Source organism: Salmo trutta, chromosome 30 (genome assembly GCF_901001165.1).
Source record: "Salmo trutta chromosome 30, fSalTru1.1, whole genome shotgun sequence".
Lineage (NCBI taxonomy): Eukaryota > Metazoa > Chordata > Actinopteri > Salmoniformes > Salmonidae > Salmo > Salmo trutta.
The window spans coordinates 34,624,410-34,696,498 of record NC_042986.1 but is presented as its reverse complement, the minus strand read 5'-3'; the positions used below and the strand labels follow the sequence as shown (position 1 = coordinate 34,696,498).

The following is a 72,089-nucleotide window of genomic DNA, read 5'->3' as shown; positions in this document are numbered from 1 at the left end:
GCACACACACCACACTCACACAGGTTTATCCTAAACACACACACACAGACACAGAAACACACACTCTGACACAGTGATTTAATGTGTTTTAATCATTTTAACATTGCTTGTTTTTTCTGCCTCACGACCTCTCAATAACACATTGTCTCAAAACCTTTCATCTAGATGAAGTTTCGTACACACACACACACACACACACACGCAGGTTTATCCTAAACACACACCACACACAGCAGTGCATGTGAGGCAGGAAGAAATAGGCATTGAGACTACGGTGTGCAGTAGCACCAGTCCTGTAGGTGCTGCAGGTGTGTGACTTTGCAGTAAGGTGGTTGGGACATTGTCACAATGTTACTCAAGTCCCCTGAGAATGCTGGCTGGCTGCCTGCCTGCCTACCTGCCTGCCTGCCTGCCTGGCTGCCTGCCTTGCTGCCTGGCTGCCTGCCTGCCTGCCTGCCTGCCTGGCTGCCTGCCTGCCTGGCTGCCTGGCTGCCTGCCTGCAGCTCCTCACCACACAGCACCAGACCCTGTGTGTCTTTCACACTGAGCAGGCAGGGGAAGTGGGCCCTCTGCTACAGGGTCTGATGGTCACTGGAGTCACCATGAGAACACACTTTCAGTTTCCATGACTGCTTTTTTCTTAACGTGAGGGAGACATTATTGACCCCAGTGGCAGATGAATGACATGCGAGCATTGTGTTGGCAAACTGAGATATTAGCTGAGCTGCAGGACAGCACTGTTCAGATCATAACATTATCAACATGAACAAACTGAGATATTAGCTGAGCTGCAGGACAGCACTGTTCAGATCATAACATTATCAACATGAACAAACTGAGATATTAGCTGAGCTGCAGGACAGCACTGTTCAGATCATAACATTATCAACATGAACAAACTGAGATATTAGCTGAGCTGCAGGACAGCACTGTTCAGATCATGATCAACATGACTTCAGTCAGAAATAAGATATCTCCAGCAGATTGCAAAAGTCCAAAGATGGGGCTAATAATGATGGAAAGGAAACACAAAACTGATGTATTGTTCCCAGTCCAAGACAGAGAGGCTGGGTCTTTGTGGCTGTGCCCTCAGACTACTGGGTTTTAGAGGAGTCTAAACACACACATTATAAATCTGCACCATTTATACATTACCCTGAAGTGACCCCTGCTGGTGATTTGGTTCAATGCAATGTGTGTATTCATATACTTGTATAATTCCTGATTTAAAAAAAGACTACTTAGCATTAAACTTGAATAAAAATCTCCCCCATGTATACAGGGGACTTTTGTATTCCTGCAATACTAACAAACTTCACAAGCTAACGAATTGAAACGACAGTAAGATTGGTGTGTTTACAGTCAAGATGATCTCACCAGCACATCGCTTGCACTAGTAAACAAAATGTATGCTCTTGGTGGTGAATTTTACCTCGCCAATCTCTCTGTCCATACTGTCTCTGAGTTGACTGATTTCACTTTGAAAAGTATTGAGCACCTTTCTACCTTTCTGTCTGTCACTGTCTCCCTGTCCACTCAGCCAGCCAACTCACCTTATCCCCCTTTACCCTCCCCTTCACTCTCTCCCTGTCCACTCAGCCAGCCAACTCACCTTATCCCCCTTTACCCTCCCCTTCACTCTCTCCCTGTCCACTCAGCCAGCCAACTCACCGTATCCCCCCCTTTACCCTCCCCTTCACTCTCTCCCTGTCCACTCAGCCAGACAACTCACCGTATCCCCCCTTTACCCTCCCCTTCACTCTCTCCCTGTCCACTCAGCCAGACAACTCACCTTATCCCCCCTTTACCCTCCCCTTCACTCTCTCCCTGTCCACTCAGCCAGACAACTCACCTTATCCCCCCTTTACCCTCCCCTTCACTCTCTCCCTGTCCACTCAGCCAGACAACTCACCGTACCCCCCCTTTTCCCTCCCCTTCACTCTCTCCCTGTCCACTCAGCCAGCCAACTCACCGTACCCCCCCTTTTCCCTCCCCTTCACTGTCTCCCTGTCCACTCAGCCAGCCAACTCACCGTATCCCCCCTTTTCCCTCCCCTTCACTGTCTCCCTGTCCACTCAGCCAGCCAACTCACCGTACCCCCCCTTTTCCCTCCCCTTCACTGTCTCCCTGTCCACTCAGCCAGCCAACTCACCGTATCCCCCCCTTTACCCTCCCCTTCACTCTCTCCCTGTCCACTCAGCCAGACAACTCACCGTATCCCCCCTTTTCCCTCCCCTTCACTCTCTCCCTGTCCACTCAGCCAGCCAACTTACCGTACCCCCCTTTTCCCTCCCCTTCACTCTCTCCCTGTCCACTCAGCCAGCCAACTTACCGTATCCCCCCTTTTCCCTCCCCTTCACTCTCTCCCTGTCCACTCAGCCAGCCAACGCACCGTACCCCCCTTTTCCCTCCCCTTCACTCTCTCCCTGTCCACTCAGCCAGCCAACTCACCGTATCCCCCCCTTTACCCTCCCCTTCACTCTCTCCCTGTCCACTCAGCCAGCCAACTCACCGTATCCCCCCCTTTACCCTCCCCTTCACTCTCTCCCTGTCCACTCAGCCAGCCAACTCACCGTACCCCCCTTTTCCCTCCCCTTTACTCTCCTCCTGTCCACACAGCAACTCAACATAATGCCACCCTATCCCAGCATGACTCATCATGCAACCCCCCCAAACACATATAAACACTTTCTATTTTCCCTTTCTTAGACACTTCCTATTGTTCCTTCCTTGGACACTTACTATTGTCCCTTCCTTGGACACTTCCTATTATCCCTTCCTTGGACACTTCTTATTGTCCCTTCCTTGGACACTTCAAATGCATCTCCATGATTCCTCTCTCTACTTTCTTGCTAGACTGCTTTCTGACGACAACACAATTGATCTGATCTGAGCCAGAGATCCACAGAGAAGCAAGAGAGGTACCAATCCCACACAGTCAGGCACACACACACACACACACACACACACACACACACACACACACACACACACACACACACACACACACACACACACACACACACACACACACACACACACACACACACACACACACACAGGCAGACACACACATGCACACACTGGTTGTATGGTGGAGTACAGCTGGTCAGTCAGTGACCAGCTAGGGCACCTTACCACAGAGTGCAGTATTTCCAGTTTTCGTGAATGGTAGCTCTCAGGGATGAGTTGAGTGATGGGGACAGAACAAGAGAGGAATCAATTAAAAGTTTCTCAAGGATATCAGACAACAAACACCTGAGCCCAGTCAATACCTACTCTCTACTCCAGTGGAGGCTGGTGGGAGGAGCTATAGGAGGATGGGCTCATTGTAATTGCTGGAATGGAAGGATGGAACGGAGTATCCCCCCCTCTTCTCCCAACTTTACTCTCTTCCTGTCCACACAGCAACTCAACATAATACCACCTCTTCCCAGCATGACTCATCATACCCCCCCCCCCCACACACACACACACACACACTGAAGTCTGTGAAAGGTGACATTCACCAAGCTGTCCACCAACCCCGCCAGACAAGTCATGGCATTGTCAGTCGACCACGCAAGGGTACAATTAACTTTGGGAGCCTCCTGACAGCTGTGTGTGTGTGTGTGTGTGTGTGTGTGTGTGTGTGTGTGTGTGTGTGTGTGTGTGTGTGTGTGTGTGTGTGTGTGTGTGTGTGTGTGTGTGTGTGTGTGCGTGTGTCTGACTAGTTGAGACGTGTGCGTGCGTGTGTGTGTGTGTGTGAGTGGCCCTTTATCAACTAGCTGAGATGTTGATGAAACATGCTGATGAAACATCTCTCTTACCTCAGCTGACCTCATCTCGTCTCAACTAGTCAGACGAGGTGGGTGTCATTTTACAGACTCTGCCCTGTCTCTGGCCCCGGGGTGACAGGACAAGACCAAAGTTTATTACTTCAACAATTAACAACTATCATCAACAACAACTGGGTGACCCCCAGTCCCAAACCAACCTCTAGTCATGCAGAGGACTCAATGGTCCCCAGTCCCAAACCAACCTCTAGTCATGCAGAGGACTCAATGGTCCCCAGTCCCAAACCAACATCTAGTCATGCAGAGGACTCAATGGTCCCCAGTCCCAAACTGGTGGAGTACGGCTGGTGAGTCCTAAGGAACTTTGCAGTATTTCGTTTTTTTGTGTTATTTCTTACATTATTAGCCCAGAACGTCTTTTGTGATATTATTAAATACAGATGGAAATAACTTTAGCATATCAGAGCAGCGGTAACTCACCAACATTATGACCAGGAATACGACTTTCCAAAATTGGATCCTTTGTTCGTACCCCCCAGGGCACAGAATGCTCCAAGACGCCGCCGGCGGAGAAGTGGACTTCTAGTCCGACTCAGGAGGCATGCTCACCATCCACTGCTTCTGAGTGTATTACTCGCTAATGTTCAATTTCTGTACAATTCTAGTAGACGAGCTCAGGGCGAGGATCTCCTTCCAGTGAGACATCAGGGACTGTAACATACTCTGTTTCACGGAATGATGGCTCTCTCCGGAAATATTGTCCCGTCCATACAGCCAGCTGGGTTCTCAGTACATCGCACAGACAGGAATGAAGAACTCACCAGGAAGAAGAAGGACGGGGGTGTATGTTTCATGATTTACTACTCATGGTGTGATTGTGATAACATCCAGAAAGTCCTTTTGTTCACCCGACCTAGAATACCTCACAATCAAATGCCGACCGTATTACCTCCCAAGAGAATTCTCTTGGGTTATAGTCACAGACCCTCAAGCCGATACCGCGACGGCCCTCAAGGAACTACACTGGACTTTGTGCAAACTGGAAACCACATATTCTGAGGCCGCATTTATTGTAGCTAGGGATCTTAACAAATCAAATTTGAGGAAAACGCTACCAAAGTTCTATCAACACATTGCCTGTAGTACTCCCGCTGCAAAAACATTGTTACTCTCTCTTCCGGGATGGCTACAAGGCCCTCTCTCGCACACCCTTCGGCAAATCAGGTCACGACTTCATTTTGCTCCTCCCTTCCTATAGGCAGAAACTCAAACAGGAAGTACCCTTGCTAAGGTCTATTCAAGGCTGGTCTGACCAATCGGAATCCATGCTTCAAGAGAGTTTTGATCACGTGGACTGGGATGTGTTCCGGGTAGCCTCTGAGAATAACATTGATGGACACGGTGACTGAGTTCATCAGGAAGTGTATAGGGGATGTTGTACCCACTGGGACTACTAAAACCTACCCAAACCAAAAACCATGGATAGATGGCAGCATTTATGCAAAACTGAAAGCATGAACCACCGCATTTAACCATGGCAAGGTGACTGGGAATATGGTTGAATACAAACAGTGTAGTTATTCCCTCCGTAAGGCAATCAAATAGGCAAAACGTCAGTACAGAGACAAAGTGCAGTCGCAATTCAACAGCTCAGACGTGAGACATATGTGGCAGAGCCTACAGACAATCATGCATTACAAAGGGAAAACCAGCCATGTCGCGGACACAACCTCTTGCTCCCGGAAAGGCTAAACACCTTCTTCGCCCGCTTTGAGGATAACACAGTGCCACTGACACGGCCCACTCCCAAGGACTGTGGGCTCTCGTTCTCCGGGGCCGATGTGAGTAAGACATTTAAGTGTGTTAAGCCTCGCAAGGCTGCCGGCCCAGACAGCATCCCTAGCCGCGTCCTCAGAGCATGCGCAGATCAGCTGGCAGGAGTGTTTATGGACATATTCAATCTCTCCCTATCCCAGCCTGCTGTCCCCACTTGCTTCAAGTGAACCCAAGAAAGCAAAGGTAACAGATCTAAATGACTATTGCCCCGTAGCACTCACTTCTGTCATCATGAAGTGCTTTGAGAGGCTAGCTAAGGATCATATCACCTTTACTTTTCCTGCATAACACATCAAAAGATCCACAGACGCTGCAATTGCCATTGCACTGCACACTGCCCTATTCCTTCTGGACATTAGGAATACCTATGTAAAAATGCTGTTAATTGACTATAGCTCAGCCTTCAATACCATAGTACCCTCCAAGCTCATCATTAAGCTCGAGGCCCTGCGTCTTAACCCCGCTCTGTGCTACTAGGTCCAGGACTTTCTGACGGTCCGCTCCCAGGTGGTCAAGGTAGGAAACAACACCTCCACTTTGCTGATCCTCAACACAGGGGGACCACAATGGCAAGTGCTCAGCCCCCTCCTGCACTCCCTGTTCATCCATGACTGTATGGCCACGCAAGCCTCTAACTCAATCATCAAGTTTGCAGATGACACAACAGTAGTAGGCCTGATTACCAACAATGACGAGACAGCCTACAGGGAGGAGGAGAAGGCCCTGGCGGCATGGGGTCATGAAAATAACCTCTCCCTCAACGTCAACAAAACAAAGGAGCTGATCGTGGACTTCAGCAAACAGCAGAGGGAGTACGCCCCTATCCACATCGATGGGACCGGAGTGGAGAAGGTGAAAAGCTTCAAGTTCCTCAGCGTACACATCACTGATAGTCTGAAATGGTCCACCCACACAGACAATGTGGCAAAGAAGGCGCAACAGTGCCTCTTCAACCTGAGGAGGCTGAAGAAATTCGGCTTAGCCCCTAAGACCCTCAAAAACTTTTACAGAGAGCATTCTGTCGGGCTGTATCACCACCTGGTACAGCAACTGCACCGCCCGAAACCGCAGGGCTCTCCAGAGGGTGGTGCGGTCTGCCCAACGCATCACTGGGGGCAAACTGCCTGCCCTCCAGGACACCTACAACACCCGATGTCACAGGAAGGCCAAAAAGATCATCAAGGACATCAACCACTGGAGCCATTGCCTGTTCACCCCACTATCATCCAGAAGGCGAGGTCAGTATAGGTGCATCACAGCTGGGGCCGAGAGACTGAAAAACAGCTTCTATCTCAAGGCCATCAGACTGTTATAGCCATCACTAGCCGGCATCCACCTGGTTACTCAACCCTGCCCTATGTACATAGACATGGAATCACTGACCACTTTAATAATGGAACACTAGTCACTTTAATAATATTTACATACTGCTTTACTTCATATGAAAAAAAGGGTTCTATTCTACTGTATTTTAGTCAATGCCACTCCGACATTGACCGTTCTTAATTCCATTATTTTATTTATAAATTTGTGTGTATTATTGTGAATTGTTAGATACTACTGCACTGTTGGAACTAGACCCGCAATAACATCTGCTAAATATATGTACGTGACCAATAAAATTTGATTTGATTTGAATACCTACTCTCTTCTCCAGTGGAGGCTGGTGGGAGGAGCTATAGGAGGACGGGCTCATTGTAATGGCTGAAATGGAAGTAACGAAACGGAATCAAATATGGTTGGATATGTTTGATACCATTCCATTTATTCCATTCCAGCCATTACAATGAGGCCATCCTCATATAGCTCCTCCCAACAGCCTCTTCTGCCTCTACTCTGTCTCTGTTCTCCCTCTGATACGCTGTTCCTCCATACATCCTCCTAGAAATATGATGCGCTATTGTACGACCGGGTAAGACGTATGATACTATACGTAAGTCGTCCTCTGATTCTTATTAATGTGTACGACCTCTATTCCATTCATAATGTAGCCTAATGTAACGTAATATTATTCTAAATGAAGGGACCAGATTTACATACCAAATCCTACAAATCCTGTTACCTCAACCAAGTTGAGTTAACAGCTTGTAACCCGAGATAGCTATAGGTGCTATCGAGCTCATATGAGAAAAAAATATGTGGTCTTATTATGGCCTTGTGTGCTCTAGTCTAGATTGTAAACTCTGGCACAGTAACATAGATACAGTTGAAGTCGGAAGTTTACATAAACTTAGGTTGGTGTCACAGGCGTCAAAATGAGTAGACCAAGGTGCAGCGTGGAATATGTTCATCTTGATGTTTAATGAAAGAATGAACACTTACAAATTAAACAAAAATGACAGCAGACAGTTCCGTCAGGTACTCACAACTAAACGGAAAACAACTACCCACAAAAAACAAAGGAAAAACAGGCTGCCTAAGTATGGCTTCCAATCAGAGACAACGATAGACATCTGCCTCTGATTGGAAACCATACCCGGCCAAAACATAGAACACAAAACATAGAATGCCCACCCACCTATCACACCCTGGCCTAGCTAAATAGAGAAAACACAGCTCTTTGAGGTCAGAGCGTGACAGTTTGAGTCATTAAAACTCATTTTTCAACCACGCCACAAATTTCTTGTAAACAAACTATAGTTTTGGCAAGTCGGTTAGGACATCAACTTTGTGCATGACACAAGTAATTTTTCCAACAATTGTTTACAGACAGATTATTTCACTTATAATTCACTGTATCACAATTCCAGTGGGTCAGAAGTTTACATACACTACGTTGACTGTGCCTTTAAACAGGTTAGAAAATTCCAGAAAAAGATGTAATGGCTTTAGAAGCTTCTGATAGGCTAATTGACATAATTTGAGTAAATTGGAGGTGTACCTGTGGATTTATTTCAAGGCTTACCTTCAAACTCAGTGCCTCTTTGCTTGACATCATAGGAAAATCAAAAGAAATCAGCCAAGACCTCAGAAAAAAATTGTAGACCTCCACAAGTCTGGTTCATCCTTGGGAGCAATTTCCAAACGCCTGAAGGTACCACGATCATTTGTACAAACAACAGTACGCAAGTATAAACACCATGGGACCACGCAGCCGTCATACCGCTCAAGAAGGAGACGTGTTCTGTTCCCTAGAGATGAACCTACTTTGGTGCGAAAAGTGCAAATTAATCCCAGAACAAAAGCAAAGGACCTTGTGAAGATGCTGGAGGAAACAGGTACAAAATTATCTATATCCACAGTAAAACGAGTCCTATATCGACATAACCTGAAAGGCCGCTCAGCAAGGAAGAAGCCACTGCTCCAAAACTGCCATAAAAAAGCCAGACTACTGTTTGCAACTGCACATGGTGACAAAGATCGTACTTTTTGGAGAAATGTCCTCTGGTCTGATGAAACCAAAGTAGAACTGTTTGGCCATAATGACCATCGTTATGTTTGGAGGAAAAATGAGGAGGCTTGTAAGCCGAAGAACACCATCACAACCGTGAAGCATGGTGGTGGCAGCATCATGTTGTGGGGGTGCTTTGCTGCAGGAGGAACTGGTGCACTTTATAAAATAGATGGTATCAAGGGGTAGGGAGATTATGTGGATATATTGAAGCAACATCTCAAGACATCATTCAGGAAGTTAAAGCTTGGTCGCAAATGGGTCTTCCAAATGGACAATGACCCCAAGCATACTTCCAAAGTTGTGGCAAAATAGCTTAAGGACAACAAAGTCAAGGTATTGGAGTGGCCATCACAAAACCCTGACCTCAATCCTATAGAAAATTTGTGGGCAGAACTGAAAAAGCATGTGCGAGCAAGGAGGCCTACAAACTTGATTCAGTTACACCAGCTCTTGTCAGGAGGAATGGGCCAAAATTCATCCACCTTATTGTGGGAAGCTTGTGGAAGGCTACCTGAAACGTTTGACCCAAGTTAAACAATTTATAGGCAATGCTACCAAATACTAATTGAGAGTATGTAAACTTCTGACCCACTGGGAATGTGATGAAAAAAATAAAAGCTGAAATAAATGATTCTCTCAACGATATTTCTGACATTTCACATTCTTAAAATTAAGTGGTGATCCTAACTGACCTAATACAGGGACTTTTTACTTGGATTAAATGTCAGGAATTGTGAAAAACTGAGTTTAAAAATATTTGGCGAAGGTGTATGCACACGTCCGACTTCAACTGTACATACATGACACTGCAATACATCCTTTCAACCATATATGGGCTAAGATGACTTTAAACGACTCATCGACTCTTTTCTCAACATGATTGCGTGGGTCAGTGAGCCTCCGCTCAGTATGACCAAAAGTCAATTGACGTCAGCGCTAATCAGTCAGAGCTAATCAGTTGGAGCTAATCAGTCAGGGACATACATAGAGATATAACTGCTCATAGTCCTTTGAGATTAAAACATGAACATATGATCCTCATGACTTCTTCAATAATATAACGTAAAATGCCTTATGAGGTAGGTTTAGAACTTCTTAGGGATTGGTGTCACATCCAAGGGACGGTTTAGTTAACGTAGGCCTAACCTCATGCTAATCACTACAGTTGTGATTAGCATGAGGTTGTAAGTAACAAGAACATTTCCCAGGACATAGACATATCTGATATTGGCAGAAAGCTTAAATTCTTGTTAATCTTACTGCACTGTTCAATTTACAGGAGCTATTACAGTGAAAGAACTACTGACCAATACTCTAGTTATAGAGTCTGTAGAGTTACTGACCACTACTCTAGTTATAGTATGTAGAGTTACTTACCACTACTAGTTATAGAGTCTGTAGAGTTACTCACCACTACTAGTTATAGAGTCTGCAGAGTTACTGACCACTACTCTAGTTATAGAGTCTGTAGAGTTACTGACCACTACTAGTTATATAGTCTGTAGAGTTACTGACCACTACTAGTTATATAGTCTGTAGAGTTACTGACCACTACTAGTTATAGAGTCTGTAGAGTTACTGACCACTACTCTAGTTATAGATTCTGTAGAGTTACTGACCACTACTAGTTATAGAGCCTGTAGAGTTACTGACCACTACTCTAGTTATAGAGTCTGTAGAGTTACTGACCACTACTAGTTATATAGTCTGTAGAGTTACTGACCACTACTAGTTATATAGTCTGTAGAGTTACTGACCACTACTCTAGTTATAGAGTCTGTAGAGTTACTGACCACTACTCTAGTTATAGAGCCTGTAGAGTTACTGACCACTACTAGTTATAGAGTCTGTGGAGTTACTGACCACTACTAGTTATAGAGCCTGGAGAGTTACTGACCACTACTAGTTATAGAGCCTGTAGAGTTACTGACCACTACTAGTTATAGAGCCTGTAGAGTTACTGACCACTACTAGTTATAGAGTCTGTGGAGTTAGTGACCACTACTAGTTATAGAGCCTGTAGAGTTACTGACCACTACTAGTTATAGAGCCTGTAGAGTTACTGACCACTACTAGTTATAGAGTCTGTAGAGTTACTGACCACTACTAGTCATAGATTCTGTAGAGTTACTGACCACTACTCTAGTTATAGTATGTGGAGTTACTGACCACTACTAGTTAGAGAGTCTGTAGAGTTACTGACCACTACTCTAGTTATAGAGTCTGTAGAGTTACTGACCACTACTCTAGTTATAGAGTCTGTATAGTTACTGACCACTACTCTAGTTATAGAGTCTGTAGAGTTACTGACCACTACTAGTTAGAGAGCCTTGAGAGTTACTGACCACTACTCTAGTTATAGAGTCTGTAGAGTTACTGACCACTACTCTAGTTATAGAGTCTGTAGAGTTACTGACCACTACTCTAGTTATAGTATGTGGAGTTACTGACCACTACTCTAGTTATAGAGTCTGTAGAGTTACTGACCACTACTCTAGTTATAGAGCCTGTAGAGTTACTGACCACTACTAGTTATAGAGCCTGGAGAGTTACTGACCACTACTAGTTATAGAGCCTGTAGAGTAACTGACCACTACTAGTTATAGAGTCTGTAGAGTTATTGACCACTGCTAGTTATAGTCTGTAGAGTTACTGACCACTACTCTTGTTAAATATTCTGTAGCATTGCTGAACACTTCTTTAGCGTTGGACACAGAGCTGAATGCTACTATGATCTGAACACTCCTCTGTCCTCAGGTTCAGTAAGGAGAACAGAGAGAACATTGATCCCTACACCTTCCTTCCGTTTGGGATGGGGCCCAGGAACTGTATCGGCATGAGATTCGCCCTCCAGGCCATTAAGATGGTGATAGTAGAGATCCTCCAGAGCTTCAGATTTGTCACCTGCAAGGAGACAGAGGTGAGATTACTGATTGTCTCAATGGGATTATTGATGTGCTTGAGTCCATACGTACAGTGAATGCGTGTGTTTGAAAATGGTGGTGAAATTTTGGCTTGTGATGGCATATCTTTGTGTTGTTGACTGTAGTAGCTGTTTGGGTGAGTTTAGGTTCTCAAAACAGAATTAAACTGTAACTGATCATATTGTTCTGATCTTCTCGAATGTTTCATCAAGTCATTTGTGTCCATGTTGAACTAAGCAAAGGGGCTTTTATTCCCAGCACCACGTGGAGACTGTATGGTGCTGTTTTCATATCGGTATTCATATTGACTTCCTGGATGTGTCCTCAGGCTCCTCTGGAGCTGTTTGACAACGGCTTCGTCGCCCCAACGAAGCCCATCAAGCTGAAGCTGGTCCCCCATGTTGTGGCCCCCAGCCAGGACTGAGGGAGAGGAGAGGAGAGGAGAGGCGCAGGTATACAGGACACTACCCTGTTAGTCTAGCCCAGTCAGTTTCTGCTTCAGTCAAACATGGTTGGCATGGCAATGAGTAAGACGTTGTCTAAAGGGCAAGGCAAACTGCCTGTTGGAAGGGATCAGCTTAGACTCATTGATAATCCAGGTTAATGCTCTGGAATGAGGAAAATGTTTGATTTTATAGTGCAGAAACTACCCAACTAGCTATAATGCTAAAATGTTGACTACACTGCATGTACAAAACATTAGGAACACCTGCTCTTTCCATGACAGACTGTAGACTGACCAGGTGAATCCAGGTGAAAGCTATGATCCCTTATTGATGTCACTTGTTAAATCCACTTCAACCAGTGTAGATGAAGGGAAGGATGTGTCATTCAGAGGGTGAATGGGCAAGACAAAAGATGTATGTGTCTTTGAACAGGGTATGGTAGTAGGTACCAGGTGTACCGGTTTCAGTGTAAAGAACTGCAAGCGCTGCTGTGTTTTTCATGCTCAACAGTTTGCTGTGTGTGTCAAGAATGGTCCACCACCCAAAGGACATCCAGCCAACTTGACACAACTGTGGGAAGCATTGGAGTCAACATGGGCCAGCATCCCTGTGGAACGCTTTCAACACCTTGTAGAGACCATGTCCCAGTGAATTGAGGCTGTTCTGAGGGCAAAAGGGGTGCAGCTCAATATTCTAATGTTTTGTACACTCAGTCTATATATAGGTTTTTGTATCATATTCTCAGGAACCCCTTGAAATTAAGATGCCTCATCTCAAGAGACATGCAATAAGTTGAAACTGAATATAATATGGACAATCGTAGTAACCATGTGTGCCTTCATTTGTTTTGTAAAATAATTTATGTTCAGGCATTGAATTAACACAGATCACTAACTAACTTACCTGCAAGAAACTGCTGCAACACAATGTACAACCAATATAATATATGAACATGAATGATCTAATGCTATTACTGATGTAAGATAGTATCCCTCATATAAACCTCTTATAAAACTCACTTGCCATGTCCACCAACTCAGTCTGTAGTGTATATGCAATGGAACGCCTGAGACTGTCGTACCTAAACGAAACCAATGAGGGGGGAAAAAACGACGCACACATGACTGATAGTGCCTTTGGATAAAAGTATCTGACAAATGGCATATACCGTTATATACTGTATATGTTACTGTCAACTCCTCTGTTTGTGCTGCAATATTGTGGGGGTGATACCTCACAATAGTATAGGCAATATTTGAAGCTCACTGTTAAATTCAAATCTCACTACCATCATATCTCTTATCCAGAGCAACTTACAGGAGCAATTGGACTTAAATGCCTTGCTCAAGGGCACACACAGACTTGAAATTGAGGCAGAAATTACAGACAGAAAAAGGGTGATTTTGTTATTGTAGTTGGTCAGGACGTGGCAGGGGTGTGTTTGTTTTGTGTGTTTCGCGGGTTTTTTTGGGGGGGGGGGGTTATGTTCTATGTTAATATATTTCTATGTTCATTCTATTTCTTATATTTCTATGTTTAGTTTATTGGGCTGACCTTCAATTGGAGGCAGCTGTTCCTCGTTTACTCTAATTGAAGGTCCTATTTAGTAGGGGTGTTTTTCCATGGGTTTTGTGGGTAGTTGTTCCTTGTATAGTCAGAGCACCTTACAGGACTGTTTTTCGTCGTTGTTTTTGTAATAGTGTTTTGTTTTGGTTTCCATCTAATAAAAGAAGATGAGTATTCATATACCCGCTGCATTTTGGTCCACTTCTTACGACGCATATGACATGAAGAGAGTGAACGAAGTATGTTATAGGTTAAAGCTTCCCTCCTATTACCGCATTAACCCCTCGTTCCATGTGTCTCTCCTCAGGCCGGTGGTGGCTGGCCCACTCCAGGAGGCTGAGGTGTGGGAGGTTCCTCCACCCCCTCTGGACATTGAGGGGGCCCCGGCGTACTCCGTTCCATCCATCCTAGATTCAAGACATCGGGCGAGGGGTCTTCAGTACCTTGTGGACTGGGAGGGGTACGCTCCGGAGGAGAGATGATGGGTTCCGGTGGAGGATGTGTTAGATCCTTCCCTGCTTCGAGAGTTACATCATCTCCATCCGGATTGCCCTGCACCTCGTCCTCCAGGTTGTCCCGAGGCCGGTGTCGACGCACTGCTGGAGCCGCGTGTCAGGGAGGGGTACTGTCACGACTTCTACCGAAGTCGATGCCCCTCCTTGCTCGGGTGGTGTTCGGCGGTCGATGTCACCGGCCTTCTAGCCATCATTGATCAGTTTCTAATTTTCCATTTGTCTTGTCTTGTTTTCCTACACACCTGTTTCCAATCCCATTAATTACATGTTGTGTATTTAACATTCTGTTTCCCCTCATGTCCTTGTCAGTGATTATTTTTGTGATGTTATGTTACGTGTGTTTTGTATCGGTGTGCGACGGGTATATGTTTCCCATGTTATTTTGTACTTTGGTTGTGGAGTTTATTTTTTTAATTAAAATACTCCAGATCAACCAATTTGGTTTCTCCTGCGCCTGACTTCCCTGCCACCTACATACACGAATATGACACATTTTGCATTTAGAAATGTTGTATCATTTTGTATAATCACCTTCCAGTGTAAAAATAGGCATTGGTCTGATGCCGAAAAGGAAAGGAAGTTCACATGAGCACCACAATGCCTATTCCACCCATGCTCTACCAAGGTGTTCCAGCACACAGTTCTGATCTACTACAGTAGCTTTGTTGGTATTGTACTTCAGACTATGTGTAGGCAGGTTGCTTAGGATTCAAACCTGTTTTTAGTTTTTTAGGAATGTATTGTTATATAATGATGTCATTTGTAGTGTAACTACAATAACACTGCTGGACTGAAGTAAAAGTTTTTTTACTGAATAGACGAGCTGTTTGAGTTGAATCTCTTCTGTTCCCAAGTCACCTATATGTTCACCTGTTGGCCAGTTGTGTGTAGTCTATCAACATGAACAAGGTATTTATTACCAACAAGATATTTATGACCTTGACCTCTGGCCAGATAGTTGTTCAGTACCAATCTCTCTCTTTCAGAGACAACCCAACCAGCCAGTCTGGTTTCTGCCAGTCAGGTTCCAAACTCTCACAGTGACTCAGCACTCTGACACACACACACTCCGAGACACACACACACGCCGGGTATAAGCAATATTCCAGTCTCAGATCCCACATAAACAATACTGCAGTTTACTATAGAATACATTTAAATCCATTAAAGTTTGTTGTACTCAAATCAAGTTGAGGAAGAAAAAAGGAGAACTCCCCTTGTACCTTGCCAATCCTTACCATCAACAGACAGATACATGGAGAAGAGGGTTTGAAGTGGGCATGAAGCCCTGAGATGTTCTAACCAGTCCCAAAGTTTGTTGTCGTCGTCCTTACAGGTTATAGAAAAGAGCAGAAGCTCTGAACTCTCTGTTCAGAACCCAGTCCTACCTACCTACCTACCTACCTACCTACAGGTTATGGAAAATGAGCTCTTTTAGCATTTCTCCAGTAGGTTTCCTCAAGGAGAAAGCCCCCCTATTCTATGACAAAAACAGTACAGTAAATGCTACAGGAATATACCCCAAAATATTACAGTGAATACTACAGTATACTACAGTCCCCCAAAACACTACAGTAAATAGTACAGTATACTTCAGTCCCCCAAAACACTAAAGTTAATAATTCAGCAGGGCTATTCAACTATATTCTTAAGGGGGCCAGATTTGAAAAAGGTTATTTACAGGGGGGGGCAGACATTTACTTTATGGGATTACTCTTACTAAAACCAGTATAAAAAACAATGCACAAACACAATTATAATCTTACTACGAAAGCACTATTATTAAAAATTAAACATTGCTAGAAGTTCATTTTAAGTGCTTTAAGATTAGCCTAATTCAGCACATCCAATTGTTTTAATAACGGAATATATTTTTACTTGTAACACAGTTGACCTGCATCACATTAATACATTACTTTTCTGTCCGTTTTACATACATACACTGAACAAAAATATAAGCGCAACATGTAAAGCGTTGGTCTCATGTTTCATGAGCTGAAATAAAAGATCCAAGATCTTTTCCATACGCACAAAAATCTTATCCTCTCAAATTATGTGCACACATTTGTTTACATCCCTGTTAGTGAGCATTTCTCCTTTGCCAAGACAATCCATCCGCCTGACAGGTGTGGTATATCAAGAAGCTGATTAAACAGGGACAATAAAAGGCCACTCTAAAATGTGCAGTTTTGTCACACAACACAATACATCAGATGTCTCAAGTTGTGAGGGAGCGTGCAATTGGCATGTTGACTGTAGGAATAACCCCCAGAGCTGTTGCCAGAGATTTGAATGTTAATGTCCCTACCATAAGCTGCCTCCAACATCGTTTTTAAGAATTTAATAGTACGTCCAACCGGCCTCACAACCGCAGACCACATGTAACCACGCCAGTCCAGGACTTCTGCTGAAGAGTATTTCTGCCTGTAATAAAGCCCTTTTGTGGGGAAAAACTCATTCTGATTGGTTAGGCCTGGCTCCATGGTGGGTTTTCCAAAAGCATTGCACTACACCCACATTAACATCTGCTAAGTATGTGTATGTGACCAATACAATTTGATTGATTTGGGCCTGGCTCCCAAGTGTTGCATGTTGCGTTTATATTTTTGTTCAGTATACATGATCTAAGTGATTGATACAGTTGGTAATCAGCAGTAATAAAAGTAAACCTTATTTAATTGGAAGAACTACAAAATAGTGATTTTGTCAGACAGCATAGGCAGCAGCTCTATACAGATGAGACGATGACTTGGAATAAAATAATATTTGTCAAATAAAACACATGTAATATACACAACAACTGAAATATTTTATTAAAGTAAAGTAATGTGAATAAATAATGGTTAATAAGCAGTCACTACCATCATGGGACTTGTATTAATAGTTTTATTATGTGTTGTTACAGCATTCAACCCACATAATGCATAGTGCATTTAATAGTAAAAAATAACTAATCGAAACCAAATCGAAAACCCTTGATTCTTTTTTTATAATCAAACCAAAATTTAACTGACCTCAAAAAGCACTAATCGCTCAGCACAAAAATGTGGCCACAACACAACTAGCTGTTCTATATTTGGCGTGCTCAGTGGTGGCAAAAGTAGCCAATTGTCATACCTGAGTAAAAGTCAAGATACCTTAATAGAAAATGAAGTAAAATTGAAAGTCACCCAGTTGTAAATACGAATTGAGTAAAAGTCTAAAAGTATTTGGTTTTAAATATACTAAAGTATCAAAAGTAAAAGTATAAATAATTTTATATTCCTTATACTAAGCAAACCAGACAGCACCATTTTCTTGTTTTTTTAATATACGGATAGCAAGGGGTACACTCCAACACTCAGACATCATTACAAATGAAGCAATTGTGTTTAGTCCACCAGATCAGAGGCAGTAAATGTTCTCTTGATAAGTCTGTGAAATGGACCATTTTCCTGTCCTGCTAAGCATTTTAAATGTAACAGGTACTTTTGGGTGTCAGAGAAAATGTATGGAGTAAAAATTACATTATTTTCTTTAGGAATGTAGTGAAGTAAAAGTAAGTTATCAAAAATATGAATAGTAAAGTAAAGATAAACCCAAAAAACGACTTAAGGACGTCTTTTCCGGCTTTTCCTTTATGCAGATGACTCTACACTTCTGGTGTCTCATACAAGTAAAGCTATGTTGGAGAGCATACTTAGCACAAAGCTTACTAACATTAGCAAATGGCTTGGAGATAATAAGCTATCCCTGCACTTAGGTAAAACTGAGGCAATTATTTTGGGGTCCAGACCTAAATTGTGTAGGACCTCTGAAATCAGAGTGTAGTTAGGTTTTAGTAGTCAACACCTCACCTCCTATGTTAGCTACTTGGGATGCATTCTTGATGGAAGCTTAGGATGTGTGAGTATTGCCACTAAAATGCTAGTGAAGGTTAATGCCAGAATTACGTTTTTGGCTAGAAAGTCCAAGCTGCTTGATAAGGACTCCATGAGAGTGCTAGTCACCACCCTCGTTCAATGCCATTTTGACTATGCTAGTACTTCCTGGTTTGAGGGATTAGCTTCTGAAGGGGAAGCTACAGATAGCCCAGAATAAGCTGATCAGGGTAATTTTGAAGGTGAGTCCACGTACTCACTTAGGCAAGAGCTGCTTTCAGGAACTCAACTGGTTGCCTGTTGAGGCTAGGGTGTCCCAGATCAGACTGGGTTCGGTTTACAGGAGTATTTATGGTTCTGCGCTCAGATATCTAACTGATTACTTTCCCCATGTTAGGGATGCACACAATCACAGCACCAGATCAGGTATAGCTAATGTGTGCTTATACAGGTTCAGGAGTAATCCTGGGAAAGGTACGTTCTTGTATACTGGAGCCTCAGAGTGGAATGTGTTGCCTCTGCCCATAAAAACGACGTCCTCTATAGGCAGCTTTAAAAACAAAGTAAAAAACTGTTTGATGTGTTCTGTGCCCACTTGACTGTTGCAACTGCGATGATGAGATAATGTTCTTTTTCTTTGTTTTTATGTTTTATTATCTTACTGTCATACTGTGTGCAATCATGTTGGATCTTGCCTTGCCATCTTGTCTCAAGACCACAATGGAAATAAGTCCCAGACTTTATTGTGTGTTATCCTCAATGATTTTACTCATGTGCATGTATGGTTTTTCATTAATAAACTCAACTAAAATTAACAAACTACTTAAGTAATGACCAAATGACTCAAGATTTCCCGAAGGGGATGGCTTTACGGGCTCCTAACAAATCGTGCCATTCTATGTGTTTTTTAGCATTGTTTGTAACTGTTTTTGTACACGGTCTCTTATGACCAAAAAGAGCATCTGGACATCAGAACAGCAATTACTCACCTCGAACTGGAAGAAGATTTTTTATTTAACGAATCGGAGGCGAAAGATTTACAGCTCCTCTCGGACCAGGCCCAAATCCCCATCATTCGCATGAAGAGGAGATGCCGATACAGGGGGCACAGATGCGGGTGCTTGGTGAGAATTCGTCAGTGAGTGGATAATCTGCATTTACCATCCATCCTACTGACGAATGTGCAATCACTGGAGAATAAACTGGATGAGCTCCGTTCGAGACTATCCTACCAACAAGACATTCAAAACTGTAATATCTTATGTCGTGGCTGAATGAGGACATGGATAATATACAGTTGGCTGGGTTTTCCGTCCATCGGCAAGACAGAAAAGCAACCTCTGGTAAGACGAGGGGTGGTGGTCTATGTCTATTTGTCAACAACAGGTGGTGCGCAATCTCTAAAATTAAGGAAGTCTCAAGGTTTTGCTCGCCTGAGGTTGAGTACCTCATGATAATCTCTAGACCCCACTATTTACCAAGAGAGCTTATCTATATTTTTTGTAGCTGTCTATTTACCACCACAAACCGATGCAGGAACAAAGACCGCACTCAATGAGCTGTATAAGGCCACAAGCATACAAGAGAATGCTCACCCAGAAGCAGCTCTCCTAGTGGCCGGGGCCTTTAATGCATGAAAACTTAAATCCATTTTACCACATTTCTACCAGCATGTCACATGTGCAACCAAAGGGGAAAAAAACTCTAGACCACCTTTACTCCACACATAGAGATGTGTACAAAGCTCTCCCTCACCCTCCATCTGGCAAATCTGACCATAATTCCTGCTTACAAGCAAAAACTCAATCAGGGAGGTGTTACTACAGACACAGGTTCATTCCCGGGCTGTGCCACAACCGAACGTGGCCGGGAGTCCCTTAGGACAGTGCACAATTGGTCCACCATCGTCCAGGTTAGAGGAGGGTTTGGCTGGGGGGGGGGGGGGCTTTACTTGGCTCATAGCGCCCTAGCGACTCCATGTGGCAGGCCGGGTGCCTGCAGGCTGACCCTGGTCGCCAGTTGAACAGTGTTTCCTCCAACACATTTGTGCGGCTGGCTTCCGAGTTAAGCTGGCAGGTGTTAAGGAGCGCGATTAGGTGGGTCATGTTTCGGAGGATGCTTGACTACACTTTCGCCTCTCACGAGCCCAGTGTGGAGTTGCAGTGCAGTGATGAGACGATATTGAAATTGGGGAGAAAAAGGGGCGTTTAAATTCCCCAAAAATGTTCAAGCAAGATGTACCAGTGACTTGTTCAATATGGAAGTGGTCTGATGACGTGGATGCTAAGCTGCAGTACTGTTTTGCTAGCACAGACTAGAATATGTTCTGGGATTCATCCAATGGCATCGAGGAGTATACCACATCTGTCACTGGCTTCATCAATAAGTGGATCAACGACGTCATCCCCACAGTGACCATACGTACAAACCCCAACCAGAAGCCATGGATTAAAGGCAACATCCGCATTGAGCTAAAGGGTAGAGCTGCCGCTTTCAAGGAGCGGGACACTAATCCAGACACTTATGCAAAATCCCACTATGCCCTCTGATGAACCATCAAACAGGCAAAGCATCAGTACAGGACTAAGACTTAATCCTACTACTCTTATGCTCGTCAGATGTGGCAGGACTTGCAAACTATTATGGATTTCAAAAGGAAACCCAAACGCGAGCTGCCCAGTGATGCAAGTCTACCAAACTAGCTAAATGCCTTCTTCGAGGCAAGCAACACTGAACCATGCATGAGAGCACCAGCTGTTCTGTACAACTGTGCGATCATGCTCTCCGTAGCTGATGTGAGTAAAACCTTAAACAGGTCAACCTTCACAAGGCCGCAGGGCCAGACGGATTACCAGGACGCATACTCAGAGAATGCGCTGACCAACTGGCAAGTGTCTTTACTGACATTTTCTACCTCTCACTGACAGAGTCTTTAATACCCACATGTTTCAATCAGACCACCATAGTCCTTGTACCCAAGAAAGCCAAAGTAACCTGCTCAAATGACTACCCCATAGCACTTACATCTGTAGCCATGAAGTGCTTTCAAAGGCTGGTCATGGCTCACATTAACACCATCATCCCAGAAACCCTAGAACCATTACGATTAGCATACCGCCCCAACAGATCCACAGATGATGCATTCTCCATTGCACTCCACACTGCCCTTTCCACCTGGACAAAAGGAACACGTATGTGAAAATGCAGTTTGTTGACTACAGCTCAGCATTCAACACCATAGTGCTGTCAAAGGTCATCACTCAACTAAGGACCCTGGGACTTAACACCCCCCTCTGCAACTGGATCCTGGACTTCCCGTCGGGCTGCCCCTAGGTGGAAAGGGTAGGCAACAACACATCTGCCACGCAGATGCCATCCAGGACCTCTATACCATCCAGGACCTACATACCAGGCGGTGTCAGAGGAAGGCCTTAAAAATGGTCAAAGACTCCAGCCACCCTAGTCATAGACTGTTCTCTCTGCTACCGCACGACAAGCGATACCGGAGCGCCAAGTGTAGGTCTAAAAATCTCATTAACAGCTTCAAGTCATTGCTAAACAATTAATTTAATGGCTACCCGGACTATTTGCATTAATCAACTTTACGTTGCAGCTACTTGGTGTTTATTATCTATGCAAATTACTTTACCACTACCTACATGCACATATTACCTCAATTTACCTCGACTAACCTGTACCCCCGCACATTGACTCTGTATCTGTAGCCACTGTATATAGCCTTGTAATTGTTATTTTATTGTGTTACTTTTTTTATAACTTTAGTATATTTGTTTTTTTATGTACATTTTTTGCATATATTTTCTTACATATTTTTTTTAATTTCTGCATTGTTGGTTATGGGCTGGTAAGTAAGCATTTCACGGTAAAGTCTACACCTGTTGTATTCGGCGTATGTGACAAATAAAATTTGATTTGAAGTAGCATTTTCAAGTATTTTTACACCACTGGGTGTGCTTGCAGCCCAAATTGCAGCCCAAATTGTTATCTGTTGTAGTATTTCGAATAATTGTATTGATGTCTGATCAGACAGGAGCAATATATGTTTTTTATAGCCTAATTTTGGCTGAATTATTTCAATTTATCAGTAGGTGCTGCAGCACCCCCATTACCCCTACTTCCCGAGGCTATGCCATTCAAAACGATTTTTCCCAGTCGGAGCTCGTTTTTTTCACAGTTTTCTTCAATGCAATGAAGTCGGAAGTCACAGATTTCACACAAAAAAATGTACATACCTTGGCCAAAACATCAGAGGCACAGATAACTTCCACAAAGCTGTGAACAATCTGAGAGAAAAGTCAAGAAGAGCCTTCTACGCCATCAAAAGGAACATGAAATTTGACATACCAATTAGGATCTGTCCCAAAAAATACTTGAATCAGTTATAGAACCCATTTCCCTTTATTGTTGCAAGGTCTGGGGTCCGCTCATCAACCAAGAATTCACAAAATTGGACAAACACCAAACTGACACTCTGCATGCCGAATTCAGCAAAAATATCCTCTGTGTACAACGTAAAACACCAAATAATGCATACAGAACATAATTAGACCTCTAATGATCAAATTCCAGAAAAGAGGCGTTAAATTCTGCAACCACCTAAAAGGAAGTAATTCCAAAACCTTCCATAACAAAGCCATCACCTACAGAAAGACTAACCTGGAGAAGAGTCCCCTAAGCAAGCTGGTCCTGGGGGTCTGATCAACAAAATTAGATCCAACCAAATTATGAGAAAACAAAAAAGATTGCTTGACACATTGGAAAGAATTAACAAAAAAACTGAGCAAACTAAAATACTATTTGGCCCTAAACAGAGAGTACACAGTGGCAGAATACCTGATCACTGTGACTGACCTGAAACAAAGGAAAGCTTTGATTATGTATATACTCAGTGAGCATAGCCTTGCTATTGAGAGAGGCCGCCGTAGGCAGACCTGGCTCTGAGGAGAAGACAGGCTATGCGCACACTGCCCAGAAAATGAGGTGGAAACTGAGCTGTACTTCCTGACCTCCTGTTGTAAAGTATTTAAGTAAAAATATTTTAAGTACTACTTAAGTTGTTTTTATAGGTATCTGTACTTTACTATTTATATTTTTGAAAACTTTTACTTTTACTTCACTACATTCCTAATGCAAATAATGTACTTTTCAATTAATGCGTTTTCCCTGACACCCAAAAGTACTCATTACATTTTGAATGCTTAGCAGGACAGGAAAATGGTCCAATTCACACACTTATCAAGAGAACATCCCTGGTCATCCCTACCGCCTCTGATCTGACGAACTCACTCAACAGTGGAGTGTGTCCCTGGCGCACTGGCGGATTTAGGTATAGGCGACATGGGCAGCCGCACAGGGCTGAATCTTGCCGAGACAGGCACCCAATTTTGCCGACACAGGCACCCACACAAAAGAATGTGGTTTTCTATCGCTCATTTTCACGTCACATCAATGATATCACGTCACCGTGTGGGACTGTGGGTCAATTAACCTTGTCGGAGTGGGCGCCCTGATTCTAGTTTGTGAGCTAGGAAAGCTACTGCCTGGGAAGGTCTCCCACTCAGAAGTACGAGATGGGGAGGGGGGCGTGGGTAGGTTGGCCTCAGTTCTTTCCATTGGAAGCCCGAGCTAGGGGGAGCGGGGGAATCTATCAAATAGCACACCTCTAACTTTGTACAGTACAAATGCAATTAGTGAAATCAGTCACACTACGAAATGCTACTAAATAAACCACAATTCATTCATAACACTGTTAATACTGTTGCATTTTTTTCTGGTGTGTTCGAAATTGTTAAGAATAATATAAAACCAGTCTGCACACCATCAAGGTGAATTGGTTTAGTCTTGACTCTTGGTTGACAGTGTTGGGGGATGGGTAATGTATTGATGCTCGAGTGCCAAATCAACACAAATTTGTTTCTGTTTGTCTTCTTTACTACTTTTTTATATTTATGAGTATTATTTTTGTATATATTTTTATCTTTATATAGTTTTAAATGTTAGGATTATTTATTTGTGTTCCAAATGTCTGAATAAAAAATTACAGTTAGTGCAGAATGGTGGGTTTTTTTGGTTGCGGGGCTGAAGAGGGGGTTTGCCCAGGAAGCCATACTATCAGGTTTGAAGGTAAGACCCAGATGCAGACAACATCGAATCAACAATAGTTTAATAATCCAACAGGGGCAGGCAATAGACAGGTCAAGGGCAGGCAGAGGTCATTAATCCAGCGGTGGAGGAAAGGTACAGGACCACAGGCAGGCCCAGGGTCATGGGCAGGCAGAGTGGTCAGGCAGGCGGGCTCAGAGTCACGACATTCAAGGGTGAAAACCAGGATGGCGAGGAAGGGAGGAGAGGGTCTAGGCACATGCCTACAGTATCATAACCTGTTAGTCTAGTGCAGTTGATTTCTGCTTCAGCCAACTCCTCTGTCAAACATGGTTGGCATGGCAATGAGCAAGTTGTTGGAAGAGATCACCTTAGACATATTGATAATCTTGTCGTGACCAACTCTCTTACAAAACTCAATGTTGGATGACTTTATGATCACAATTTTCCAAAATTGTACACGTTAAGGTAAATTTTGACTTTAGGATAAATAACTCAAATTGATGCCACGGGCTGTTTTCAAAAAGATACGTTTTTTAGGGGCTATTGACCTTTAACTATCTTTGGTTTGTCTCATAGGATGACATGAGCTGTGTGTACTGCACAGGAGGTTGGTGGCACCTTAATTGGGGAAGATGGGCTCGTGGTAATGTGTTTGATTCCATTAGCTCTGTTCCAGACATTATTATGGGCTGTCCTCCCCACAGCAGCCTCCACTGGTGTGCCGATAGGGTGCATGGGGATTGAACAGCTCTGTTCTGTTCCGACAAAACTGTGGATATATGTAGAAACCAGACAGCAAAGTTTAAATTTAAGTCTCTAAAATCGATAAATCAACATATCCCCAAGCAGCTAAGAGTTTGAGCGAGTTGGTAAAGTGGTGCGGCGATACATCCAACAAGCCATGGCTTCTCCCAGAGGAAAAGACGAGGAGCAACTTGGAGATGCGAACGAGAGCAATGAACTGTTAAAGGCTATTCAGGAAAACAGATGCTCTCAATCTAATGAACTGCTACAATCTGTTATTCCAAAAGTAGATTAACAGTCAAAAGAAAGTAGGCTATCGTATCAGACACACACAAACAAGGCGTGCGCATGAACAAACAAGATAACAAAATGTGCTTTTTGGATCCAAAGTTGCAAACTTTAGAAGATGAATTGGACCAGGAAGACAAATATCAGAGGAACTTGACGTGGATATATCACCAAAAGATCTGGAACAATGCCATATGATCGTCGTGAAACCGAAGAATGCTGGTATTCTTCAAACTGTGGAACTATCAGACCAAAATAAACATTGGGGGAAAGGAGATCAAATTCCACAGCCAGTCCATTCGATTCGTCCAGGACCTGTCTGCTAAGCTGAGAGAGAGACGAAAGGAAAATATTCCGATCAGACAATCACTGGAGGAAAAGGGGATCAAATTGAAGCTCTGCTTCCTGGCAGTGCTGTGGGTATAGAAGGAAATGCAAAGGATGGAATTCACAAGTGTGATGAAGCCCTAATCAAGCTACAAGAAAAGAAAACAGGGAGGTGGAGAAAGATTTGTTTGGTTTGGGAGAGCGAAAATAAAGGATTTAACTATGCTACAATGTGTTGGCTTCTAGTTCGAAATAAACGTATTCATGTTACCATACTAGAACGAGGGTGAGTGGATAAGAACTAGGTGTATGGAAAGTTTCTGAGTGAGGAAGGGGGAGGGCAGAAAGTTTACATTCTGTTAAAACATGGTATTGTTAAATATCATGGCTCCTAAGGAGGGGGTCAAAGGGCAACAGTCTGGTTTCAGTCACTGATAAGGTAGGACAGCCATGGAGGAGTGAGGAATTTGGCCCGAGGTCAGGTCAGATGACAAGGTACCGTCCTGTTACACACACACACACACACACACACACACACACACACACACACACACACACACACACACACACACACACACACACACACACACACACACACACACACACACACACACACAAGCACACACACATACTTACACGCCCACTACTGAGAGGAACCAATTAAGTTCCTGACTAGCAACAGAGATGTATTGGCTGACTAGATGTGCAAGGATTGGACTCCGCCTAGTAGGAGGGTATAAATATATGTGCTTGTGTAAACATGTCTATCTTTGCAGCTGTTTGACCCAGTGGGTGAATAAACTTGGTTTGTGCTTTTACTGGTCATCCATTAGGTTTTGACAGAGTGAAAACTAACAAATGTAATTGTATTTATTTTTGTGACTTTAACCTGCTGTAAAATGAATAAGAGTTCTGGACATTATTATTCCTTGTTTGTTCATAGCTAAGATTCAATGGAGTGGAGAGGTGCTCTATCCGAGGGATTGGGACGGGGTGAGTGGGAGGGCATCAGACACCTTTCTGAAGTGTGTGGGGCCTCCACTCATCTCATTTCAGTCGGTGGATCCACTTGGTGGATCCACTCTCCCAATTAGACCCCCACCAGCCACTATATTTTAATTTAATTTACAAGGTAATGCAACTGACCACAACACTTATGGGGCAGTCTTTCTCCAATGTATGTACAAGGACATAATGCACAGGCTTTTGGTACATTAGGAGAGGAGTTGGAGCTTAAATGCCCTAAAAGGGCAGAGTGCCTCAAAGTACAAAGAAGCAGTTTGCTTTATGATGTTTTCTGTTTTCTGTTTTGTTAAATGTCTGCTCAGCCCACATGCTCAGAGCGCATCCCCAAGACTCGAAATGTATTAAATACGTAAATGAAAAGATTTGAACCTTTACCATTACAAACGTAGACATAGAGGACAGAGAAAAGCCGACCCCCAATATACACTGAACAGAAATATAAACGCAACATGTAATGCACAAAAAGGTTATTTCTCTCAAATTTTGTGCACAAATTTGTTTACATCCCTGTTAGTGAGCATTTCTTCTTTAGCATGACAGGTGTGGCATATCAAGAAGCTGATTAAACAGCATGATCATTACACAGGTGCACCTTGTGCTGGGGGCAATAAAAGGTCGTTCAACACAATGGGGGACATTATGAACAAAATTATCCTTTTTAGCCTACACTTTGTACTCCTTTTGACACTAGAATAAATGTTTCTGACTTATTATCGATGCTATCAGAGAAGTTGTTTATTGCCTTCAGTTGCGCTTTAAGTGCACATGTATCAAACCGTAGCAAACTGTTTTGTAAAGTGACACTTTTTGCACAAAAACATGTTTGTTATTGGACAAAATTAGGTAGGTTCCTCTCCGTTTCAGCTCGTTTTCTTCCGTGTGGTTCCTAGTGAATACACCCTAGGACTGGGGTAAAGGTGGTTCCGGTTGAATACACACCAGGACTGGGGTAAAGGTGGTTCCCGTTGAATACACACCAGGACTGGGGTAAAGATGGTCCTTGGTGAATACTCCCCAGGACTGGGGTAAAGATGGTTCTTGATGAATACACACCAGGACTGGGGTAAAGATGATTCTTGGTGAATACACACCAGGACTGGGGTAAAGATGGTTCTTGGTGAATACACCCCAGGACTGGGGTAAAGGTGGTTCTTGGTAAATACACCCCAGGACTGGGGTAAAGATGGTTCTTGATGAATACACACCAGAACTGGGGTAAAGGTGGTTCCCGTTGAATACACACCAGAACTGGGGTAAAGATGGTTCTTGGTGAATACACCCCAGGACTGGGGTAAAGATGGTTCTTGGTGAATACACCCCAGGACTGGGGTAAAGATGGTTCTTGGTGAATACACACCAGGACTGGGGTAAAGATGGTCCTTGGTGAATACACCCCAGGACTGGGGTAAAGATGGTTCTTGGTGAATACACACCAGGACTGGGGTAAAGATGGTCCTTGGTGAATACACCCCAGGACTGGGGTTAAGATGGTTCTTGGTGAATACACACCAGGACTGGGGTAAAGATGGTTCTTGGTGAATACACACCAGGACTGGGGTAAAGATGGTCCTTGGTGAATACACCCCCGGACTGGGGTTAAGATGGTTCTTGGTGAATACACACCAGGACTGGGGTAAAGGTGGTTATTGGTAAATACACCCCAGGACTGGGGTAAAGATGGTTCTTGATGAATACACCCCAGGACTGGGGTAAAGGTGGTTCCCGTTGAATACACACCAGGACTGGGGTAAAGGTGGTTCCCGTTGAATACACACCGGGACTGGGGTAAAGATGGTCCTTGGTGAATACTCCCCAGGACTGGGGTAAAGATGGTTCTTGGTGAATACACCCCAGGACTGGGGTAAAGATGGTTCGTGGTGAATACACCCCAGGGCTGGGGTAAAGGTGGTTCTTGGTGAATACACCCCAGGACTGGGGTAAAGATGGTTCTTGGTGAATACACACCAGGACTGGGGTAAAGGTGGTTCTTGGTAAATACACCCCAGGACTGGGGTAAAGATGGTTCTTGATGAATACACCCCAGGACTGGGGTAAAGGTGGTTCCCGTTGAATACACACCAGGACTGGGGTAAAGATGGTTCTTGGTGAATACACCCCAGGACTGGGGTAAAGATGGTTCTTGGTGAATACACCCCAGGACTGGGGTAAAGATGGTTCTTGGTGAATACACACCAGGACTGGGGTAAAGATGGTTCTTGGTGAATACACCCCAGGACTGGGGTAAAGATGGTTCTTGGTGAATACACCCCAGGACTGGGGTAAAGATGGTTCTTGGTGAATACACACCAGGACTGGGGTAGAGATGGTCCTTGGTGAATACACCCCAGGACTGGGGTAAAGATGGTTCTTGGTGAATACACACCAGGACTGGGGTAGAGATGGTCCTTGGTGAATACACCCCAGGACTGGGGTAAAGGTGGTTCCCGTTGAATACACACCAGGACTGGGGTAAAGGTGGTTCCCGTTGAATACACACCAGGACTGGGGTAAAGATGGTTCTTGGTGAATACACACCAGGCCTGGGGTAAAGATGGTTCTTGGTGAATACACCCCAGGACTGGGGTAAAGGTGGTTCTTGGTGAATACACCCCAGGACTGGGGTAAAGATGGTTCTTGGTGAATACACACCAGGACTGGGGTAAAGATGGTCCTTGGTGAATACACCCCAGGACTGGGGTAAAGATGTTTCTTGGTGAATACACACCAGGGCTGGGGTAAAGGTGGTTCTTGTGATGGGGGAATCGTAGGTAGCTCGTTTCAGCTAGTTGTGTCTTGTTATTGCTCAAATCAAAATCAAATATTATTTGTCACATGCGCCGAATACAACAGGTGTAGGCCTTACTGTGAAATGCTTCCTTACAAGGCCTTAACCAACAATGCAGTTCAAGAAATATAAATATTTACTAAACAAACTAAAGTAAAAAAATTCAAAGTAACACAATAAAATTGCATAACAATAACAAGGCTATATACAGGGGGTACCGGTACTGAGTCAATGTGCGGGGGTACAGGTTAGTTGAGGTAGTTTGTACATGTAGGTTGGGGTATATTGACTATGCATAGATAATAAACAGTGAGCTGCAGCAGTGTAAAAACAAAGGGGGGGGGGGGGTCAATGTAAATAGTCTGGGTGGCAATTTCATTACTTGTTCAGCTGTCTTATAGCTTGGGGGTCGAAGCTGTTAACCTCCCTGGGCGAGGTGGTAGTCAACAGCCAGTGGAATCGCGTGGCGCGAAATACAAATACCTCAAAAATGCTATAACTTCAATTTCTCAAACATATGACTATTTTACACCATTTTAAAGACAAGACTCTAGTTAATCTAACCAGATTGTCCGATTTCAAAAAGGCTTTACAGCGAAAGCAAAACATTAGATTATGTCAGGAGAGTACCCTGTCAAAATAATCACACAGCCATTTTCAAAGCAAGCATATATGTCACAAAAACCAAAACCACAGCTAAATGCAGCACTAACCTTTGATGATCTTCATCAGATGACACTCCTAGGACATTATGTTATACAATACATGCATGTTTTGTTCAATCAAGTTCATATTTATATCAAAAAACAGCTTTTTACATTAGCATGTGATGTTCAGAACTAGCATACCCACCGCAAACTTCCGGAGAATTTACTAAATTACTCATGATTAACGTTCACAAAATACATAACAATTATTTTAAGAATTATAGATACAGAACTCCTTTATGCAATCGCGATGTCAGATTTTAAAATAGCTTTTCGGCGAAAGCACATTTTGCAATATTCTGAGTACATAGCCCGGCCATCACGGCTAGCTATTTTGACACCCACCAAGTTTGGCCCTCACCAAACTTAGATTTACTATAAGAAAAATTGGATTACCTTTGCTGTTCTTTGTCAGAATACACTCCCAGGACTTCTACTTCAACAACAAATGTTGTTTTGGTTCCAAATAATCCCTAGTTATATTCAAATACCTCCGTTTTGTTCGTGCGTTCAGGTCACAATCCGAAGGGTGACGCGCGAGTGCATTTTGTGACAAAAAATGTAAAAATATTCCATTACCGTACTTCGAAGCATGTCAAACGCTGTTTAAAATCAATTTTTATGCGATTTTTCTCGTAAAATAGCGATAATATTCCGACCGGGCGACGTTGTATTCATTCAAAGACTGAAAGAAAAAAATTGAGAATTCTCATGAATGCGCTTCTCAGTCTCACTGTTCCCAGGCTGACCACTCACAAACAGAGCTGCTGTTCTTCGCCCAGAGACTGCAGACACCCCATTACACTTTCTGGCACCTTCTGAGAGCCAATGGAAGCCTTAGAAAATGTCACGTTACAGCAGAGATGCTGTATTTTTGATAGAGATGCAACTGAAGGACAACAAATTGTCAGACAGGGCACTTCCTGTATGGAATCTTCTCAGGTTTTGGCCTGCCATATGAGTTCTGTTATACTCACAGACACCATTCAAACAGTTTTAGAAACTTTAGAGTGTTTTCTATCCAAGTCTACTAATTATATGCATATTCTCGTTTCTGGGCAAGAGTAGTAACCAGTTTAAATCGTGTACGTTTTTTATCCGGCCGTGCAAATACTGCCCCCTAGCCCCAACAGGTTTTAAGGAGCCTTTTGGTCCTAGACTTGGCGCTCCTGTTCTGCTTGCCGTGCGGTAGCAGAGAGAACTATCTATGACTTGGGGCAATCATTTACATTCCTGTGTCATTTGTTTTACTTCTGCCTGCCCCTCGCCCTCCCCCATAGAGAATGATAGATGCCTATAATGGCCAAAAGGCGTTTTAGCATGGGTAGCACCATTGAGGGCTTCCACCATGATTTTGCCATTTTAATGTAGTCAAAGTATTCATCTGGTGGGGATTTCTATAGGTTGTAGCCTCAATGGTGCTGCCCACGGTGTCATAGAAGCTATAATGGTACATATATAAATATGAGTCCTCTATCTATCTCTATTCTCTCTCTCTTTCTCTCTCTCTCTCTCTGTCTCTCTCTCTCTAAAGAATCGCCCGTTAACCCTCACACTACAGAATAGCCCTTTAAAAGACGGAAGTAAAATAATTACACCGTTCCTTTGTGGACCGCCTTAATATTACAGAAGAAGAAGAGAGAATTACAGGTCGGTCAGAGCCTACAGTCAGAGCCAAAAGCGCAACAGAGCGGAGACACGATGTGGTACTTTCCTTCGGTCTCCACAGAGACATGGACTTTGATAGCTATACTATTTGCTCTCTTCATGTGGTAAGTACCTTTTATTAGAAAAGGTTAATTATCATGCTTGCTGTACTAACCTGCTGTTGAGAAAAATACAAAATGTCCTTAATATATCTACAGTAATAATTGAATGATAGTGTTTCACAATATTTTTCCCCAAAATGTTATTTGGCCCACACACAATTTTATTCTAATGGTGAAGCCTTCTTATTGTTCAACAAAAGACAGACCGTTTCTTGTGGTCAAATTAACGGGCCAGAAAATCTCTTGTTGTCAAATTGACTGGGGCCAGCAAATCTCTTGTTTTGAAAACAAGATACAGTTTGTTGTTGAATTGTTACTTGTAGTACCGTTTAAGTTGAAAACATCACACCGTAGTAACATGTTCTGTTACAGCGTAAGCCTATAGGCAGTAAACTACATTTACGTCATTTAGCAGACGCTCTTATCCAGAGCAACTTAAAAATTGGGGGGGGGGTGGTTAGAAGGATTACTTAATCCTATCCCAGGTATTCCTTAAAGAGGTGGGGTTTCAGGTGTCTCCGGAAGGTGGGGATTGACTCCGCTGTCCTGGCGTCGTGAGGGAGCTTGTTCCACCATTGGGGTGCCAGAGCAGCGAACAGTTTTGACTGGGCTGAGCGAGAACTGTGCTTCCGCAGAGGTAGCACAGCTAAATACAGCTAAATACATTATATGTAAACATTACCTAGCCAACAAGTTTTTTATTTCTTTATTTTTTATTTCACCTTTATTTAACCAGGTAGGCAAGTTGAGAACAAGTTCTCATTTACAATTGCGACCTGGCCAAGATAAAGCAAGCAGTTTGACACATACAACAACACAGAGTTACACATGGAGTAAAACAAACATACAGTCAATAATATAATAGAAAAATAAGTCTATATACAAAGTGAGCAAATGAGGTGAGATAAGGGAGGTAAAGGCAAAAAAGGGCATGGTGGCAAAGTAAATACAATATAGCAAGGACAACACTGGAATGGTAGATTTGCAGTGGAAGAAAGTGCAAAGTAGAAATAGAAATAATGGGGTGCAAAGGAGCAAAATAAATAAATAAATACAGTAGGGGAAGAGGTAGTTGTTTGGGCTAAATTATAGATGGGCTATGTACAGGTGCAGTAATCTGTGAGCTGCTCTGACAGCTGGTGCTTAAAGCTATTGAGGGAGATAAGTGTTTACAGTTTTAGAGATTTTTGTAATTCATTCCAGTCATTGGCAGCAGAGAACTGGAAGGAGAGGCAGCCGAAGGAGGAATTGGCTTTGGGGGTGAACAGAGAGATATACCTGCTGGAGCGCGTGCTACCAGGCGAGGCAATCATTTGAGAAACCAAGGTTGTTGAGTCTGCCGATGAGGATGTGGTGATTGACAGAGTCGAAAGCCTTGGCCAGGTCAATGAATACGGCTGCACAGTATTGTTTCTTATCGATGGCGGTTAAGATATCATTTAGGACCTTGAGCGTGGCTGAGGTGCACCCATGACCAGCTCTGAAACCAGATAGATAGCGGAGAAGGTGCGGTGGGATTCAAAATGGTCGGTGATCTGTTTGTTGACTTTGCTTTCGAAGACTTTAGAGAGGCAGGGTAGGATAGACATAGGTATGTAGCAGTTTGGGTCAAGAGTGTCCCCCCCTTTGAAGAGGGGGATGACTGCAGCTGCTTTCCAATCTTTGGGAATCTCAGACGACACGAAAGAGAGGTTGAACAGGCTAGTAATAGGGGTTGCAACAATTTCGGCAGATCATTTTAGAAAGAAAGGGTCCAGATTGTCTAGCCCGGCTGATTTGTAGGGGTCCAGATTTTGCAGCTCTTTCAGAACATCAGCTGACTGGATTTGGGAGAAGGAGAAATGGGGAAGGCTTGGGCGAGTTGCTGTGGGGGGTGCAGTGCTGTTGACCGGGGTAGGGGTAGCCAGGTGGAAAGCATAACCAGCCGTAGAAAAATGCTTATTGAAATTCTCAATTATAGTGGATTTATTGGTGGTGACAGAGTTTCCTATCCTCAGTACAGTGGTCAGCTGGGAGGAGGTGCTCTTATTCTCCAAGGACTTTACAGTGTCGCAGAACTTTTTTGAGTTTGTGTTGCAGGAAGCAAATTTCTGCTTGAAAAAGCTAGCCTTGGCTTTTCTAACTGCCTGTGTATATTAGTTTCTAACTTCCCTGAAAAGTTGCATATCACGGGGGCTGTTCGATGCTGCGTTTTGTGTTGGTTAAGGGCAGTCAGGTCTGGAGAGAACCAAGGGCTATATCTGTTCTTGGTTCTAAATTTCTTGAATGGGGCATGCTTATTTAAGATGGTGAGGAAGGCATTTTAAAAAAAGAACCAGGCATCCTCTACTGAAGGGATGAGGTCAATATCCTTCCAGGATACCCGGGCCAGGTCGATTAGAAAGGCCTGCACGCTGAAGTGTTTCAGGGAGCGTTTGACAGTGATGAGTGGTGGTCGTTTGACCGCTGACTCATTACGGATGCAGGCAATGAGGCAGTGGTTGCTGAGATCTTGGTTGAAACAGCAGAGGTGTATTTAGAGGGCAAGTTGGTTAGGATGATATCTATGAGGGTGCCCGTGTTTACGGCTTTGGGGTGGTACCTGGTAGGTTCATTGATAATTTGTGTGAGATTGAGGGCATCAAGCTTAGATTGTAGGATGGCTGGGGTGTTAAGCATGTCACAGTTTAGGTCACCTAGCAGCACGAGCTCTGAAGATAGATGGGGGCAATCAGTTCACATATGGTGTCCAGAGCACAGCTGGGGGCAGAGGGAGGTCTATAGCAGGCGGCAACGGTGAGAGACTTGTTTTTAGAGAGGTGGATTTTTAAAAGAAGAAGTTCAAATTGTTTGGGTACAGACCTGGATCGTAGGACAGAACTCTGCAGGCTATCTCTGCAATAGATTGCAATACCGCCCCCTTTGGCTGTTCTATCTTGTCTGAAAAGGTTGTAGTTAGGGATGGAGATTTCAGAATTTTTGGTGGTCTTCCTAAGCCAGGATTCAGACACGGCTAGGACATCCGGGTTGGCAGAGTGTGCTAAAGCAGTGAATAAAACAAACTTAGGGAGGAGGCTTCTAATGTTAACATGCATGAAACCAAGGCTATTACAGTTACAGAAGTCATCAAAAGAGAGCACCTGGGGAATAGGAGTGGAGCTAGGCACTGCAGGGCCTGGATTCACCTCTACATCGCCAGAGGAACAGAGGAGGAATAGGATAAGGGTACGGATAAAAGCTATGAGAATTGGTCGTCTAGGACGTCCGGAAGAGAGAGTTAAAGGAGCAGGGTTCTTGGGGTGATAAAATAGCTTCAAGGTATAATGTACAGACAAAGGTATGGTAGGATGTGAATACAGTGGAGGTAAACCTAGGCATTGAGTGATGATGAGAGAGATATTGTCTCTAGAAACATTATTGAAACCAGGTGATGTGGAACTGAGAGGTTGGATAAGGTATAATGAGCACGGCTAGAGGCTCTAGAGTGAAATAAGCCAATAAACACTAACCAGAACAGCAATGGACAAAGCATATTGACATTAAGGAGAGGCATGCTTAGCCAAGTGATCAAAGGGGTCCAGTGAGTAGTGAGGTCGGTTGCGGTCACGGCGATTCAGAAAGCTAGACAGGCCATGGGTAGCAAGTTGGAAGAAGATGGTCTGTTATTAGCCACCTCGTGCGTTTCCGTCGGTAGATTAGTGGGGTTCCGTGTGGTAGAGGGGACCAATCCAATTGGCAAAATAGTTATAGTTATAGTGGCCCAAGAAAATTGGCCGATAAACCTATTCAGATAGCAGCCGATAAGACAGCTAATGATTAGCTGGCCCCAGATGGGCGTTCAGGTTACGTCGCAACGGAGGGGCCAGTTGGATAACTCCCTCTTGCAGATAACGTCGGTAGTCCAGTTGTGAAGGCCCGATGGGGCTCCGCATCGGCAGTAAAACAGGTCCGGATAGGTGATTGTAGCCCAGGAGTGGTTGATGGAATTCTTCAGCTGGCTAGCTCCGGAATAATTGATGTTAGCTCCAGGACCGACGTTGGCCAATAGTCACTCGGGTAGCAGCTAGCTAGCTGCAAGATCCAGGTGTAAATGTCCAGAGCCTGCGGTAGAAATCCGGGGAATTGGAGAGAAAATAGGTCCGGTATGCTCTGGTCTGAGTCGCACTGTACAAAACTGGCGATAGCTTTTCGAGCTAAGGGATAGCTGACGACCGCCAACTGTGGTTAGCTGAATTCTAACGTTAGCTAGTGAACTGGCTAACTTCTGGCTAACTTCTGGCTTGCTTCTGTTTTGGATTTCAGATTTGAGGTAAATAATACTTTTTTAAATAGGTGAGGCGGGTTGCAGGAGAGTGTTTTGAAGTTGAGTTTTTAGAAGAAAAAATATATATATAAAAAGATATGCGAAGAAAATATGTAAATATATATATATACACGGGACAAGACGAGGACAAAGGACGTCTGACTGCTATGCCATCTTGGATCTCAAGTAATGAATGTTGTGGAGGACCATGCCTCGGGACTACCTGGCATGATGACTCCTTGCTGTCCCCAGTCCACCTGGCCATGCTGCTGCTCCAGTTTCAACTGTTCTGCCTGCGGCTACGGAACCCTGACCTGTTCACCGGACGTGCTTGTTGCACCCTCGACAACTACAATGATTATTATTATTTGACCATGCTGGTCATTTATGAACATTTTAACATCTTGACCATGTTCTGTTATAATATCCACCCGGCACAGCCAGAAGAGGACTGGCCACCCCTCATAGCCTGGTTCCTCTCTAGGTTTCTTCCTAGGTTTTTGGCCTTTCTAGGGAGTTTTTCCTAGGGAGTTTTTCCTAGCCACCGTGCCTCTTTCACATGCATTGCTTGCTGTTTGGGGTTTTAGGCTGGGTTTCTGTACAGCACTTTGAGATTTCAGCTGATATACGAAGGGCTATATAAATAAATTTGATTTGATTTGATTTTGTGTTTTATACTGAACCTTGAGTGTATTATCTGTACTTTAACTACCGTGATTTGAAATATGACTGTATAATCTATTATTACATGGACTAAATGAGAACGACTTCTCTCTCTCATTGAGGCCAACCGGGGTACTGCAGGCAATGTTTTCAGAAAGTTGGATCTCCCATTGTAGTCAATGGGAGTATGGCAATCTTAATGGTCAATATTCATGGATGTAAAAACAATTCTGATGTCACGATTCTCTAAGACAGAACCCAGAAGAAGACCAGGACAAGGTGAGTAAAATGAAAGTGAGTATTTATTGGTAGTCTTGATGTGTAATTTGAGTAATCCAGGAGACGGAGCGGCAGCGGCGGTGAGTTGATGAGAGTAAATGGGTTGATCCAATGACGTCACTGTATCCACCGACGGCCAGGCAAGGGAGTTGAATGTTCCGGGAGGATGACTGTAGACAGAGTAAACGGGAGTGAGTAACCAGCAACAAGTACAAAACAACAAAACTAGCTCAGGAAACATGAGGCTGATACGCTGGCACAACATACTGTTCGTTGCTAACGATCCGGCAGGGAATAGATGTCAGCTCAGGGCTTAAGAAGAGGTGATGATCAGGAAAAGGTGTGCAGAAGGTTGATGAGATGCAGGTGCGGGTAATGACTAGATCTCACGCCTAACTTCGTTGCCTAGCAACCAGACAGGGTGCGTTCAGGAACCTTAGACAACACTCCAAACAAAAACAGTCAGCTCAGGCAAAAACAGACTCAGGAAGCGGGATTCCTGACATCTGAACGCAATCATGGTACCAATATTTGCTTCTATTTCAGATTTATGTCCTTTAACTAATATTTTTTCATTATAAACTGTGTGGTTCAAGCCCAGAATGCTGATTGGCTGAAAGCCATGGTATATCAGACCGTATACCATGTGTATGACAAAGCATTTATTTTTACTGCTCTAATTACATTGGTAACCACTTTATAATAGCAATAAGGCATCTCTGGGGTTTGTGATGTATGGCCAATATACGCCAATATACCACGCCTAAGGGCTATGTCCTAGCACTCTGCGTTGCATCGTGCATAAGAACAGCTCTTAGCCGTGGTACATTATCCATATACAACACTCCCTTTTTGCCTTTTTGCTTAAATCACACACATCAGAATAATTTAGTGGCTACTGGCAGCCTGCAGTACCCCCGTTGGCCATCAACTTTAGATACTCAGTGAGGGGCAGTACTGAGCTAGCCTGCAACTTCACTTCCCTTGAGTGGCTCAAACTGCATATGATGTTTCCAAAAACTCCTCCCTGAAGCAGGATGGCGACACACTAAAAAGACAGTTCCTGGTCTTCAAATGGGCGACTGGGAATTCAGGTAGGAAACAATTGGGTCGTTCCCCTCACTGAATATTTCTCTCTAACCCTATAATAAGGTATGGGTATGCACCTTATGGATTCTTCAAGAAACTCGGCATCCAGGGACCTAAACCTCTCCCCTTCATAGGGACGTTTTTAGAGTACAAAAGGGTGAGATTACTAATACATTAATAATACTACTTCTACTGGTGTGTAGTGTGTTGCTCAAACTCACTGGGTGTCCATATAGTGTTGACATGAGGACCATGAGGACTCAAGCTGATCTCCTCTCCCTTCTTTCACAGGGTCTCTTCATATTTGACAATGACTGTTACCAGAAGTACGGCGATGTGTGGGGGTAGGTGTGTGTGTGGGGGTAGGTGTGTGTGTGGGGGTAGGTGTTTGTGTGTGGGTTGGTATGTGTGGAGGTAGGTGATTGTGTGTGGGGGGGTATGTGGGGGGTAGGTGTGTGTGTGGGGGGGTGGGTATGTGGGGGTTAGGTGTGTGTATGTGTGGGGGGGTAGGTGTGTGTGTGGGGGGGTAGAGTGTGTGTGGGGGGATAGGTGTGTGTGTGTGTGGGGGGTAGAGTGTGTGTGTGGGGGGATAGGTGTGTGTGGGGGGGTGCATTTGTACAAATATAGGGGAACTATGTTTTCAATGTTCTGGTGAATTATTTGTAATTCTGGCTGTTTTAATCATTCTTAGTATTTAGTAGTTATTAATAGTATTTAGTAGTTATTTTAGTATTTTGTCATTCTTTTAGGTTATTTGATGGCAGACTGCCCGTAATGGGTGTGATGGACACAGCCATGATCAAAACCATCCTGGTGAAGGAATGTTACTCTGTGTTTACCAACAGACGGGTAAGCAGAAATACCCAAACAACCCTAACCTCTCTAACCTTCAATCCTGATCCTAACCCCTCTAACGTGTGTGTGGTCAGGACTTTGGGTTGAACGGGGAGCTCCACGACGCTGTAACAACCGTAGAAGACGATGAGTGGAAGAGAATCCGCAGCACTCTGTCTCCCTCCTTCACCAGTGGACGACTCAAAGATGTAAAGACACACATGCATGAATGTACACACACAGCACTCAGGGGTTGTGGAGCCTCTACAGAGAACGTCTAGTGGAGTATACATCCAGCCTGTACAGAGTACATCTAGTGGAGTATACATCCAGCCTCTACAGAGTACGTCTAGTGGAGTATACATCCAGCCTCTACAGAGTACATCTAGTGGAGTATACATCCAGCCTGTACAGAGTACGTCTAGTAGAGTATACATCCAGCCTCTACAGAGTACGTCTAGTGGAGTATACATCCAGCCTGTACAGAGTATGTCTAGTGGAGTATACATCCAGCCTCTACAGAGTACGTCTAGTGGAGTATACATCCAGCCTCTACAGAGTACGTCTAGTGGAGTATACATCCAGCCTCTACAGAGTACGTCTAGTGGAGTATATATCCAGCATCATTGAGAAAGCTGTTGTCCTGGGCTCCCTATATCCAGCCCTGAGAAAAGATGAGCTACAGAAGCCAGGATGCAGAACAAATGTGAGAATATGTCTAGTTTAGCAAGACTATATGTATATTATTTTTTGACAGATGTTCAAGATAATGACTCAACACTCCAGAAACCTGGTGAAGTTTCTGCAGAAGAAGGTAGACTCTGACGAGGTCCTGGAAGTTAAAGAGTGAGTATGGGTGATGTAGTTGATTAAATGTGCGAATGAGGCAGTAACATTACATCTTTCTCATCCATTTTATTGTGTGTGTGTTTCCCAGAATCTTTGGGGCCTACAGTATGGACGTGGTGGCAAGTAGCGCGTTCAGTGTTGACATTGATTCTATCAACCAACCCAATGATCCCTTAGTCGTCAACGTAAAGAAACTACTCAAATTCAACCTGTTAAATCCTCTCCTAATCTTAGTAGGTAAGCTGTGCGTGTGTGTGAACATAATGTAGTCCCTATATCTCTCTGATGTAGTCAAAGAGGAATGACATGCCTTGTTAAAAGCAATGTATTTTTCATTTCCATGTACAGTGTAAATCGCCACTCTTTTCTTTTATTAATTCCTCATCTCTTCTTGTTTCTTCATTTCAATTATCTCCTGTCTTCTGCTCTTCTGTTATTTCTCTCCTTCTCTCACTCCAGTGTTGTTCCCGTTTATGCGTCCACTCCTGGAAAAGTGTAAGGTCTCTTTCCTACCTGCCGGTGCTATGAAATTCTTCTATTCCTTCCTGAGGAAGATCAAAGCAGAGAGGAGCAAGAATGTGCACAATGTGAGCTACAACCCTTAACCATAACCACCTACCCTAACCTAACCACCTACCTTAAACCTAACCTATCCGATTGCCTAGTCACTTCAAACTGCCAGGGCTCTACAGTGCAACCATTTTACTCACATATGCTCCTAAATATTTTGCTGTGCGACCTGGAATTTGTATTTAGGAGCATCACCACCCATGGCAAAAATGAAGGATTCTAGCTTTAATATCAGAAATATTTTTCATTGTGCTCCTAAATTTCTTTGTGTGCTCCTAGATATTAACTTAGGCACACACAAGCTCCCTGTAAAAAAGGTCAGCTTGCCTGCCTTTATGTACAAACAGTACCTACCTTAATATCTCGTACCCCTGCACTTGATCTGGTATGGGTACTCCCTGTATATAGCTTCATTCGTGTGTATTTTATTACTCGTGTTGCTATTTTTATTTTAAATTGTATTTAACTCTATCATTGGGATGGGGTCATAAGCAACAATTTCACGGCAAAGTCTATGTGACAAATACAATTTGATTTGATTTAATTTCCACCCCAACCATACCCCAGGCAGTACTAGGCCTAAACCCCAAACCTTATCCTCAACCCCACTGAAGTGGCATCATGATTACTGATAGGTGTGGTGTCTGGTTTGGCCCTGCAGACCAGAGTGGACTTAATGCAGCTGATGGTGGACTCTCAGATCCCACAGGACCGCAGTTCCAAGGAGGCCGCACACAAAGGTAAGTAACTCAAAATCATGGACAGGGTTGACAACGGTCGTTTTGTGGTTCGTTCTGCGCTATTATGTTGTGGTTCTCTCTGTACAACCTCATCTCAGAGCATTTCGTATTATTCTGTATGTACACTACCATTCAAAAGTTTGGGGTCACTTAGAAATGTCCTTGTTTTTGAAAGAAAAGCCCCAAAACTGTCCATTAAAATAACCTCAAATTGATCAGAAATACATTGTAGACATCGTTAATGTTGTAAATGACTATTGTAGCTGGAAACGGCTGATTTTTAATGGAATATCTACATAGGTGTACAGAGGCCCATTATCAGCAACCATCACTCCTGTGTTCCAATGTCACGTTGTGTTAGCTTATCCAAGTTTATCATTTTGAAAGGCTAATTGATCATTCGAAAACCTGAAAACTTTACTCAGCCAGCCAGGAGTACCTGTAGGTGAGAATGGAGGTGTCACGTCCTGACCAGCAGATGGAGCTATTGTATTAGTTTTGGGGTCAGGACGTGGCAGTTTTGTGTGTGTGAATATTTGTTGGTGATTGGGACTTCCAATTGAAGGCAGGTGTGTTGAGTTGCCTTTGATTGGAAGTCCTATATAGGTGTGTGTGTTTTTCTTTGGGGTTGTGGGTAGTTGTTTTGCACTGCGTTTGTTAGCCTGCAAACTGTTGCTGTCGTGTTATTGTTTTCCTGTGGATGCCTTACTTGAGTCTATTAAAGTATGAGTATTCACAGTCTCGCTGCGCCTTGGTCCTCTTCTCTCCACTACGACATTTTTTGTGACAGGAGGAGCGTAACTGATCAATTGTTTCATCCATGAGAGAGGTTTCATCGGAGCAAGGGTTCAAAATCATCAGTAAAATATAAACAAAGAATTATTAAAAAGCTAAAAAAAAAACATTAATCCCGCACATCTACACTATGTGCCGGGTAACGTCCATGAATGTGTGGTAGCGTTCGCCAGCCCTAACACCGATAACATTATCATAACAACATGTTATGGGGCAGACAAAAGTGCATTTTTATAGCTAATCTCATGCTATTTTACACATTTTGCTATGAGGCTGAGAGAGAACTTTGCAGCTAATTTCCTGTAAAAAAAAATATATGTTCATGGCTTATGACGTGTTTGTTACAGGTCCCAGGATTGAGACAGGGAAAACAATTGTTTCCTGTAGAACAGGAGAAATGATGAGACGAAAAGTTGGCTGGTTTCAGAAAAAGATCTCAATATAATATTTTTCTTTAATTCAGAAAGTGACAAGGGTCAATTATCTGGTTCATTACAATTGTTTTGTAGAAAAATCTAAATGCAGTTGTCATTATCAATACAAAAATATCTACCTAAAAAAATACATTCACATACTTTCATATCATATGTTCAGTCTAACAGTACAAAATAAAGGCTAATCTCTTAGAAATAGTGCAAAAGGTTGCGGTGGAATATTCTAATCAAGTGAGAGAGACTATAATTTCTTCAAACAATCATCTTTATTCAATATCGATTAATTATTGCAATAATACATTTTGCCCAATGCTACACAATTGACAACAATGACCCCCACTAGCCGTGCTACAGCTAACAGTAAAATGCATGAAAAGCTAAGCATATAGTCCTGTATGATGCTAGCCACAATAAGGATTATCCATAAGTGGAATTTGTGTTTCACCTTCATTATCTAGTCCAAAATATTTGGACAAGATAATGCTAAACAAGGTCGGAATGTTGTTTTATAAATTCAACAAAAGACAATAATTAGTTCATTTGACAAAAAAACAACAACAGTTTATCGCACTGTGGATGTATTCGACTTTAGAATTGCATTGGGGGGACCTTATATGCACTGTACAGCCTTACCTATGGATCTGGGGTCCATGAAATGGAGTGTCCGCCTACTTTGTGACATCCACAGATTACAGTTCTGAAGAGATTACACAAATATTAGCGCTGTAGCACATATTGCGGGACTTTGAAACCGATGTGAAATGAGCCACATTAAAGTTACCAGAACATTCATATTGCAATCTACAGCCTTATCCCAATTCATAGATCCAAGATCCATAGATAATGCTGTACATTGCAATATGAATGTTCTGGTAACTTTAATGTGGCTCATTTCACAACCGTTATCAATCTGGATCTGAGGTCCATGCTAAAAATGGCGCCGGAAGAAATGGCAGCAGTTTTACGGGCGCCCAACCATTTGTGCTATTATGTGTTTTTTTCTTCATGTTATTTGTAACTTATTTTGTACATAATGTTTCTGCCAATATATCTTACGGCAAAAAAGAGCTTCTGGATATCAGGACAGCGATCACTCACCTCGGATTAGACTAAGATTTTTTTCTTCAACAAGCAGGATGCACAGGACATTCTCCGAACACCCGACAAGGCCGACATCCCAGTTATTTGCAAGAGGAAGAGATGCAGGTACAGAGGACACAGAGACGGGGTGGCACGTAAGGATTCGCAGAAGGCGAGTGGGAAAGCTGCCGTTACCGTCAATATTACTCGCCAACGTGCAATTATTGGACAATAAATTAGACGAGGTACGATCACAAATATCCTACCAACGGGACATCAAAAACTGTAATATCTCATGTTTCACGGAATCGTGGCTGAATGATGACATGGATATTCAGCTAGCGGGATATACCTGCACCGGCAAGATAGAACAGCACACTCCGGTAAGACGAGGGGGGGCGGTCTGTGCATATTTGTAAACAACAGCTTGTGCACGAAATCTAAGGAAGTCTCTAGAGTTTGCTCGCCTGAAGTAGAGTATCTTGTGATAAAATGCAGACCACACTATTTGCCTAGAGAATTTTCAGCTATACTTTTCGTGGCAGTTTATTTACCACCACAGACGGACGCTGGCACTAAGACCGCACTCAGTCAGCTGTATAAGGAAATAAGCAAACAGGAAACCGCTCACCCAGAGGTGGCGCTCCTAGTGGCCGGAGACTTTAATGCAGGGAAACTTAAATCAGTTCTACCTAATGCAGGGAAACTTAAATCAGTTCTACCTAGTTTCTATCAACATGTTAAATGTGCAACCAGAAGGGAAAACAATCTAGATCATCTGTAATCCACGCACAGAGACACGTACAAAGCTTTCCCTCGCCCTCCCTCGCCCTCTAAATCCGACCACAATTCTATCCTCCTGATTCCTGCTTACAAGCAAAAATTAAAGCAGGAAGCACCAGTGACTCAGTCTCTTCAAACTACAAATCTACCATTCCAGTGTTTTTCTTGCTATACTTTATTTACTTTGCCACCATGGCATTTTTTTGCTTTTACCTCCCTTATCTCACATCATTTGCTCACATTGTATATAGTCTTATTTTTTTTTCTACTGTATTATTGACTGTATGTTGTTTACTCCATGTGTAACTCTGTGTTGTTGTATGTTGTCGAACTGCTTTGCTTTATCTTGGCCAGGTCGCAATTGTAAATGAGAACTTGTTCTCAACTTGCCTACCTGGTTAAATAAAGGTGAAATAAAATAAAAAATAAATAAATAAAGATGCTAAACTACAGGACTGTTTTGCTAGCACAGACTGGAACATGTTCCGGGATTCTTCCGATGGCATTGAGGAGTACACCACATCATAACTGCATCGATGACGTCATCCCCACAGTGACTGTACGTACATACCCCAATCAGAAGCCATGGATTACAGGCAACATTCGCACTGAGCTAAAGGGTGGACTGCCTCTTTCAAGGTGTTAGACTCTCTCTCATTCTCATCGACAGGGCTGTAGTGGAGCAGGTTGAGAGCTTCAAGTTCCTTGGTGTCCACATCACCAACTAACTAGAATGGTCCAAACACACCAAGACAGTCGTGAAGAGGGCACGACAAAGCCTATTCCCCCTCAGGAAACTAAAAAGATTTGGCATGAGTCCTCAGATCCTCAAAAGATTCTACAGCTGCAACATCGAGAGCATCCTGACTGGCTGCATCACTGCCTGGTATGGCAATTGCTCGGCCTCTAACCTCAAGGCACTACCGAGGGTAGTGCGTACAGCCCAGTATATCACTGGGGCTAAGCTGCCTGCCATCCAGGACCTCTACACCATGTGGTGTCAGAGGAAGGCCCTAAAAATTGTCAAAGACCCCAGCCACCCCAAGTCATAGACTGTTCTCTCTACTACCGCATGATAAGCGGTACCAGAGTGCCAAGTCTAGGACAAAAAGGCTTCTCAACAGTTTTTACCCCCAAGCCATAAGACTCCTGTACATGTAGATAAACATATCTACATGTACAGTTGAAGTCGGAGGTTTACATAAACCAAATGGCTACCTGGACTATTTGCATTGTGTGCCCCCCCAACCCCTCTTTACACTGCTGCTACTCTCTGTTTATCATATATGCATAGTCACTTTAACTATACATTCATGTACATACTACCTCAATTGGCCCGACCAACCAGTGCCCTCGCACATTGGCTAACCGGGCTATCTGCATTGTGTCCCGCCACCCGCATATACATCATATACATATCATATATGCAGTCACTTTAAACATATCTACATGTACAGTTGAAGTCGGAGGTTTACATAAACCTTAGCCAATTACATTTAAACTCCGTTTTTTACAATTCTTGACATTTAATCCTAGTAAAAATTCCCTGTTTTAGGTCAGTTAGGATCACCACTTTATTTTAAGAATGTGAAATGTCAGAATAATAGTGGAGAGAATGATTTATTTCAGCTTTTATTGCTTTCATCACATTCCCAGTGGGTCAGAAGTTTACATACACTCAATTAGTATTTGGTAGCATTGCCTTTAAATTGTTTAACTTGGGTCAAATGTTTCGGGTAGCCTTCCACAAGCTTCCCGCAATAAGTTGGGTGAATTTTGGCCCATTCCTCCTGACAGAGCTGGTATAACTGAGTCAGGTTTGTAGCCCTCCTTGCTCGCACAAGCTTTTTCAGTTCTGCCCACACATGTTCTGTAGGATTGCGGTCAGGGCTTTGTGATGGCCACTCCAATACCTTCCCTTTGTTGTCCTTAAGCCATTTGCCACAACTTTGGAAAAATGCTTGGGGTCATTGTCCATTTGGAAGACCCATTTGCAACCAAGCTTTAACTTCGTGGCTGATGTCTTGAGATGTTGCTTCAATATATCCACATAATTTACCTCCCTCATGATGCCATCTATTTTGTGAAGTGCACCAGTCCCTCCTGCAGCAAAGCACCCCCACAACATGATGCTGCCACCCCCGTGCTTTACGGTTGGGATGGTGTTCTTGAGCTTGCAAGCCTCCCCCTTTTTCCTCCAAACATAACAATGGTCATTATGGCCAAACAGTTCTATTTTTGATTCATCAGACCAGAGGACATTTCTCCAAAAAGTATGCTCTTTGTCCCCATGTGCAGTTGCAAACCGTAGTCTGGCTTTTTTGGAGCAGTGGCTTCTTCCTTGCTGACCAGCCTTTCAGGTTACGTCGATGTAGGCCTCGTTTTACTGTGGATATAGATACTTTTGTACCTGTTTCCTCCAGCATCTTCACAAGGTCCTTTGCTGTTGTTCTGGGATTGATTTGCACTTTTCGCACCAAAGTACGTTCATCTCTAGGGGACAGAACGCGTCTCCTTCCTGAGCGGTATGACGGCTGCGTGGTCCCATGGTGTTTATACTTGCGTACTATTGTTTGTACAGATGAACGTGGTACCTTAAGGCGTTTGGAAATTGCTTCCAAGGATGAACCAGACTTGTAGAGGTCTACAATTTCTTGAGAATTTCTTAACTCTTCTTGAACTGCACTGTTGGTTAAGGGCTTGTAAGGAAACATTTCACGGTAAGGTCTACACTTGTTGTATTCGGCGCATGTGACAAACAAAGTTTGATTTGAGTAAGGTGGGTTTCTTAGCATTCATAGCCATGGTTGTCAACTGCATCAGGACGAGGCTCGAACTTGGCGGTCCTCACCGCAGGTACTTCATCCCCACTCTCGTCAGGTTGCATCACTCAACTACTGGAGCACGTATCCCTCTTTTTGCACATGACGCCAACCTTCCTCACCACACCGCTTCCCTCTACACTAAATTCCTTGGTGGTCATCACTGCACATTCCACCGCATTTAATTAATCCTCACTTTCATCACGTTCAATTTCCTTCTCTAGCTCTTCCAAAGGTTCTGTGTAATCCTCCATTCCATATTCACTCAAAACATATTCCACTTTTCTCCTTTTTTTCTTGTCCGACATCTTCTCCTTCATCAGATCTTCCAGAAGGCTTGTGAAATCCCCCACTCCATATTTACTCATAATATGTTCCTCTTTCTTTTCTTGTCCACCATCTTCCACCTTTCTACTCGGACATGTGCCTCCTGCCCCCCCCTTACATACTCATATGGTATCTGGGGGGGGGGGGGGGTGCTACGCCAGTGACTGAGACGTTGTGAGTTCAAATCCCAAATGAGGTTGACTCCTAAGTAATACGAATTTTGCTGGACTGCAAAACCACTCCCATCATTATCATATTTCCCAGCATGCTCTATTGCAGTTAGATTTGTTTTTTATTGTTTCTTTCCATATCTGTGTTTTTGCATGTACATTGACTGACAGTGGCATACCACAGTTTCACGGGGCCCCCCTAAAGTATTGCTTTCAAGATATAGCTAATCATACTATTCAACACATTTACCCACGAGGCTGAGAGAAAATGTTGCGGTTTTAAAGCTTACTTCCTTCAATTCTACACATATTACCACAGGTTCAGAGAGAAAAATGGGCCGTTTTATAGCCAATCCCATGCTCTTCTACACATTTTGCAATGAAGCTTAGAGAATTTAGCATTTTTATAGCTAATTTCCTGCTATTCTACACGAGGCTGAGATAAAAGACCCTGTAAGCCCCCCACCTTGCAGGGGCTGCTGGGGTGTGTGGTATGCCAGTGTTGATTGAATAATTCATTCATTCATTCATTTATCTTATGCTACACAAAGATAAATAACATACATTTTTCTAAACTAATCCAATCTGTTAGTTGGATTTATTGCACCCATTACTGAAATGGTAGTTCCAGTTTAGATGGATTCTGAATAGAGATCGTGGGAATCCACTTCGGATGAAATTCCAATAGGATTTAAACATCACTTTGCAAGCCAGCATAATGTGACTTGATGCTGGTTTTGCTTTAGCTTATGCTGGGCACTAGTGTCCAACACACAGCAAATACTGGTCACCAGCAAAAAACACAGCAAATGCTGAACACCAGCAAAACCACAACAAAGGCTGGTCCCCAACGAAAACACAACGAAGGATGGGATGCCAGCATAACCAACTAGACCATGCTGGTCAGACCAGCTTGACCAGCTAGATCATGCTGGTCTGCCAGCATAACCAGCTTGACAATGTTGGTCAGCGAGCAGAACCTGTTAGACCATGCTGGTCAGACCTGCTTGACCAGCATAGACCAGCATAGACCAGCAGAAACCAGCATGGAACAGCATAGACCAGCTTGAAATGTATGCTGGTCTAGGCTGTTGGTTTTTAGCAGGGCTGAGCGATTGTGTTGTGGTTGTGTTCCAGGGCTGACAGACCATGAGATCCTGTCCCAGGCATTGACATACATCTTTGGGGGCTATGAGACCAGCAGCAGCACACTGGGTTTCCTATCCTATAACCTGGCAACAAACCCTGACGTCCAGGCTGCCCTGCAGGATGAGATCGACCAGATCTTCCCCGACAAGGTGACCTCAAGCTTCCATTTTCACCCCATTCTGGAACTTTGAGGGTTTATGACATAGCCCCTCTAGTAATTAAATAGGATCTCGATGGCCTAAGGTCACTCAAGTGTTTCCCATGAAGGGTAGTGAATTTGTACCTGTCTCCCTGCAGGCTCCGCCCACCTATGAAGGGCTGATGCAGATGGAGTATCTGGACATGGTCATCAACGAGACCTTGCGGGTGTATCCCATCATCAGCCGGCTAGAGAGGGTTGCCAAGGCAACCGTGGAGGTGAATGGTGTGACCATCCCCAAGGGAACTGTTGTCATGATCCCAATCATGGTCCTTCACCACCACCCGACACACTGGCCCAAACCTGAAGTCTTCCGACCAGAGAGGTACGGTACATACAGTAACACTCGTCTCTGCTTTACTACTGGGTTGTTTCGCACAAAGCTGGAACAAAAAACAGACCATGATGGTGCAGTGGTCTAAGGCACTGCAACGCAGTGCTAGCTGTGCCACCAGAGATTCTGGGTTTGAGCCCAGGCTCTGTCGCAGCCGGCCGTGACCGGGAGGCCGATGGGGCGGCGCACAAGCATCGTCTGGGTTAGGGAGGGTTTGGCCAGCAGGGATATCCTTGTCTCATCGTGCAATAGCGACTCCTGTGGCAGGCCGTGCGCAGTGCGACACATTGGTGCAGCTGGCTTCTGGGTTGGATGTGCATTGTGTCAAGAAGCAGTGCGGCTTGGTTGGGCTGTGTTTCGGAGGACGCACGGGAGATGCAGCGATGAGACAAGGCTGTAACTACTACCAATTGGACAACATGAAATTGGGGAGAAAAAAGGGCAAAAATATATCTTGTTTTTTTTAAACCATGTACCAAACATCCTTCCTCCAAAAGACTTGTTTGTGTATTATACTTGAAAAAGTTATATATTCAATTTCATAAAGAACCAAAAAGTCATGGTCTGTTGTTGTTCCAATTTAATGTGGAACGACCCAAACTCTTGGCTCTACTCTATCCTACTTTACTCTACCATAGTAAGAAACAAATAGTCTACTCGACTGAGTACTACTCCACAGTTACTGAACACTACTAGTTATACAGTCTGTAGAGTTACTGACCACAACTCTAGTTATAGAGTCTGTAGAGTTACTGACCACTACTCTAGTTATAGAGTCTGTACAGCTACTGACCACTACTAGTTAGAGAGCCTTGAGAGTTACTGACCACTACTAGTTATAGAGTCTGTAGAGTTACTGACCACAACTCTAGTTATGGAGTATGTAGAGTTACTGACCACTACTCTAGTCATAGAGTCTGTACAGCTACTGACCACTACTAGTTAGAGAGCCTTGAGAGTTACTGACCACTACTAGTTATAGAGTCTGTAGAGTTACTGACCACTACTAGTTATAGAGTCTGTAGAGTTACTGACCACAACTCTAGTTATGGAGTATGTAGAGTTACTGACCACTACTCTAGTCATAGTCTGTACAGCTACTGACCACTACTAGTTAGAGAGCCTTGAGAGTTACTGACCACTACTAGTTAAAGAGTCTGTAGAGTTACTGACCACTACTCTAGTTATAGAGTCTGCATAGTTACTGACCACTACTAGTTATAGAGTCTGTATAGTTACTGACCACTACTAGTTATAGAGTCTGTAGAGTTACTGACCACTACTCTAGTTATAGTATGTAGAGTTACTGACCACTACTAGTTATAGTCTGAAGAGTTACTTACCACTACTCTAGTTATAGAGTCTGTAGAGTTACTGAACACTACTAGTTATAGAGTCTGTAGAGTTACTGATCACTACTAGTTATAGAGTCTGTAGAGCTACTGACCACTACTAGTTATAGAGTCTGTAGAGTTACTGACCACTACTCTAGTTATAGAGTCTGTATAGTTACTGACCACTACTAGTTATAGAGTCTGTAGAGTTACTGAACACTACTAGTTATATAGTCTGTAGAGCTACTGACCACTACTAGTTATAGTCTGTAGAGTTACTGACCACTACTAGTTATAGAGTCTGTAGAGTTACTGACCACTACTAGTTATAGTCTGTAGAGTTACTGACCACTACTAGCTATAGAGTCTGTAGAGTTACTGACCACTACTCTAGTTATAGAGCCTGCAGAGTTACTGACCACTACTAGTTATAGAGCCTGGAGAGTTACTTACCACTACTAGTTATAGTCTGTAGAGTTACTGACCACTACTCTAGTTATAGTATGTAGAGTTACTGACCACTACTAGTTATAGAGTCTGTAGAGTTACTGACCACTACTGCTTATAGAGCCTGTAGAGTTACTGACCACTACTAGTTATAGAGTCTGTAGAGTTACTGACCACTACTAGTTATAGAGTCTGTAGAGTTACTGACCACTACTAGTTATAGAGCCTGTAGAGTTACTGACCACTACTAGTTATAGAGTCTGTAGAGTTACTGACCACTACTAGTTATATCATCTGTAGAGTTACGGACCACTACTAGTTATAGAGTCTGTAGAGTTACTGACCACTACTAGTTATATCATCTGTAGAGTTACTGACCAACACTAATTATAGAGTTTGTAAAGTTACTGACCACTACTCTAGTTATAGAGTCTGTAGAGCTACTGACCACTACTAGTTATAGAGTCTGTAGAGTTTCTGACCACTACTCTAGTTATAGTCTGTAGAGTTACTGACCACTACTCTAGTTATAGAGTCTGTAGAGTTACTGACCACTAGTAGTTATAGAGCCTGTCGAGTTACTGACCACTTCTAGTTAATGTCTGAAGAGTTACTGACCACTACTAGTTATAGTCTGTAGAGTAACTGACCACTACTAGTTATAGAGTCTGTAGAGTTATTGACCACTGCTAGTTATAGTCTGTAGAGTTACTGACCACTACTCTAGTTATAGAGTCTGTAGAGTTACTGACCACTACTCTAGTTATAGAGTCTGTAGAGTTACTGACCACTACTCTTGTTAAATATTCTGTAGCATTGCTGAACACTTCTTTAGCGTTGGACACAGAGCTGAATGCTACTTTGATCTGAACACTCCTCTGTCCTCAGGTTCAGTAAGGAGAACAGAGAGAACATTGATCCCTACACCTTCCTTCCGTTTGGGATGGGGCCCAGGAACTGTATCGGCATGAGATTCGCCCTCCAGACCATTAAGCTGGTGATAGTAGAGATCCTCCAGAATTTCAGTTTTGTCACCTGCAAGGAGACAGAGGTGAGATTACTGATTGTCTCAATGGGATTATTAGTGTGCATGAGTTTTTGTGTGTATGCGTGCAAGTTTTTGAATATGTTGGTGGTGAATGTTGGTTTGTGATGGCATATCTTTGTGTTGTTGACTGTAGTAGCTGTTTGGTTGAGGTTAGGTTCTCAAAACAGAATTAAACCGTAACTGATTACGTTGAGAGACTGTGTGGTGCTGTATTCATATCGGTATTCATATTGACTTCCTGGATGTGTCCTCAGGTTCCTCTGGAGCTGTTTGACAACGGCTTCGTCGCCCCAACGAAGCCCATCAAGCTGAAGCTGGTCCCCCGTGTTGTGGCCCCCAGCCAGGACTGAGAGGAGAGGCGCAGGTATACAGGACACTACCCTGTTAGTCTAGCCAAGTCGGTTTCTGCTTCAGTCAAACATGGTTGGCATGGCAATGAGTAAAACATTGTCTAAAGGGCAAGGCAGCCTGCCTGTTGGAAGGGATCAGTTTAGACTCATTGATAATCCAGGTTAATCCTCTGGAATGAGGAAAATTTTTGATTTTATAGTGAAGAAACTACCCAACTAGCTATATTACTAAATTATTGACGGTATGTAGGCTTTTTGTAACATATTTTCAGGAATCCCTTGAAATTAAGATGACTCATCTCAAGGGTCATGCAATGAGTATAAAGTGAATACAATATGGACAATCGTTGTAACCATGTGTGTGTGCCTTCATTTGTTTTGTAAAATAATTACTGTTCAGGCATTGAACAACCACAGATCACTAACTAACTTACCTGCAAGAAACTGCTTCAACACAATGTACAACCAATATAATATATGACCATTAATTATCTAATGCTATTACTGATGTAAGATAGTATCCCTCATATACCCTTCTTATAAAACTCACCTACCATGTCCACCAACCCCTCCTGTATATTATGCTTTGCAATATAATGCCTGAGTCTGTCACCTCCTCTGTTTGTGCTGTATGGTGTTTTGGAATGTGTTATGTAATGATTTATTCTGTAGTGTAATTCTAACAGTAATACTGCTGGACTGAAGTAAATGTTTTCTACCTGATAGACGAGCTGTTTGAGTTGAATCTGTTCTGTTCCCCAGTCACCTGTACGTTCACCTGTTCCCCAGTCACCTGTACGGTCACCTGTTCCCCAGTCACCTGTACGGTCACCTGTTCCCCAGTCACCTGTACGTTCACCTGTTCCCCAGTCACCTGTACGTTCACCTGTTCCCCAGTCACCTGTACGTTCACCTGTTGTACGGTCACCTGTACGGTCACCTGTTCCCCAGTCACCTGTACGTTCACCTGTTCCCCAGTCACCTGTACGTTCACCTGTTCCCCAGTCACCTGTACGTTCACCTGTTCCCCAGTCACCTGTACGGTCACCTGTTCCCCAGTCACCTGTACGTTCACCTGTTCCCCAGTCACCTGTACGTTCACCTGTTCCCCAGTCACCTGTACGTTCACCTGTTCCCCAGTCACCTGTACGTTCACCTGTTCCCCAGTCACCTGTACGGTCACCTGTTCCCCAGTCACCTGTACGTTCACCTGTTCCCCAGTCACCTGTACGGTCACCTGTTCCCCAGTCACCTGTACGTTCACCTGCTCCCCAGTCACCTGTACGTTCACCTGTTCCCCAGTCACCTGTACGGTCACCTGTTCCCCAGTCACCTGTACGTTCACCTGTTCCCCAGTCACCTGTACGGTCACCTGTTCCCCAGTCACCTGTACGTTCACCTGTTCCCCAGTCACCTGTACGGTCACCTGTTCCCCAGTCACCTGTACGTTCACCTGTTCCCCAGTCACCTGTACGTTCACCTGTTCCCCAGTCACCTGTACGTTCACCTGTTCCCCAGTCACCTGTACGTTCACCTGTTCCCCCATCACCTGTACGTTCACCTGTTCCCCAGTCACCTGTACGTTCACCTGTTGTACGGTCACCTGTACGGTCACCTGTTCCCCAGTCACCTGTACGTTCACCTGTTGTACGGTCACCTGTACGGTCACCTGTTCCCCAGTCACCTGTACGTTCACCTGTTGTACGGTCACCTGTACGGTCACCTGTTCCCCAGTCACCTGTACTTTCACCTGTTCCCCAGTCACCTGTACGGTCACCTGTTCCCCAGTCACCTGTACGTTCACCTGTTGTACGGTCACCTGTACGGTCACCTGTTCCCCAGTCACCTGTACGGTCACCTGTTCCCCAGTCACCTGTACGTTCACCTGTTGTACGGTCACCTGTACTTTCACCTGTTCCCCAGTCACCTGTACGTTCACCTGCTCCTCAGTTGTGTGTAACCTATCAAAATAAAGAAAGTTGCACACTCCATATATAAACTCCCAGTAATTTAATGGGTATTTACCAACGTTTCGGCATCATTGTGCCTTCCTCAGGGTGATGTCATGAATACTTGAACCAGGTTATAAGCTAATAAACTGTAGAAAGAATATACATTTATAAGACTTTTTCGTAAAGGAAAATGTGTTCATAAGGGCCTGACATCAAAATCAATATTCAGACCACTAGGGGTCAATGTTTTTAGATAGTAATCCATAAATCCTACCTGGATTTATGGATTATCAAAGCGAATGATGCATTACACACAGATTCATACACAAAGCCCACAGATCCCAATACCTTGCTATGTGCGGACAGTATGCATCCCCTTCCCCTCCAGAATGGTCTACCATACAGCCAATTATGCAGGTTTAAACTAATCTGTGGCCACAAGTCAGATTTTGACAGCAATGCTGACAGATACATTTAGAATGAGAGGCTAAAAGTACAAAACTCTTGATGCTGCAATGATGAAAATAAAACCAAGAGAGGAATTACTAAAACTCAACCAAAGAAGAAAAACAACGCGACCGTCTTTTGCACTAAGTACACCAAGGGTTCGGAGAAATTATTTTTTATTTAACTAGGCAAGTCAGTTAAGAACAAATTCTTATTTTCAATGACAGCCTAGGAACAGTGGGTTAACTGTCACGGTTGTCGAAAGGAAAAGCGGACCAAAGTGCAGCGTGTGTCGTTCCACATTTTATTTACTCTGTGAAACTATGCAATACATAAATAAACTGAATAAACAAAACAACAAACCGTGACACAGCGGTGAAACATACACTACTCAAAATGAATCTCCCACAAACCCAGGTGGGACAAACACCAACTTAAATATGACTTCCAATTAGAGACAACGATGACCAGCTGCCTCTAATTGGAGATCATCTCAAACAAAGCCCAACATAGAAATACAAAAACTAGAACAACCCAACATAGAAATACAAAAACTAGAACAACCCAACATAGAAATACAAAACTAGAACATAACAACATAGAAAAAACTAAACTAGAAAACCCCCCTGTCACGCCCTGACCTACTCTACCATAGAAAAAAACAGCTTACCATGGTCAGGACGTGACATTAACTGTCTTGTTCAGGGGGAGAACAACAGATTTTTACCTTGTCAGCATGGGGATTCGATCTTGCAACCTTTCGGTTACTAGTTCAACACTCTAATCACTAGGCTACCTGCCGCCCCAAATGAAAGCAATTCTGAAAAATCACTGGCATATTCTGCAATCAGACAAAAAAAATCACACACCTCTTCAAGGTATCCCCACTGGTGCTCTATAAGGGTGGTCGCAATATTGGAGATAGTTTGGTGAGATCTGACATATCCCCTGAGCCCACTCAGACACTCTTGACACCTATCCCAAATGGGAACTACAAATGTGGCTCATGCGCACAGTGCAATAGCACTATAAAAACATCTTTCTTCAGACACCCTCATACAGGTCAAAAGATCCCTGTTAGGGGTATCATCTCATGCAAGACCAAGGGAGTAATCTATCTCATCACCTGTTCATGTGAGAAAGCTTACGTAGGACAAACGAAAAGACAATTAAAACAACGCATAGCTGAACACCGCAGCTCAATCAGGTGTAAGAACATTGACTATCCAGTAGCAGCTCACTTTGTTGAAGCTAACCATACCATCTCCTCCCTCAAATACACAGGCATTGTTGAAGCTGACCATCCAATCTCCTCCCTCAAATACACAGGCATTGTTGAAGCTGACCATCCAATCTCCTCCCTCAAATACACAGGCATTGTTGAAGCTAACCATCCTATCTCCTCCCTCAAATACACAGGCATTGTTGAAGCTGACCATCCAATCTCCTCCCTCAAATACACAGGCATTGTTGAAGCTGACCATCCCATCTCCTCCCTCAAATACACAGGCATTGAGCATGTTGCTCTACCAAGGAGAGGAGGTAACATGGAGATCCTACTACTACAAAGGGAGGCTTACTGGATATCCTATCTAAAAACATTGACCCCTAGTGGTCTGAATATTGACTTTGATCTCAGGCCCTTCTTATGAACACATTTTTCCTTTATGAACAAGTCTTATAAATTGATATTCTTTCTACAGCTTATTAGCGTACAACTCACATGTTCCCCCTGTTGATGATGCTTATTGTACATTAAGGTTGAACCAAAAGATTATATGTTACAAATATGAAATGAAATGCGAAATTATTATTTGAAATTGAATGAAACATAATGTATGTTGATGCTAATATGATGTATAATATTCCATTATGTTTCTATATGATAACAATAGCGTAATATATTTAATATGCCATATACTATTTTTTAACAGTTTCACTAATTCATTTTAATTAACTTCATCATTATGATTATTGTCATTGGTTGGACTAATTGCACTGTTTGTCTACATAACCTGGTTCAAGTATTCATGACATCACCCTGAGGAAGGCAAAGTGATGCCGAAACGTTGGTAAATACCCATTAAATTGCTGGGAGTTTATATATGGAGTGTGCGACTTTCTTTATTTTGATAGTTTATAGATTATTCGCCGTTCGTCAGCACCTCCACACAAACTATTTTTTCCAGGGTGTGCGCCAGCTCATGCTTTTTAATCTAGCTGTAAACTACCTAACACAGACACACCTACTGGTCACTGCTCAGCCTGCTATCTCATAATTATAGTGATAATAACAGACTAGGATTGTGTGCATAACCTATTTATCTAGGCTGTACAAAATGTAGGCACCAGTGCTGATAGTCTGTCTGTACAGAGGGTGGACTACAGTGTTGATAGTCTGTCTGTACAGAGGGTGGACTACAGTGTTGATTGTGTGTACACACAGTGTAGGCTTAGCCACGCTGTTGTTAGCGTGCATAGAGGGTCAGCTACATTGCAGTAGGTACAAAGGTTTGCTTGAGGGACGTCAGGTGTGTCTCACTGAAAATGAACCCATGGGATTTTTCTGTTTATCAACTTGAGTCTGGTTTTTGCCATTCAGGTTTCAAACTCCCACAGTGACTCAGCAGTCTGAGACACACACACACACACACACACACACACACACACACACACACACACACACACACACACACACACACACACACACACACACACACAGAGACACACAGAGACACACAGAGACACACAGAGACACACAGACCCTGTATAGGCAAGGCAATATTCCAGTCTCAGATTGTTAAGGAACAATGGCTCTCTTCGCTTTCATACAGAGCAGAAGGTTTTTCTTGAACTGTGGTAGCATTTGGGCATGGCATTTAAAAAAAAAACATATTTTTTATTTGATTTAAATGTATTTGGATACATCTTCCCGATTCTAAATGAACTAATATGGCAGCTTAATGACTTTAAGTCATTTGTACCATTATGATAACATTGTGCTACTGGTAGGAGTAGTAGCACCAATGACGGTAACACCAATAACTGAGGATTGTCTTAAATGGAGACCTGATGATAAAATCTAAGGTCATTAAAACCCGTTAAACCTTCATTTACTATTGATATGATGAATCATTTTGCTCGCAATGTAATTTACCTTCATTTAAATTGACTAACACCAACGCCACTTTTTATTTAGACTCATCAAATGATCAATGGAATCTTCAAATTGCATGTCTTTCACTGATAATGAACCTATGGGATTTTATTTGTATCAACTTGACCTCTGGCCAGGTAGTTGATCAGGACTAATCTCTCTCTTTCAGAGGCAACCCAACCAGCCAGTCAGGTTTCAAACTCCCACAGTCACTCAATGTACAAACACGAGCACACATACACACACACACACACACACACACACACACACACACACACACACACACACACACACACACACACACACACACACACACACACACACACACACACACATACACACACACACACACACACACACACACACACACACACACACAGTGGCGACCCATCATCCAGGGTACATGGGGCTCTGTTTTTTGCCCCACCTGTTAAGCAAAAAAACAAGTATGATGTTGGCATTAATACGTGTCACATTTCAGTTTGTAAACAATGTAAAAATAATAATAATTGAGTTAATAAAGCCGCATACAACCATGGTCTTTTTTTTGCCTTCTTGCATAGGGCAGCTCCAAAATCTAGGTGTTTCAGCCTAGCTCAGTGCTTTCTGTGGTGGTGTGGCAGCCAGTGGAAAATATGGAGGTTGGGTTTGGTAATGTTCTCTAGTTGCGACTTGATTGGCTCAGTGTTCTGTCATTCATGGGGACACTACGTCACCGCAAAATCTACGAGGAGAGCTCGAAAATTTACATTAGAAGTGCCCATCCAAGAAGGCTCAAGGTCATTGGTCAAATCACGTAATATCTACCTTAGTTTTGATTGGACTGATCATATTAACATTATATTTCCAAAATCTTAGCTGGAAGGCTAGACCAGCAGACATCACCATGAATCAAGTCGACAATCTACTGGCAAATCCTTTTCAATCCTTGTCATATGAAGATAAATTATAGATAAAATGTATCAGTGCTCATCGGCCACTGGACATAATACTAAGTGTATGTTGTGTAGTAAGCTGTTAGTAGCCCATGTGCCTCACCCTAATAATTTGGTCCCTTTCCCCCTCATTATTTAGCCTCCTGTTCTGACTTGGTGGTGCACATGTAGCCTATAGCCTGTTTTAGAGTAATGTCATCATCAAACATTTAATTTGTCTGCTTATATGCCCCTTTTATTTATCCTACGGTTCTGACTTAGTGTACAGGGAGAATACTGTAATAACGGCCCATGTTCTGAATTTTGTCACTGTACGTTTCAAAAGTGCTGAACAAATAGCTATATTGACTACCTCCGTCCTAGCTCGCACATTGTCTTAATCGAAATTACGGATTGCCTCTTATCCGCTCGTCGTTCCCTTGTGCCATAGTTTGCACATCTCAATTGTCAGTAGAAACCACATTTATTTAAGCAAGTCAGCCATATCAGCTATGTTTTTTTTAAAGGCAGTAAATGAGGCTGAATGAACTGTTTAGCTGCCAGACAAGGCTCCGCTGATAGCCAGGTGTAGCAGTGGTAAGGATTCACTCCCTGGTGCTGAAAAGAATCTCTGCTGTTGGAACAGCTTTATGTAGGCCCTAACAGTTTGTGGACACCATTTATCACAGTTATAGTGCAATTAATGTATTGTTTAGTGTTGTGTTGTGTTGTGTAGTGGCTTTGCTGGCATGCATCTAAAAAATGGTTGAGTTTGCCCCACCAAGATTTGCATGCTAAAATTGCCACTGCACACACACTGCACACACACCCACTGGGTACAGGCAATATTCCAGTCTCAGATTGCTAAGAAATAATGGTTATCTTCCCTTTCATACAGGACAGAAGGTAGAGCGTTCCTCTGGGGTTTTGGCACACTGTCTGAGGGGCGTGTCTCCTATCTCAATGTCCTCTCCAGTGAGATACATCCAGGAGTGGCTGATCCTGTGCAGTTCCCAGACAGACATTATGAAGGTAGTAGAGAGAAAGACGAAATACGAGTTCTGAGACAAAGGGCCCACGTGTTCCTGGTCTATAGAGAAACACTGAACCTGTAGTGGTGTTACTAGTCTATAGAGAAACACTGAACCTCTAGTGGTGTTACTAGTTGTCTATAGAGAAACACTGAACCTGTAGTGGTGTTACTAGTTGTCTATAGAGAAACACTGAACCTGTAGTGGTGTTATTAGTCTATAGAGAAACACTGAACCTGTAGTGGTGTAACTAGTTGTCTATAGAGAAACACTGAACCTGTAGTGGTGTTACTAGTTGTCTATAGAGATACACTGAACCTGTAGTGGTGTTACTAGTCTATAGAGAAACACTGAACCTCTAGTGGTGTTACTAGTTGTCTATAGAGAAACACTGAACCTGTAGTGGTGTTACTAGTCTATAGAGAAACACTGAACCTGTAGTGGTGTTACTAGTTGTCTATAGAGAAACACTGAACCTGTAGTGGTGTAACTAGTCTATAGAGAAACACTGAACCTGTAGTGGTGTTACTAGTCTATAGAGAAACACTGAACCTGTAGTGGTGTTACTAGTTGTCTATAGAGAAACACTGAACCTGTAGTGGTGTTACTAGTCTATAGAGAAACACTGAACCTGTAGTGGTGTTATTAGTCTATAGAGAAACACTGAACCTGTAGTGGTGTTACTAGTTGTCTATAGAGATACACTGAACCTGTAGTGGTGTTACTAGTTGTCTATAGAGAAACACTGAACCTGTAGTGGTGTTACTAGTCTATAGAGAAACACTGAACCTGTAGTGGTGTTATTAGTCTATAGAGAAACACTGAACCTGTAGTGGTGTTACTAGCCTATAGAGAAACACTGAACCTGTAGTGGTGTTACTAGTTGTCTATAGAGAAACACTGAACCTGTAGTGGTGTTATTAGTCTATAGAGAAACACTGAACCTGTAGTGGTGTAACTAGTCTATAGAGATACACTGAACCTGTAGTGGTGTTACTAGTTGTCTATAGAGATACACTGAACCTGTAGTGGTGTTACTAGTTGTCTATAGAGATACACTGAACCTGTAGTGGTGTTACTAGTTGTCTATAGAGATACACTGAACCTGTAGTGGTGTTACTAGTTGTCTATAGAGAAACACTGAACCTGTAGTGGTGTTACTAGTCTATAGAGAAACACTGAACCTGTAGTGGTGTTACTAGTCTATAGAGAAACACTGAACCTGTAGTGGTGTTACTAGTCTATAGAGAAACACTGAACCTGTAGTGGTGTTACTAGTGTCATGACGTTGGCCTGTGGGTAAGGTTTATGACCCCCCCCCCATAAATACCTTTCTCCCTTCCCCTCTCTTACTGACCCTACTGAAGGACTGGTGTCCTGTTAAATATAGAGAGTCTGGGAACATCAAACAAATGGGGAAAGGAACCATATTTTGGTAATAAAACCAGTTGGAAATATGCTTGATAACGTAATGAGTATGGATGTCAGTTGTTATCTGTGACATTATGACTGATGACAGGACGACATAAACTGTACCTGGGAAAGTATACACCCTCTAGTTATCAGAGTCACATGGAATTGTTATGCAATTGAAATGTTTGATATTGAAATTGTTTGTTAGGAGATTAAATGTAATTTTAGCTTCCAAATGAGAGAATTGGGTTTTCATAAGGAAAGTGCCCTGCTCGATCAGTGGCCCAACCCTGTGAAGAGACAGGGGTTATAAACGATGAAACACCTCCTTCCCCCCTCTCCACTATATAAGCCTTTGATGAAAAGATAACCAGGAGTTCCAGTACGGGAGGTCTGCAGCCTCTACGTTAGAAGGACACACATGTTAACTAAACCATATCAAGGACAGAACTAAGCCAACCTTGGCGTGAGTTATGGTATGAACTGGTATGAACTTTGAGCTTATTCACTACAGAAGTGATACTTCCTAGCCGTTGAGTTAGCCGCTGCTAACGTGGGCTAGGAAAGGACGGACGACGGATCCAGTCTAACAACCAGACGAAGATACCACCACGTATCCAATTTACCACCATTGACATTCTTCCACTACAGGAAGATCTGTTGGCCAACCCGGCCAGCATCTACGACCAATCTACCGAAGCGCAGCTCAGAGTAAATATTTATTGCATTTTCCTTTTCCAAATGGGCGGTAATTTAGAATGCATAAGATAAGGTATTTACGATAGCATAGCTGCTGTTTCTTTGTTCCTAAGTCTTCCCGCCCTTTCATTCAAGCCCAACCCCCTTTCCTTTGTGTAACCAGGTTCCGTCCACCGGGACGTTTTCTGTATGACATCATTGGTATTCTGTGTATTTGTAATTCTGGGTGATTAGTTAGGTATTTAGTAAATAAATAATTAAACCCAATTTTGTATTGCTGATTCAACTTGTTAGCCAGGGTTCGTGAAGATAACCAAGAATTTACAACGTTCATTATGAGACTGAAAATAAGATAAGGGTTAATATTGACTGCTATCGATGTAAAATATTCCTAAGTATTTTAAGAGTTTATTCGGAAGATAACAGCTCTATAAACGTTCTTCCGTGGTGCCCCGACTTTCTAGTTAATTACATTTACATGATTCGCTTAATCAGGTAATATTAATTACAGAGAAATCATTTTATAAGTTAGCATGTCATATCACTTAATCCGGCATAGCCAAAGACACGACACTAGTCTATAGAGAAACACTGAACCTGTAGTGGTGTTACTAGTTGTCTATAGAAAAACACTGAACCTCTAGTGGTGTTACTAGTTGTCTATAGAGAAACACTGAACCTGTAGTGGTGTTACTAGTCTATAGAGATACACTGAACCTGTAGTGGTGTTACTAGTTGTCTATAGAGAAACACTGAACCTGTAGTGGTGTTACTAGTCTATAGAGAAACACTGAACCTGTAGTGGTGTAACTAGTCTATAGAGATACACTGAACCTGTAGTGGTGTAACTAGTCTATAGAGATACACTGAACCTGTAGTGGTGTTACTAGTCTATAGAGAAACACAACCTGTAGTGGTGTTACTAGTTGTCTATAGAGAAACACTGAACCTCTAGTGGTGTTACTAGTTGTCTATAGAGAAACACTGAACCTCTAGTGGTGTTACTAGTCTATAGAGAAACACTGAACCTGTAGTGGTGTTACTAGTCTATAGAGAAACACTGAACCTGTAGTGGTGTAACTAGTCTATAGAGATACACTGAACCTGTAGTGGTGTAACTAGTCTATAGAGATACACTGAACCTGTAGTGGTGTCACTAGTTGTCTATAGACAAACACTGAACCTGTAGTGGTGTTACTAGTCTATAGAGAAACACTGAACCTGTAGTGGTGTTACTAGTCTATAGAGAAACACTGAACCTGTAGTGGTGTTACTAGTCTATAGAGAAACACTGAACCTGTAGTGGTGTTACTAGTCTATAGAGAAACACTGAACCTGTAGTGGTGTTACTAGTCTATAGAGATACACTGAACCTGTAGTGGTGTTACTAGTTGTCTATAGAGAAACACTGAACCTGTAGTGGTGTTACTAGTCTATAGAGAAACACTGAACCTGTAGTGGTGTTACTAGCCTATAGAGAAACACTGAACCTGTAGTGATGTTACTAGTTATCTATAGAGAAACACTGAACCTGTAGTGGTGTTACTAGTTGTCTATAGAGAAACACTGAACCTGTAGTGATGTTACTAGTCTATAGAGAAACACTGAACCTGTAGTGGTGTTACTAGTTGTCTATAGAGAAACACTGAACCTGTAGTGATGTTACTAGTCTATAGAGAAACACTGAACCTGTAGTGGTGTTACTAGTTGTCTATAGAGAAACACTGAACCTGTAGTGGTGTTACTAGTTGTCTGTAGAGAAACACTGAAACTCCAAGTAGCCCCAGGGGTTTAGAGTGCTGGTGAGAACATATGGAGAACCTGTAGCGTTGGTGCCTTGTTACAAGTTGTTCCTTGCAACTTGTGACAGCCCATTTCAGTTTCTCCTGAAGTGTGCCCCTGTTCACTTACTCCTCCCAAGTTTTCAAAAGCGTTGGATTGGTTATCGGTGTGTGGCAGACAGTGCTTCAACCTTGGTCATCAGTCAGTCAATGCACCAAAACTGTCTTAGCCCACTGAGCTAAGGCCTTGGCATTAGTTTGAGGAGCCAATGAAAAGTCAAGCCTTGACATCTCAGGGAATGTTACACATTACACGTGTGAAAGGGGCAGGAAAGCTAGACTGAAGGTTCTGTCAAGGGTTCCATCCATTGGCCACAAGGGGGAGTATAAGAACCATGTTACAAAATACACTGCTATACTCAGAGAGTAGTCAGGTCCAATAGCACAGTTCTGGCTAACATCTCAGAGAAATGTTCACACCACCTTTCATTGACAGGAAAAGGAAAATGTGAAAATGTTAAAATGTACAGTAGAAGAAGACGATTGCCCTTCCAGGTAATAGGCTATTTATAGTATTGATTGTACCTATTTCTGTGATTTAAAATCATGTGATGTCTTCTTGGTACTAACTAGGCTATGTGTTCTGGTTTATGAGCATGTGCAACAAATGGAATTTCAACAAATGAAACAAAACATAGGCCTATAGGCATAGGTACAGTCAAACTTCATCAGGAAGCCTTAAGCGAAAAGAAGTGATCGCTCTGACATCTTGTTCAAGTAGGGGAGAGTGAGCTAAGGTGAGACATCTTTTACAATCAGCATCAGTCCATCAAGGGGAATATATACTGAGCAAACACAACATGTAAAGTGTTGGTCCCATGTTTCATTCTAAAAAATGTTGTGTACAGATTTGTTTACATCCCTGTTAGTGAGCATTTCTCCTTTTCCAAGATAATCCATCCACCTGACAGGTGTGGCAGGTGGATGGGGACAATAAAAGGCCACTCTAAAATGTGCAGTTTTGTCACACAACACAATGCCACAGATGTCTCAAGTTTGAGGGAGCGTGCAATTGTCATGCTCACTTCAGGAATGTCCACCAAAGTTGTTGCCAGATAATTTAATGTTCATTCCTCTACCATAAGCTGCCTCCAACGTTGTTTTAGAGAATTTGGCAGTACATCCAACTGGCCTCACAACCACAGACCACGTATAACCACACCAACCCAGGACCTCCACATCCGGCTTCTTCATCTGTGGGATCGTCTGAGACCAGCCACCTGGACAGCTGATGAAACTGAGGAGTATTTCTGTCTGTAATAGAGCCCTTTTGTGGGGAAAAACTCATTCTGATTGGCTGGGCCTGGCTCCCCAATGGCTGGGCCTGGCTTCCAAGTGGGTGGCCCTATTCCCTCCCGGGCCCTCCCATGGCTGAGCCCCTTCCCAGTCATGTGAAATCCATAGATTAGGGCCTAATGAATTTATTTCAATTGACTGATTTCCTTATATGAACTGTAACTCAGTAAAATCATTGAAATTGTTGCATGTTGTGTTTATATTTTTGTTCAGTATAGTATTATTTCCAACAAAGATATCTACATACAGTACCAAACAAAAGTTTGGGCATACCTACTCATTCAAGGGTTTTTCTTTATTTGTAATATTTTTTACATTGTAGAATAATGGTGAAGACATCAAAACTATGAAATAACACATATGGAATCATGTAGTAACCAAGAAAGTGTTAAACAAATGAAAATAGATTCTTCAAAGTAACCATCCTTTGCCTTGCTGACAGCTTTGCACATGCTTGGCATTCTCTCAACCAGCTTCACGAGGTAGTCACCTGGAATGCTTTTCCAACAGTCTTGAAGGAGTTCCCACATTGAGCACTTGTTGGCTGCTTTTCCTTCACTCTGCGGTCCAACTCATCCCAAACCATCTCAATTGGGTTGAGGTCGGGTGATTGTGGAGGCCAGGTTATCTGATGCAGCACTCCACCACTCTCCTTCTTGGTCAAATAGCCCTTACACAGCCTGGCGGTGTGTTTTGGGGCATTGTACTGCTGAAAAGCAAATGATAGTCTCGCTAAGCGCAAACCAGATGGAATGGCGTATCGCTGCAGAATGCTGTGATAGCCATGCTGGTTAAGTGTGCCTTGAATTCTAAATAAATCACTGACAGTGTCACCAGCAAAGCACCATCACACCTCCTCATGCTTCACGGTGGGAACCACACATGCAGAGATAATCCTTTCACCTACTCTGTGTCTCACAAAGACAGCGGTTGGAAACAAAAATTTCAAATTTGGACTCATCAGACCAAAGGACAGATTTACACCGGTCTAATGTCCATTGTCCGTGTTTCTTGGCCCAAGCAAGTCTCTTCTTCTTATTGGTGTCCTTTAGGAGTGGTTTCTTTGCAGCAATTTGACCATGAACAGTTGATGTTGAGATGTGTCTGTTACTTGAACTCTGTGAAGCATTTATTAGGGCTGCAATCTGAGGTGCAGTTAATTGCCGATTTCTGAAGCTGGTAACTCTAATGAACTTATCCTCTGCAGCAGAGGTAACTGTGGGCCTTCCTTTCCTGTGGTGGTCCTGATGAGAGCCAGTTTCATCACAGCGCTTGATGGTTTTTGCAATTACTCTTGAATAAACTTTCAAAGTTGAATATTGACTGACCATGTCTTGAAGTAATGATGGACTGTCATTTCTCTTTGCTTATTTGAGCTGTTCTTGCCATAATATGGACTTGGTCTTTTACCATAGGGCTATCTTCTGTATACCACCCCTACCTTGTCACAACACAGCAGATTGGCTCAAACGCATTAAGAAGGAATGAAATTCCACAAATTAACTTTTAACAGGGCATACCTGTTAATTAAAAATGTATTCCATGTGACTACCTCATGAAGATGGTTGAGAGAATGCCAAGAGTGTGCAAAGCTGTCATCAAGGCAAAGGGTGGCTACTTTGAAGAATCTCAAATCTAAAATGTATTTTGATTTGTTTAACACTTTTTGATACTACATTATTTCATAGTATTGATGTCTACACTATTATTCTACAATGTAGAAAATAGTCAAAATAAAGAAAAACACTTGAATGAGTAGGTGTGTTCAAACTTTTGACTGGTACTGTATGTTTCAGGATGTAGAGTATCCCTGGAAACAATCAGAATTCATGTCAACATGACAGTTTTGACAACATAGCTTGTCCAAAAAAAATGGTCTCTTGGCACATCTTAGCCCGGGTATGGGTTAAGTTGAGTTGCGGGACGGGGTAAGTTAAGCCACCTACACATTTCTGTATGGACGAAATATTACCACTACCTTTTTAAAACCATGTCTATCTTTATTTCCAAACAGAATTCAACACAATCACAATAGCTTTTTTGTATTTTAATAATTTTATTAATCTTTTAACACAGGCTTAACACCTAACGAACATGTTGTACACCTAAGAAACACTTTAAACATAGTCCAGGCCCTGTTCTTACCTCATATCCCAGCAACAATGGGAGGAAAATACTTAAATCTGCTCAACTTACCATGTGCTCAACTTACCCCATGGCCATTGGTTCAACTTACCTCACTGCAAACATTTGGACTATTTTAGCACAAACAGCTCCAAGGATGCCCTTTCATGCTAGGTTTAGGACCTCATATTGAAGCTTATAGAGACCCCAACAGATGTATAGAACAATCTTAAAAGTATCTACTTTGATTTACATACAACCATCATGGAACCGTAACAATAAATGAATTTGATAAACAATTTCTTTGACCTAACTTGCTTACCACTTTTTACATGTGTTTTCTTCCTTCACAGACTCCATGAAATGATAACCTCTTTGTAAATATTTGGTTAAATTATACATTTTGTGTACTGTATGGTTTCCTAGAAATAAGGGCGGCTCAACTTACCCCACTCTCCCACAGGCCTATTACCAATCATTTATATATACACTAGATTGCTAATTGGGGCACCCTGTGTTGAAGCCACCGTGACTCCATCTTGGCGCTTCCAAAATGGGGAAGCAATAAAAATGCATGTATTATTGTCTACAGTTGTTTAGCCACATTTATTCTATTCATGTATTTTTTATTATATTCTGTGAGCTAAACATAAAAAATATATGAAGATATGTATGAAAACATTTCCCTTAAAGTATATTTTTTGAGATTACTATTGTTACTGTCCCCACTACAACAACAAAAATACTTGAATGCATGTCCTTTTGTTCTTGAAACATTTAATTGAAATACTGTAGGATTCGATTCATTCCTATGGAGGACTGCTGCTACTGGGGAGTGACAATATGGCCGACCGGTGACTTAAAAGCCTCCCAATGACCAACACATAGCATCAGAAATCCAGGGTTTACAGTATATACATTTTCAGAATTGACTGATGGTGACTCAACTCAACTCTGCCTTGATATAAGAGAACGGAGTTGAGCGTTCCTCAGCTAGCATCCCTTGAGCATAGCCACAGGAAGTAGGGGTGCTGAGGATGCTGCAGTGCCCCCTGAAAAATCAGAATAATACCAAAAAAGGTCTAAAAAATAACGATGGTAAAAACCTTTTTGCACTACAGTACTGGGCCTTTACTAGCCACTGTATCCGGGCAACACACATTTTTCCAGAGATATTAAAAAAGATTCTGCTAATATGTTAAATGATGAATAATTGCATGAAATGTTTATAAAATAAAAAAATTATTGGACCTGCAAATACAATGACACACTATATATACAAAAGTATGTGGACACCCCTTCAAATGAAAGGATTCAGCTATTTCAGCCACATGCGTTGCTGACAGGTGTATAAAATCGAGCACACAACTATGCAATCTCCATAGACAAACATTGGCAGTAGAATGGCCTTACTGAAGAGCTCAATGACTTTCAACGTGGCAATGTCATACCATGCCACCTTTCCAACAAGTCAGTTCGTCAAATTTCTTCCCTGCTAGAGCTGCCCCGGTCAACTGTAAGTGCTGCTATTGTGAAGTGGAAACATCTAGGAGCAACAGAACGTGACCGCCGAGTGCTGAAGCACGTAGCTTGTTTCAAACTGCCTCTGGAAGCAATGTCAGCACAAGAACTGTTCGTTGGGAGCTTCATGAAATGGCTTTCCATGGCCGAGCAGCTGCACACAAGCCTAAGATCACTATGCGCAATGCCAAGTGTCGGTTGGAGTGGTGTAAAGCTTGCCGCCATTGGATTCCGGAGCAGTGGAAACACGTTCTCTGGAGTGATTAATCATGCTTCACCATCTGGCAGTCCGATTGACTAATCTGGGTTTGGCGGATGCCAGGTAAACGCTACCTGCCCTATGCATAGTGCCAACTGTAAAGTTTAGTGGAGGATGAATAATGTTCTGGGGCTGTTTTTCATGGTTTGGGCTAGGCCCCTTAGTGCCAGTGAAGGGAAATCTTAATGATACAGCATACCTTAACATTCTAGACGATTCCATGCTTCCAACTTTGTGGCAACAGTTTGGGGAAGGCCCTTTCCTGTTTTAGCATGACAATGCCCCCGTGCACAGAAAGAGGTCCATACAGAAATGGTTTGCCGAGATCAGTGTGGAAGAACTTGACTGGCCTGCACAGAGCCCTGACCTCAACCCCATCGACCACCTTTGGGTGGAATTCGAACGCAGACTGCGAGCTAGGCCTAATCGCCCAAAATCAGTGCCAGACCTCACTAATGCTCTTGTGGCTGATTGGAAGCAAGTACCCGCAGTAATGTTCCAACATCTAGTGGAAAGCCTACCCAGAAGAATGGAGGCTGTTATAGCAGCAATGTTCCAACATCTAGTGGAAAGCCTTCCCAGAAGAAAGCCTTCCCAGAAGAGTGGAGGCTGTTATAGCAGCAAAGGAGGGGCAACTACATATTAATGCCCATGATTTTGGAATGAAATGTTTGATGAGTAGGTGTCCACATACTTTTGGTCATGTAGTGAAGATTCATGCAATGCTTTTACTATAAAGGAGATCTTTCCACCCCTACTCTTGTCCACAATGGTCTGTGATCCCACAACCTTCTGGCCCACAGCCCTTTCAGAACTCCTGCATTGGCATGTAACACTTACAGGATGAAGAACAATTTCTAAAACAGCATATCTAAGGCTCTGGTCTGTTCAAGAAATGAGGGTAAATGGTAGGCATGTTCTCTGCTATCCACTTTATGTTTTCATTATTATTTTAGGTATAGGGGATTTTTTTTCAAGCCTTCAGGGAGGGTTTAGGTCAAATATATTTTGCTGAAGGGAGGGCCATCCATTTTCATTTCAGAGAGGTCAGATTTTCTCCATGTTACCTTTATTATGAATAGCATTCCCTCCCTAAGCTTTACCTGAATGAAATATATGAAACTGATCATGACTACATTTCATCTAATTTCACAGCAATTGGTTAGTTAACATGCAATAATACCTGTATACTGTCAATCGTTGTTGGCTTCATTAATATGATGGATTTTTGGATGTCCTTTGTCTTATTTATTTGTTTGAGGGCCTATAAATGAGGCCAGTTTCACCATATTATCCTAGAGACATACCTACACACTTACTTTGCGTGAATGATATATCTCAGCTTTAAACAATGTGAAGTTCGAATACAAAATAATGTGTTTTGTTTCTTTATATTATGTGGTTGCATGAAATAGCAAATGTGAATTCAACGATTGCATCTTTGTGGCTCCCTGATGAAACAGTAACATCCATTATTGTAGTTAAGCTTAGCTAACCTGTACTTTATGGCTTAGCAGTGTGTTGAATGGTTTCCACGATCCGGACCGGAAATGAGAGTGCTCGGCTCGTTCTCGAAAACTGTGTGTAATCCTATGCAAATGGCGTGAGTGTGTGTGTGTGTGGGGGGGATATCACACATACACTGTTTTGCGCAAAATGGTAGGCAGCATCATCAGGATATGTGTGCAACAAAAGTTCAACATTCACCTTCTGCTTCCATTTCTGTCAAGCTGTCTTTGCAGAAATCCAACGTATGCACCACACAGAACGCACTGCAAAGCAATTCTGCAAGGTGAACGCAGCGTTCCATTGGAAATGCATGTACATTACTTCTGGTGTACCAAAACGCAAATGTACTGCCGGTGTGATCAAAGCGTCAGCCAGCTGGTTCTGGGGTTCTGTTGACAAACACAAACAGAGCCCCAGGACAGCAACACAATTACACCCAACCAAGTTATGAGAAAATGAAAAAAGAACTACTTGACACATTGGAAAGAATCAACAAAAAAACTGAGCAAACTAGAATGCTATTTGTCCCTAAACAGAGAAGTACACAGTGGCAGAATACCTGACCACTGTAACTGACCCAGAACTGATAAAAGCTTTACTGTTGCTTGCTGTTTGGGGTTTTAGGCTGGGTTTCTGTACAGCACTTTGTGACATCAGCTGATGTAAGAAGGGCTTTATAAATACATTTGATTGATACAGCCTCAGTGAGCATAGCCTTTCTATTAAGAGGCTCCATAGGCAGACCTGGCTCTCAAGAGAAGACAGGCCATGGGCCCACTGCCCACAAAATGAGGTGGAAACTGAGCTGCACTTTCTAACCTCCTGCCAAATGTATGACCATAAAAGGCACATATTTCCCACCAAGAATAATAAAAAAAAAAATGAAATGGTCAAATGCGCCAAATAAAATAGGTGTAGACCTTACCATGATATGCTTACTTACAAGCCCTTAATCAACAATGCAGTTTTAAGAAAAATAGGAGATAAAATTAAAGAGTAACAATAAAAGAACAACAATGAGGCTATATACAGGGGGTACAGGTTCAAAAACAAATACAATTTTAACAAACTCCTGTATCTGTTAGGTGAAATGATTACAATCACAGCAGCAAGAAAAGTTCACCAGTGGATCAGAACCATCAACATTCTACTATTTGCACAAGATCACAACACTGTACATCATTTTTAACCACTAATAATTTCATATTTTCAACATTGTTATTCTCTTGAAAAATTTTTTTTTGTGAGTAGACCTGTTT

The 72,089-nt window shown here is 42.9% G+C and overlaps 2 protein-coding genes, 1 long non-coding RNA gene and 1 other non-coding gene across 7 annotated transcripts; 3 read left to right on the top strand and 1 right to left on the bottom strand.

Annotated features, from left to right (window-relative positions):
- Positions 1-11,743: 11,743 nt before the first annotated feature.
- Positions 11,744-12,354, top strand: LOC115168912 (cytochrome P450 3A19-like; the record flags this gene model as incomplete). Its single annotated transcript, XM_029724431.1, has 2 exons — positions 11,744-11,926; positions 12,259-12,354. Coding segments are annotated over 2 exons (279 nt in total), but the record flags the coding sequence as incomplete, so codon positions are not given.
- Positions 12,355-15,879: 3,525 nt separating this feature from the next.
- Positions 15,880-15,932, top strand: LOC115169036 (U7 small nuclear RNA). The gene has a single exon (XR_003870810.1). It is a non-coding gene; the product is annotated as a U7 small nuclear RNA (small nuclear RNA).
- A 15,905-nt stretch (positions 15,933-31,837) lies between these two features.
- On the top strand, positions 31,838-60,231 carry LOC115168548 (cytochrome P450 3A30). 2 transcript variants are annotated; one of them, XM_029723931.1, is made up of 14 exons: positions 31,838-32,092; positions 38,466-38,559; positions 38,694-38,746; positions 39,152-39,251; positions 39,332-39,445; positions 39,994-40,082; positions 40,174-40,322; positions 40,545-40,672; positions 41,317-41,395; positions 48,944-49,104; positions 49,253-49,479; positions 52,158-52,320; positions 52,572-52,681; positions 60,036-60,231. In XM_029723931.1, the coding sequence occupies exons 1-13, from the start codon at positions 32,022-32,024 to the stop codon at positions 52,665-52,667; spliced, it is 1,524 nt and encodes a 507-aa protein (XP_029579791.1). In that variant the 5' UTR covers positions 31,838-32,021; the 3' UTR covers positions 52,668-52,681; positions 60,036-60,231. The 2 variants fall into 2 exon arrangements, with proteins under 2 accessions (XP_029579791.1, XP_029579790.1); XM_029723930.1 differs by lacking the exon at positions 60,036-60,231 and having other exon boundaries at positions 52,572-53,394.
- Positions 60,158-63,783, bottom strand: LOC115168549 (uncharacterized). 3 transcript variants are annotated; one of them, XR_003870694.1, is made up of 4 exons: positions 63,464-63,671; positions 63,309-63,346; positions 60,487-61,428; positions 60,158-60,246 (listed from the first exon to the last, which is right to left on the bottom strand). It is a non-coding gene; the product is annotated as an uncharacterized LOC115168549 (long non-coding RNA). The 3 variants fall into 3 exon arrangements; XR_003870693.1 differs by lacking the exons at positions 63,309-63,346; positions 63,464-63,671 and adding an exon at positions 63,695-63,783; XR_003870692.1 differs by lacking the exon at positions 63,464-63,671 and having other exon boundaries at positions 63,271-63,376.
- Positions 63,784-72,089: the final 8,306 nt, after the last annotated feature.

Excerpts from the sequence above, each read along its gene's own strand:
- LOC115168548 (XM_029723931.1), top strand. The coding sequence starts at position 32,022 with ATGTGGTACTTTCCTTCGGTCTCCACAGAGACATGGACTTTGATAGCT. Across the intron at positions 39,252-39,331 it reads CTGTGTTTACCAACAGACGG|GACTTTGGGTTGAACGGGGA; the intron begins GTAAGCAGAAAT and ends GTGTGTGGTCAG. Across the intron at positions 40,673-41,316 it reads GGAGCAAGAATGTGCACAAT|ACCAGAGTGGACTTAATGCA; the intron begins GTGAGCTACAAC and ends TTGGCCCTGCAG.